Source organism: Cajanus cajan, chromosome 7 (genome assembly GCF_000230855.2).
Source record: "Cajanus cajan strain Asha chromosome 7, NIPB_CcT2T_4, whole genome shotgun sequence".
NCBI lineage: Eukaryota > Viridiplantae > Streptophyta > Magnoliopsida > Fabales > Fabaceae > Cajanus > Cajanus cajan.
The window spans coordinates 8,232,164-8,294,262 of NC_138523.1; the positions used below are offsets into that span (position 1 = coordinate 8,232,164).

The window sequence follows — 62,099 nt, forward strand, 5'->3', positions numbered from 1 at the left end:
ATTTTAAAAAAATTTCAATGTTATCTCTAATTTAATTTTATTAATGTTATTAATATCAATTTAGATAAATAATAATAATAATAATATAAAACATTTTAAAAATAAATAAAGAACTAAATTAAATTATTAAAAAATAATAAAACCAAATTAAATCTTTACAATACAAAATTTGAGAACTCCTGAGGTATCAAAAAGAATTACTGTAATGGATTTGATATATTTTTTAATTTTTATTTTTTTGTAATTTGTCAAAATTGCATCCCGCTTTGTTAAAGAAAGCTGTCAAAATAGATAAACCTGTTTATTCTAGCATGACAATTTTTTTTCTTCCAGTTCCTTTTATTTTAATCGTGTCACATTCACATTAAATATAAACGGCTATTTTATGTGAATATTTTTTAGGTTTATGAAAATCATTTTTTAACTCCTTATCAACTTTATTTTCATTTATCATAATTATTTATAAATTAAATTTTAATATTTTTAAATATAAATTATTAAAAAAAATAAAAAGTAATCTTATACTACATTAATACAAATTATTTATTATAAGTTTAAAATATAATTTATACATTTAAATATAATATAATATTCTAATATTTTAATCCTATGCAAATATTATATTTAAATACATAAATTATATTTAAAATTTAAATAAATAAATATTTTAAATATATATAATTATATTTTAAATTTATAATAAATATTTTATATTATATTATAATATTATTTTAATTTATTAATAGTTCACTTCAAAAATATTATAATTTAATTCATACATAATTTTGATAAATAAAAATTAAAATATATATGAAGTTGAAAGATATCAAATAATTCTCGCATTAAAAAAAATTCTAAAAATACTTTCATATAAGACAGTCATTCATGTTTTACATATATTAATATTTTAAAATTTGTAATATACAAATATATTTATTATATATAATTAAAATTTATAAAAAATTAATATATAAATAAATAATATATTTATATAATTATATTTAAAATTAGTATAAATAGATATTTTAAATATATAAATTATATTTTAAATTTATGATAAATATATTGATGTTAAAAAAATTTATTAATAATTTATTTTAAAATATTAATATTTAATTTATAAATGAGTATGATAAAAAATGAATTAGATAAAATATTAAAAAGATTTTTACAAACCTCTAATTAAAAAAAATCATTAAAAATCTCATATAAAATAAAAATTTATTTTTAATATTTAAAAAAATAAAAAAATATATATATATATATATATAATTTATTTTAAATTTTAATTACATATAATAAATAAGTATCTATGTAAAGGATGCCAAATTACTAGTAAAAGATACCGTGGAGGATTTGCTCTCGTATGTGCTCGATGAAATAAAAAAGGAAAAAAATTAAATACACGGCACGTGAGTACGTGACTACATCAAAGATTAAAATCAAATTAATCTTTTGTCAAAAGAATATGTGGCATATGTTACTCCACACACGTGCGAAGAGTGGAAGATACAATAAGATATTAGAGTATTTATAGTGGGAGTTATTTATAAACAACTTTTAATTAATTTAAATGGGTTACATTATGACACATCACTCATAAGCAATTCATATTATATTTTTACAATTTTTGTTTCAATTGAAATTACTTATAAGTACTCCTACTTTCTTACAACTTATACTATATTTTTTGACAACTCACACTATATTTATGATAGTTTTTAAAAAATTAATTATTATGGATAATATATAAATATGAATAAAAATAAAAATAAAATATAATAAAAAAATTACAATAATAAAAAGAAATTAGATAATAAAAAGAATTACAAAAAATTACAATAAAATTAAATATAAAAATTAAATACGCACTAATTTATATGTTTTCTTAGAGATATATATGTTTTCTAAAATTTGAAGATCAAATTCATCAATACGAAAATAGACACTTTGATCATATTTAACAAAATGTAAAATTTAAAAATATTTTTTTTTCAAATTTTCTTATCCACCAACATCTTCTTCTTTTTTTTTTTCCAGATGTTTCTTTTGTCCATGCTCTCAACGTCTCTATCTTTCTCAACGTCTCTCACTTTCTCAACATCTCTCACTTTCTCTTCTCTCTCAACATCCCTCACCCTCACCCTTCACCGCCGTCCTCACCATGAACGACCTCTTGGAGGAGTGCGCGATTGACGAGATCCGACCAGCCAAGAGGTGCGCGCGCGGTTGACGAGAATAGCCTGGCCTAAAGGTGCGCACGCGGCTGAGGAGATCGGCCTGGCCTGGACGTGCACGTGCGCAGTGATGAGATCGGCTGCTTGGGACGTGCACACGCGCGATGAGGAGATCGGCTCGGCCCCGTCGTTCACACGCCGCTAACGAGAATGGTTCGACCTGCAGGTGCACGCACGTGGTGAGGAGATCGGCCCCCCTGGACATGAATAATCTAACGAATTGACGTATCTTAGGAGAGGAGTGTACTATAAGACTCAAAATTACCAATGCAGTGGACATTTTCTCTCTAAGGATAGAGTTTTGCGTGCTTCAACTCAGACTACTTTAATCTTGTTATTTATTATTTTAATTTACTCATTGTGTTTAAATGGTTATTACTGATTGCTTTGTTTTTAATTTACTCATTGGCTTTCCTGATGAATTTAAGTATTTATTTTTATGTGCTCAATTAAATTTTAATTCCAACAATCCTAGAGAGAAAACTTCTTTTCTTATTCAATGAACATGTCTACAACGAATATTTTGAAGTCTTTGAGCAATAAGTCAAAAAAATTTAATGGTGAAAATTTGTTATGCTGGCAATAATAGATGATATTTTGGCTGACAAAGTGAGATTTATTTTTTGTTATTTTAAATGACAAATCTGAAAAAAGTTTTGATGGTGCTTTGGTTAAAGTTAGCTCTTTTGATGATATTTTTAGTGATAAAGATATTTTGTGGCATGGTCATATTTAGAGTGCTTTATCTGATAGTATTTATAAAATATTTTATCATACAAAAAATGCTTTGGAGTTATGAAATGCTCTTGAACTAAAATATGGTTTTGCTAAAAATGGTTTAAGAAGATACTTTAATGAAAGAATGATTTATTTTCAAATGGAAGATGAAAACCCTTCTTTTTGACCATGTTCATGAATTTGAAAATATTATTTATGATATGAAGATGAAAGAAATTAATTTGTCTAACATAATGCTTGTTAGTTTTTAAATTTCTAAATTTTTTCCTTCTTGGTCTGAATTTGCAAGAAGCCTTAATCATAAACATGATCATTTCACTTTGTCTTACTTATTGATTTCTTTACAAATTGAAGATAAACATCCTATTTCACAAAAGGATTCTCATAAACCTCCTTTTCAAGTTGAGGCTCATTTAATGGAAAATTCTAATAAGCATAAACATAAGTTTTTCAAAAATATGGTTTTCTAATAATAAATTTGATCAAAGCTCTTATTTCTCTAAAAAAAAATAAAAAAAACAAGGTTGTTAATAACAACTACAAATCAAATAGTAAAATTCAAGAAAATAAGTCATTTTGCTTTGTTTGTGGGAGAAACAATCATTTTGTAAAGGATTGTTTTCATCGTCGTTGTCAACCAAAAGACACTACATTTGATACCAAATCATCTTCGTAACCTAGGGCTAATGTTATTACTATTAATGCTAGCTCATATTCCCCATCTAACAAGTATCATGTCACTAACCTAGAGTTAAATTTTATTTATAACTCAAATGATTGGTGGATTGACTTTGGAGCTAATGTTCATGTGTGTACTGATAAAAAATTATTCTCTTCATATTAGGAATATGAAACATACTATGATGATGGAAGTAGATGAAAACATGGTTGATGTTCTTCTTCACACTCCACCTTCACGGTCCTCTTCTTCTCTTGAGGTCACAAACATGTCAAGGTTGAAGGAAGAACAAGCTTCAAAAGCTTGTAGAGGCAAATTGATGCATTCGATAACTTCTCCAAGAAGCTAGAAGAAAAATGGAACCAAGGCACAAAGAAAGAACTCCTTTGTGAAGGTCTTAGGGAGAAGAAGTTTCTCCACAGATTCTAAGGCTTTGGGAAGAGAGAATTTTGAGAGGAAATTCTTATTTCATTCATCCAAAGTGTGTACAAATGAAAGTTTTAGAAATATATAGAAGTAGGTAGCTTGTGGAGCAAACTAAGCTTAACCATGGTTCAAGTGAACCATGGTTGGCTTAACTTGATTGTCCACTCTAGTTTAGGAGGCTTTTGGAGCAAGCTTCTATCTTAGCTTGCTTGGGAAGCAAGCTAAGTTAGAAGCTTGTAGCACAAGCTTCCTAAGGCTCCAAAATAAAGAGAAGCAATTCGGCCAAACAAGGAGCTACGCGGCCTTGGCTAGTTTTGCTCACTTAAACCATTTCAATGATTTTGGATTTGGTTTAGTTAGGTTCACCCCAATGATGGTGAGACCTATCTAAATCAACTCCTTGAAAAATATGGAGCAAAACAAGTCCAATATGTAAATTTTGCTTAGGCCTAATTCTGGCTCAATTACTAATCATACCCTCAAGCCTTGCTATTTGTCACCCCACTTCTACTACTGAAAAAGTAAAAATGAATGACCTTTAATACAAGGTCAAATGGAGTAAAAGTCTCCAAAGAACCTACTCTAAATTCATTATACAATAATGTGACACCCTTTACCCCACATTCATAATTACACAATAAATAGGAATAATTAAAATCTTTCATAAATAAAACCAAATTCTCAAATATCTTACGTAGAGGATTCACATTCATAAACTCATAAACAATATCTCCAATGCGGAAATTACAAAGGAAAGAAATTGAGGTTTTCAAAATAGTTCAATGGAAAAAGCATCCTAAACTAGTCCTAATTACGCCCCGATATCACATATCCTATTAGAGCATGCCCAACTGAAGCCTAAGCCTCATCACCAACATTCTCATGCTGATGATCACCTGCAACACAATTTAAACACATACAAAGAACAATAAGGGAGTGAGAAACATCTCACTCTAGCTCACGGTGTAGGAATGCACACCAGATAGCCAAACATAAACAAGACATGTATATATGTACATAACATAGATAGATTAAACAATATCACATCTCATTCACCAAAGACATAAAAATATCAAGTTAACATATAACCTTAAAAATGAATATGTAATGGACACGGACTACATATTATCATGCATGTGGCGCCAGTAACACATCTCATGGTGTATTACCGCTAGCAACACACGAGAGTAGTCTAGGAGTACATGCCGAGTCACACCCTCTACACACTCTCACTAGAAGGACATACTACCAGGGTCTGGTCGGGATAGCTAAGCCGCACAAGATACATCCCATGCACACAATGGGCGAGACTAGGACTTACAAACTGAGTTATCCCCAATGACTAATCCCCAAGCTTTTACACAAGGGGCCTTCCCTGGTGGTGTATTCTATATTTTACCCTTAAAAACATTTATGCAAATGATGAGTGTAAATCAAGACTCTATGCATTCTCATATCACATTATCATGTCTTATTATCATATAACATTATCACATATCCTCATATCTCACGTCTCATATTCACTTTTTACATTATCTCATCATATTCACATAGTCTCCACAGAGCACTTTAATTTATATCAAAAATTGTTTATTTGCAAAATTAAACACATCTTCGTACATCTCATCCAACAAGAAACACAACTGAACTATCAGAAAACAAAACAAAAAACATTTATATTTTGTCTGTTTCTCGTAGGGTTCTCTTAGGAACCCATAGAGCATTCTAATTAATACAATAAGCATCTAAAACAATACAATTTACTCATATAATTACCTATTCAAACAATCTCCTCTTACAATTACCAATGCATTCCCTTAGGGTTTCCCATAGGAACCCATAGACATCTCAAATCATACAATTATTTACATATAAAAAGAGCAATAGATCAAACATATATAATTGGGAAAAACCACTCATACATGAGTATATAATAAACATAGGATTGGGGGCCAATCCCACTACCCAACATACATTCCCACACCTAGAGCAAGGTTTCTCACTCCCATCTTACCTAGATAAGCAAAAGATGAAGCTAGAGCAAAATCTGGTTGATCTCCTTCTCTTGGTTCTCCTTGGTCTTCAGAGAGTGTATCCAGGAGTAGTGCTAGAGTTTGCTATTTATAGATGTTAGAAGTGGCCAGAACAGCCCATTTTGGATCCGGAACTGTCCATTCTAGATCCTTTCATCATGTGTTAAATTCGCATCTGGAACGGCCCATTCTGGAGTTGAGTTTAACTCATAACAACCATGTTTGAAACGACTTGTTCTTAAAGTGGAATGGCCCATTCTGGGTTTGAATTTTACTCATAACAGTCTGTGTTGGAACGACCTGTTCCAATCTAGGGTTTACAGGTCTTTTTAGTAGTTTGGAACGACCCCTTCCAGTTTGGGAACGACCCGTTCTGGGCTACTAAATCACCCTTATTGGGCTTTAAGTCTTCATATAATTTGTGAAAATCGGGGTGTTACAAATGATCTATAAAAAGGAAACAATGTGCCTCACAAATACAAAGGCAAAAAGTGATTTATACAATGAAAACTATATACAAGCTATGTACAAAAGAACTATGTCTTCTCTTCAAGATAGGGTGGTCCATATGAAGAGTACCTTGGGCTTAGAAAGCCCATTAGTCTTCAAGCTGTCCAATCCCTCTTGTATGCTCCTAGCCATAACTCTAGTAATTGGGCCCTTGACCCATGGTCCATCATATGAGCATGGAGAATGAGAGCCTAGCTCACATTATTGGTCTAGGTTGAGTAGAATTAGAATTATCTTCTGAAATTGTCTTGTCTTAGATGAAGTCTTTCATGTTTCCAAAATTAGAAAAAATTTGATGAGTGTTGCTTTGTTAGTTCAACAAGGTTTTAAAGTTGTTTTTGAATCCCATAGAGTTTTAATTTCTTAACATGATTCTTTTGTTGGGAAAGGGTATATTTGTGATGATTTGTTTAAACTTAATCTCATGTCGTCTTTTATTAATAAACATTCTACCATTTCTTCATCATTTATTTCAAATGTTGAATGTTGTGACACTCAACATGGTAGACTTGGACATGTTAACTTGGATTCTATTAAAAGAATGATGACTCTTGATCTTATTCCTAAATTTTTTAATGATATGAAATAAAAATGTGAAGTTTGTGTTCAAGCTCAACAACCTAGAAAATCTTTTCAAAAAAAATTTCAAAAGAAAACTTGCTTGCTTGAACTCATTCATAGTGATATATATGATAACAATGGTATTATTACTCGTCGTGAAAATAAACACTTTATTACCTTCATTGATGACTTCTAAAAAATTTTCTATGTATACTTGATAATTCATAAAAGTGAGTTATTTGATAAATTCAAAGTTTATAAAAGTAGAAGTTGAAAACTAATTAGAAAGGAAAATTAAAATTCTTCATTATGATAAAAGAGTAGAATATCCTTCTCATGAAATGGGTGGATTTTTTGAATTACATGGTATATTATTCATGAAGTCACTCCACCCTATGCTCTCCAATCTAATGGAATTACTGAAAGAAAAAAAAAACATACTCTCTTAGACATGATAAATGTTATGCTATAATAACTTTTGGTTCGTCTGATAATTTGTGGGGGAAGCGTTATTTACTGCATATCACATTTTAAATAGAATTCCTTATAAAAATTCAGATAAAATTCCTTATGAACTTTGTAAAAATAGAAAACCAAATTTGAAATATCTTAGAGAGTGGGGGTGTCTTGCAATGGTGAATATTCCTACTAATAAGAAAAGAAAAATTGGTCCCAAGATTGTTGATTGTGTTTTTTTTTTGGATATTTTTTACATAATAGTACCTATAGATTTTTAGTTATTAATTCGAAAGTTGCTGAAATTTCTAATAATATAATTATAGAATCTAGAGATGTTGTTTGCTTTGCAAATATATTTTCTTTGAAGAATAAATTGTCTAAACTTGTTTATGATACTTCTAGCTCTGTTTTACTGTCTAATAATGTTAATAAGGATATTAAACCTATAATAAATAAAAGAATTAGAAAAATTAAAGATTTTAGTCCTAAATTTTATTTTTTCTTACTTGAAAATGATCTTAAAACATATAGTGAAGTCATGAGATCTGTTGATGCATTTTTTTTTATAAAGAAATTAATAATGATGAAATAGATTCTCTTAAAGTCAATAAAACTTGGTTTTTGACTAACCTTCTTCCTAGCCACAAAAGTATACGTTGTAAATGGATTTTTCGAAAAAAAATTAATAATGAATGGTTCTATAGAAAAGTTTAAGACAAAACTTGTTATTGGTTACAAACAAGTAGAATGTGCAGATTTCTCTGATACATATTCTCTTATTTCTAAAGTTACTACTATTAGAGTCTTAATTGCTCTTGCTTGTGTTTTTAATTTGGAAATTCATCAAATAGATGTAAAAATTGCCTTCTTAAATGGTGACTTGGAAGAAGAAATTTTAATGAATTGACCCAAAGGTTTTATAGACGTTGGTGACTTGGTGTAACGCCCAATTTGTATAATATTAAGCATAATATTAAATATATATTTCTTATACAGTATTGTCGTAACCGGGATCACGACGGGATGACGCTAACATTTATTTTCAATGGAGCCGCCACCAATATTTTATTTTAAGGGAAAAACATTGGAAAACCCTTTAAAAGATAATCTTTAAAATTAAAGTTGGGTTCAGGAGTCGATTACGTATAAGGAAGGTATTAGCACCCTACAACGCCTGTAAAAACAGTACCTTTAATTAATTGCGCAAAATTATATAAATTTATAAATATTTAATTTACTCCTCAGAAAACCTTTTTTTGTATTTTTATTAGAAAATTATAGGGATTTGGGTTAGTAAATGGTTAATCAATAAACCCTTCCAATAACATGAAAGATAGAATTGTTATTCAATCAATGTTATTGATTTTTATTTGTTGATACTAAATTATGCTTAAAGCTTAGGACAATGAATAATTATTCTATTAACTTTTATGATTTACATGATATTAAAAGGTAGAAGTGCTACTCAATTAATATCATTAACCATAAAAATAAGTGTACATAAGGAAAATTATGTTTATATTTTTATCTAAGAAAATAGATTTTGCATAAGGATCCAAGTTAGCAAATGGCTAATCAATAAATCCCTCCAATAACATTAAAAATAGAAATGCTATTTAATTAACGTTATTGGTTGCAACATCTTTATTTTTTTAAAAAAAGAATTTTTGTACAGGAGAGTTTAAGCTAGCAAATGACTAGTCATTAAACCCCTAAGACCTAATAATGTTAAATATAAAAATGTTATTCAATTAACATTATTATTGGTCGTATATTAAATATTTTTATAAATAATAATCTTAAAGGCAATAATTCATATTCATTATGTATAAACAATAAACAAAAATAAATAAATAAATAAACAAAAAAAATAACAAAAAATAAATAAATAAAATTAAGAAAAGAAACGATACCAAATGAGTTGAATCTTCGAATATGATGATCAAGAAGGTGTTTTTTGGCTACCTTTCGCACTATAGAGGTGTCTCACAGATCTCAAGAAATACAGAGGAGAGAGGGAAGAGAGAGAAAAAAATTCGAGCTCTGAAGAGTACTGGATCAAATTTTTCGGTCCTAAAAATTGTGCCACAAATGTCTATTTATAGACGACAAACCTAACCAGAACTGCCCGTTCCAAAATCGGAACGGCCCGTTCTGAAAATGGACGTTATGTGTTAAATGTGAACCTGGAACGACCCGTTCTAAATTTAAAACGGCCCATTCTAAAAGCGCAACGGCCCGTTCTGAAATTCGGAACAGCCCGTTCTAGATAAGGAAATTTAGGTCTTTTAACTAAATTGGAACGGCCCGTTCTCATTTTGGAACGGCCCGTTCTCAATTAGGGTTGTTGTGCTTTTTTTGTAACTAGGAACGGCCCGTTCCGAATTTGGAACGGCCCGTTCTGGGCTACTTAACACTTTTTTTTTTGCTTCAAACTTCCTTGTTGTCACCTCCATACTTTGAGAGCTCCTCCTCTTCATAGTAGATGTCCATTTTATTAATTTTGTGAGTCCGGATAAAATTGATTATTCACAAGTATTAACACAACTATATTGTTAATAATATTTTACATAAAAACAAAGAAGATTTTGTGAACTTATGTAAATATAGTTAGTTTATATTTATATCACGTACTATTTTAAAATATTTACAATAATGTACAAAAGTATAAACTACTTATTTCTCACACTTCTATTACAATATTTACATATTAGGTTGATACAGATTTACTATGGGGTTAACGTGATTAGTTGGGGTAATATAGAAAATGACTATTATTTCACCATCTATAATAATAGGATTTTGTTGGGTTGGTGAAAATACAAAAGTCCAAACTCCTATGCCTTGAAATGTAACGGTATTTGTAGTTGTGTTCATGCCCCAACTGGTACCTGAAAAAATAGTAGTGATAACGAAAGTGAAAGGGCCTGATACGGTTGGTAAATTCATCTATTTTCCATTATAATTAAATATTTTAAACAATAAAAATAAGGAGTGAGAACAATTACCCAATAAATATCAATAACTAAATAATATGCATAAAAATATTTTTAACCAATATTAAATGAATATATTAATTCTTGTTGATATAATAAAAATTTGAATTATGCTTGTAGTGACTAGTCAAGATAAATGTGCTTATAATAACAAATAACTAAATGTTATTTCACCTTAAGTTTTTACTCATTTAAATCCCCAAGGTAAACCTCCAACTACAAATTAATTCAAACTTTCATTCTTATGGCCAAAGAATAATATTTATCTTTATAAATGCATGCAGAAATAACAACAAGATGAGTTTAAGATATTTTAAGAAACTATATTATAATTAATATTAATAATTAAACTAAATAAGTTTGAGTATTTTTAATTATTTAAAATTTAATATAATATAATTTACGTAAATGGAATGTATTAAAGAATATTAATCAAGTAAATGACAGTGATAAACATCATAAAATAATTAAACAATATAGACTAGGAACACCTTATTAATTATTAAGGGTAAAAAATATCTTAGATAAAACAAGTAAATAAGATTAGGGACACCTCACTAAGTAAATACACATAGATATAACATAAAATAAACACATAATAGTATATAAAATTTTAAAAGATAAAGGTCTCCTGCCCCTTACCTTTGTGTGAAAAAAACCAAGTAATTTGTTTTTTGTTCACTTCTTCCTTTCTCTCACAATTTTGTCATTCCTAACTCTATTTATTAGAGTTGTACTTCTAGATAAGTAGATAAAAACCATTCAATGCTATTTATTATTTATCGTAACTCTATTTATTAGAGTTGTACTTGTAGATAAGTAGATAAAAACCATTATAATTTTTATCTACTAGGATTGGTTCAGATTCAGATAAAGTTTTAGATAAAAGCTATTTAATTATTAGTTATATAAAAATAACTAGTCATGACATGAACTTGTGACTTAAAACTTATGGTTCTTATGCACAACTAAACAAGCCATTGAACAATTCCATATTATATGTATATGTTATTATATAAATTATAATATATCTAATTTGTTTCACATGTAATTATAAGAATTAAGTTATTATTAAAAAATATTATAAATATTTATAATATAATTGAGTATTATACATTTTTTTAGTCTACTGAAAATATAAAATTTTATAAGGTATCAAAAATAAAACATCAGTATTTATCTATTTATTTTAAATATGGTAACTAAAATTTTTAAAAATATTATTTTAATAATAAGATAATGATAAGGAAATTTATAATAATGTATCAAAAGTTTCAGAATATTACAATTATACCCTACTTACAGAAATTTCGTTCTCGAAATTTTTATTGCTCGAAATAAATAAGGATAATTTCCCCTAATTTTCTCTTTCAATTCCCACGTATCGTTTCCAATGTCTTTATTCCATATGACCTTTACTAACGAAATTTGTTTGCCCCCCAACTGGTTGTTTTTTTGATCTGTGAACTGTACAAGCATTGTTTCATATGTAAGGTTATCCTTTAATTGTACTGTATTAGACATTATTACATATGAAGGATCATAAATATATTTTCTTAATTGAGACACATGAAAGACATTGTGAAGATTAGAAAGAAAAGGAGGTAGAGAAATTTGGTAAGCAACAAGACCTATTTTTTTGAGAATTTGGTAAAGATCAATAAATCGAGGTGTGAGTTTCTTTGATTTCATTACCCTACCAATACTAGTTGTTGGTGTAACTTTCAAAAATACATGATCACCTTCCTAAAATTCAAGAGGTCATTTTCTCTTATCAGCATAACTTTTCTATCTACTTTAAGCTATTCTCAATTTTTCCTGAATCATTTTGATTTTCTTCGTGGTTTATTGCACCATTCAGGACCCAAGATTAAATTTTCTCCAATTTCAAACCAACACAAAGGAGTTTTGCACTTTCTACCATATAGAGCTTCGTAGGGTGTCATATCTATGCTAGAATGGAAACTATTGTTATAAGTGAATTTAATCAGAGGTAAATATTGATCCTAACTACCATAATCCTCTAGCACGCAAGCTCTCAATAAGTCTCCTAAGGATTGTATGGTATTTTCTGATTGTCCACCTGTTTGAGGATGATATGCAGAGCTAAGGTGAAGCTTAGTTCCTAATGCTTGATGTAAACTTCCCCAAAAACTAGAAGTAAACATAGGATCTCTATCAGATATTATGCTAGATGGTACACCATGCAATCGTACAATCTCCCCTATATATAATTCTGTCAATTTTTCTAGTGAATACCTAATGTTGATGGGTAAGAAATGAGCATATTTTGTTAGTTTATCCACGATAACCCATATGAAATCAAACTTATGTGTTGTTCATGGTAAACCAACTACAAAATCCATTGCTATATTGTCTCATTTCCATTCAGGTACATCTAAGGATTGTAGCATTACTATTGGCATTTGATGTTCTATCTTGGCCTTTTGACAAATCAAACATGTGGCTACATATTGTGCTACCTCTTTTTTCATTTTAGGCCACCAAAACATTCTCTTGAGATCCTGATACATTTTTTTTGCACTAGGTTGTATGCTTAACTTGCTCTTATGTGCCTCACGTAAAATTATTTTCTTAATTTCTAAATCATTAAGCACACATATCCTATTAAATCTTAAAAATACCTTTTGATCTATATTAAACTTTTCACCACCCTTTTGTCCCAACAATCTCTTTTTCTTCTGAATGAATTCATCAACTACTTGAGCCTCACAGATTTGTCCATGTAAGTCACTAGTAATCTGAACTGCATGTAATTATATTATATCCTGACTTACTACAGTTGACAAATTCATATCTCTAAATTTTTCTATCAAATTCATTTCATGAATCATTAATGAAGAGATATGTAAAGATTTTCTACTTAGCGCATCAACCACAACATTGACTTTTCTTGGATGATAATGTAATTCAAAGTCATAATCTTTCAAAAATTTCATCCACCTTCTTTGTCTCATATTCAGTTCCCTTTGATCAAACAAATATTTTAAACCCTTATGATCATTAAAAACATCAAACTTACCACCATACACATAATGTCTCCATATCTTGAGTGCAAAAACAATGACGGCTAGTTCTAGGTCATGGGTTGGGTAATTCTTTTCATGAGCTTTCAATTGCCTAGAATCATATGTTACTACCATTCTATCTTGCATAAGAACACACCCTAATCCCATTTTTGAGGCATCATAAAATATGACAAATTGTTCATTACGATTGGGTAAGGCTATGATTGGTGCAATGGTTAATCTTTTCTTAAGTTCTTGAAAATTATTCTCATATTTTTCTGTCCACTCAAAAGGTTGTCATTTCTTAGTGAGTTGAGTTAAAGGCATGGTTATTTTAGAAAATCCTTCGATGAGTCTTCTATAATATCTTCCCAAACCCAAAAAACTATGGATTTCTGCTACCGTCTTTGGAGGTTCCAATAACATAACTACTTCTACTTTGGACGAATCCATAGATACTCCATCTTTGGAAATCACATGTCCTAAAAACTTAACCTCCTCTAACTAAATTCAAACTTAGAAATTTTGGCATACAATTGTTTGTCTTTTAGGATTTGAAGAATATTTCAAAGATGTTCTTCATGCTCCTTATGAGTTTGAGAATATATGAGGATATCGTCTATAAAGACTACCACAAAATGGTCTAAAAGTGGACAAAAAGTCTTTTTCATATAATTCATGAACACTGCAAGAGCATTGGTCACACCAAAAGGCATCACTTGATATTCATAATGATCATACCTTGTTCTAAATGCAATTTTTTGTTTGTCTTCTGCTTTCACTTTGATTTGATGATATCTTAATCTTAAATCTATCCTAGAAAACACAATTGCTCCTTTCAATTGATCCATCAAATCATCTATCCTAAGAAGAGAGTATTTATTCTTTATTGTAAACTTATTTAATTGATGATAATCTACACATAACCTAAAAATTTCATCTTTCTTTTTAACTAATAAGACAGGAGCCCCCAAGGTGATACACTAGGGCATATAAATTATTTTTAAGCAACTCTTCTAATTGTTTCTTTAACTCAGCTAATTCAGAAGGTGACATTCTATAAAGTGTCATTGAAATTGGTCCAATTCCAGGCATTAAATCAATTGAAAATTCAATCTCTCTATTAGGTGGCAAACCAGGAATATCATTGGGAAATACTTTAGGAAAAATTTGAACAATAGTTATATTTTTCAAATCAACTTCTTCTTTGGCTTCTAAAGAAGATAATATTAAATATCCTTGAACCTTACTCCATGAAAACTTGTTTATTGGATTGGATAATGAAATCAATAGGTCCATAAAATCAAAAAATATTACAAACTTTTCTGCATAGTTAAAAAGGACATGATTGGAAGATAACAAGTCCATAACTTAAATCACATATAATGGTGATAAAGGTAGGCAGATCAAATTTACAAGAAATTTTCTATCATCAATGAAAACAGGATAGTCTAAACAAACTTTATTGGCAATTACAAATTTGTTTGTAAGGGTTGAAATAATTAGATTAGTCTTTAAAGAAGAAACTGACAATTGAAGGTGTTGAACGCAATCATCAGAGATAAAAGAATGAGTTGCGCCGGAATCATACAGTACATTCAAAGTTTTACCTTTTAATGAAACATGTACTTTGTATTAGATCATTGTTTTGAGCATCTTTAGTTCCAGTCATGGTATAAACTCTCCCAGGTGTAGTAGGCCTTGGTTTGGGTCCATAAGTATTTGCGTGTCTTTGGTTGTCCACATGCAGGAAACACATCACCAGGCTTTCCACACTTGAAATAGATAGGTCTTTTAAGATGACAGTCCTTAGCATAATTTCCCTGACCACACTTAAGACACTTAATCTGATTATTCATAGGTTTACTAGAATTTCCTACAAATTAAGAAGATTGTGGTTTCCATTGAGGTTGATCATAAGGTTTTCTTTCATTATTCCTTTTTTTTGTTAAACTGAGGACCAAAAGATTTTGATATGTTATCCTTATTATGATCAAAACCTTCTAGAAAGTGACACTTGTGTATTAATGTAGGAAAATCAGAAATTTCTAATATTCCTACTGCCTTTCTTAATTCAGGTCTAAGTCCATCCTCAAATTTTATACACTTCATTCTTTCATCAGGGTGATAAAAGAAAGAAAAATATTTTCCCAATTCTTCAAACTTAGAAGCATATTCTTCTACTGTCATGTTCCCTTGTTTTAATTGCATAAATTATATTTCTTTAGCACTTTTAACATCCATAGGAAAATATTTTTCAAAAAATTTAGCTCTAAATGCTTCCCATGTATCTCCCCCTTCTAATAACCTTCTAGTACTATCCCACCAATATTTTGTTTCTCTTACTAACATAAACACTGCATAGTTCAGTTTTTGGTTATCAGGACAATTCATGGCTCGAAATATCTTTTCTATTTCCTTAATCCATGATTCAACTTTTTAAGGATTATATCCTCTGTCAAAATGGTAAGGCTTATTTCTCCTAAACTCAACCAATTCTTGTGATTCACCTAGTCCTTTTGGCCTTTGATTTCTTAAGGTTACAACCATGTCTTTAATAGCTTGCACAGTCCTTGTAAGTTTTGTATTTCTTCTTCCTACCATATAAAACTATTATAGGATAGTTTATCATACTAGAAACATGGTTAGCACATTTCTCCAAGTTGCACATGGAACGTTGCTCTGATACCATTAAAATGTAATGCCCAATTTGTATAATATTAAGCATAATATTAAATATATATTTCTTATACATTATTAACACAACTATATTATTAATAATATTTTACATAAAAACAAAGAAGATTTTATGAACTTATGTACATATAGTTAGCTTATATTTACATCACGTACTATTCTAAAATATTTATAATATCGTACGTAAGTATAAACTACTTATTTCTCACACTTCTATTACAATATTTACATATTAGGTTGATACAGATTTACTATGTGGTTAACGTGATTAGTTGGGAGAAGATAAAAAGTGACTACTATTTGACCATCTATAATAATAGGATTTTGTTGGGTTGATGAAAATACAAAAGTCGATACTCCTATGCCCTAAAATGTAACAGCATTTGCAGTTGCGTCCATGCTTCAATTGGTTCTCGAAAAAATGGCAATGATAACAGAAGTGAAAGGATCTAGTACGGTTGGTAAATCCATCTATTTTTCATTATAATTAAATATTGTAAACAAGAAAAATAAGGAGTGAGAACAATTATCCAATAAATATCAATAACTAAACAATATGCATAAAAATATTGTTAACCAATACTAAATGAATATATTAATTCTTCTTTATATAATAAAAATTTGAATTATACTTGTAGTGACTAGTCAAGATAAATGAGCATTATAATAACAAATAACTAAAGGTTATTTCACCTTAAGTTTTTTACTCATTTAAATCCCCAAGGTAAATCTCCAAGTATAAATTAATTCAAATTTTCATTCTTGTGGCCATAAAATAATATTTATCTTTATAAATGCATGAAGAAATAACAACAAGATGAGTTTAAGATATTTTAACAAACTATATTATAATTAATATTAATAATTAAACTAAATAAGTTTGAGTATTTTAATTATTTAAAATTTAATATAATATAATTTACTTAAATGAAATATATTAAAGAATATTAATCAAGTAAATGACAGTGATAAACATCAAAAAATAATTAAACAAAATAGACTAGGAACACCTTATTAATTATTAAGAGTAAAAAATATCTTAGATAAAACAAATAAATAAGGTTAGGGACACTTCACTAAGTAAATACACATAGATATAACATAAAATAAACAAACATAAAGGTTTCTTCCCCCTTACCTTAGTGTAAAAAAAAACAAGTAATTTGTTTTTTGTTCACTCCTTCCTTTCTCTCACAATTTTATCGTTCATGTTCAATGCTATTGCACATTCCGTGATTCTCCAATTTTCCTGTTCCCGTTCAATGCTATTTATCCTAACTCTACTTATTAGAGTTATACTTGTAGATAAGTAGATAAAAACCATTCAATGCTATTTATTATTTATCCTGACTCTATTTATTAGAGTTGTACTTGTAGATAAATAATTAAAAACCATTATAATTTTTATCTACTAGGATTTGTCCAGATTCAAATAAAGTTTTAGATAAAAGTTATTTAATTACTATTAGTTATATAAAAATATATATAGTGATGGCATGACTTGAACTTGTGACCTAAAACTTATGGTTCTTATGCACAATTAAATAAGTCATTGAACCATTCCATATTATATGTGTATGTTATTACATAAATTATAATATATCTAATTTGTTTCACATGTAATTATAATAATTAGGTTATTATTAAAAAATATTATAAATATTATAATATAATTAAACATTATACATTTTTTTAGTCTACTGAAAATATAAAATTTTATAAGGTATCAAAAATAAAACATCAGTATTTATCTATTTATTTTAAATATGGTAACTAAAAATTTAAAAAATATTATTTTAAGAATAAGATAATGATAAGGAAATTTATAATATTGTATCAAAAGTTTCAGAATATTACAGCTGGAATGGAAAATAAAGTTTGCAAGCTTGTTAAATCTTTGTATGCTTTAAAACAGGCACATTAACAAGGGCATGATAAATTTGATCAAGTTGTTTCATTATATGGGTTTCAATTTAATAATAGTGATAAATGTGTTTATGTGAAACAATTTGATGATAATTCATGTGTTATTTTATGTCACTATGTGGATGATATGTTAATCTTTGGTAGTAATCTACATGTTATAAATGATGTCAAGTCTTTCTTATCTATTAAATTTGAAATGAAGGATCTTGGCCTTGTTGATGTTATTTTGGGCATTAAGTTAATTAATAATCATGATGGTATTATTTTGACATAATCACATTATATTGAAAAATTGTTAAAAAGGTTTAATTATTTTGATGTAAAACCTGTTTCTATCCCGTTTGATTATAATATCAAATTGAAGAAAAATACTAGTGAAAATGTCTCTCCTCTTAAATACATTCAAATTATTAGTTACTTGTTGCATTTGTATAATTACTTTAGACTGGACGTTGCATATGTTGTTGGTAGGTAAGGAAGATATACTCATAATCTCGATCATTCACATTGTGTTGGAGAAAAGATAAATACTAGAAGATAGGTTGAATATTGTATATAAAAAATTCTCGCACTCTTGAAAATAATGAAGTAGTAAAAGTTTAGCAGACAAAGTGCTGAAATGCAATAGAAGAAAGGGCACAAGTTTTTTATACTAGTTCATCTCAAACATAGAGACTACATCCAGTTCTCAACTCAATCAGATTGAGTTCCACTATCTTTCACAAGATACAAGTATTCTTTCAACAAGCCACTTACTTCTAACTCAACACCAAGTAGTCTTTTAACAAACAAGCTTTTTTAGACATAATAACCAAGTATTCTTTTAAACAAACAAGCCTATCTAGGCTTAATAACCAAGTATTCTTTTAACTACAAGCCTCTTCAGGCTTAATAACCAAGTATTCTTTTAACTATAAGCCTCTTCAGGCTCAATCCTTTACAAATAGGAATTTGAAAAGACTTACAAGGATAATTTCGTCTTTCCTAGACATGATGCTATGAAAATTAAGTACAAACAAATTGTACAAGACAAAATTTATCTACAAGGTATACACTTGGAAAATTTTCACAATGACTTTGTTTCTTGTCTCACTTCTATTTCTCTCTTGATTGACAATCCCTTATATACTAACTTGGGAGAAGATGACCGTTGAACAATCTTTTCAGAATGTTTTGTTTGTCTTCTCTTCGAGACCAAAGAGGTAATTTAGTCGTTACAACAAGCATTTAATGCATTGCATGAAAATTTTCATCTCTTATATGATCTTAGCAGCTAGTTATCATCATCTCTTTAGGTAGAGTGAAAAGTAGTGGTTAAATCAGAGCAGTAAATCCGTTACGGATTTACTGTGACCAAGTCTCTATCTTTTCAATAAATTAATATTGACCAAGTCCACATTGTACTCTCTTTCATCCGTTAGCTTTTGGTTGTTATTGGAAAATGAGTAAAACTTGATGCACGTTTACTTTATCTTGCATAAAAGTTTCTAATATTGTATCTCTATATATACATTGGTACATGGAAAAAAAATATACGGATACACAACCGTTTACTTATCTCTTTTCCTTAATATTATTTATACTCTTAAAATATATTTTTTAGAGCAATATTCTTTAATTCAAAAATCTTTTATTTATTCGAATAGTCTAATAGATTGACATATTTTAAAAGAAAAGGACACTATAAAACTCAAAATTATAAAGGTGGATATTAATCTAGACTATTTTAATCTTGTTATTTGTTACTTTAATTTATTTTTTGTACTTAATTAATTATTACTGATTACTCTATTTTAACTTTGAAGTATTTATTACATTGTTGATATCCACTGTTTTGATAAATTAAAGTATTTATTTTTATATGCTCTATTAAATTTTAATTCCAACATTTTATTAGTCTAAAAATATGTGCACTGATGTGTTAAAAGATAAAATTGCTTTGACATGTTGTTTGGACAATATTAACCTTGAGCAAATGTGGTGGATACAAATAAGCACTTATATTATTTAAATAAAATAAAAATAAAAAATTATAATATATATATATATATATATATATATATATATATATATATATTGTTGGAGATATGTTTTTTTTAATGATGACTTAAAGTAAAAATATGAAAATATAAATTTAAAGTTGTACCCTCTAGATTTCTAATTTGTTGAGTTGATTGATCAATGGCTCTACGCGTCGCTAACGCTCGAGTCAAGAGGGCTGTGTACCCTCTGGGTCTCTAGTTGGTTGAGCAGGCTGAACAACATATACCTTCCTGGTCCCCATCCAACTGAGCAACCTAAACTTTAGGCTAGCTGTCGGTATATTGACGAGCGAGTTCTGGTAAAACTAATCAAGGTTATGATTCTTGTGATTCTTGCATAGGTTTGATTACGATTATAAATGCGGTTCATATGCTCGTTACAGAGAGGGATCTGCGCGCATTTAAGGGGATGAGAATCAAAGATTCGTATCACATATATGGAACCCATATAAATAAGGAGAAATGATATTGGTGAAAGTAGGGTCTTTCTCATTCTTGAATGTTCTAAGTCAAGATGGCGGTTAGGTTCTCTTAGGGTTCACATCACTAAGGGTTCTTCGGCTGCCATCCCATGGAACAAAAGCCAACAATATCTTATTGTTATGAAAATATGTGTAAATAATCCTTAAAAATAATGTTATAAAGCATGAGAGAGTGGAGACTAAGTAGCATAGCGAAAAGCAAATAACGAGAAAGAGAGAGAGATATTTAAGATCGGTTATAAATAAATTGATTTTGTATATTATATACAAAATTATATGATTGATCTTAAAAATAGGAACATGACATACTTTTTTAAATTGGGTATTTAAGAACTAATTTTGTATATTATATATAAAATTGGTTCTAAAATAACCAATTTTAAAAGTAATAACGAAGGAACCTTTTAAAATCAGTTAAATTTTAACCATTTTAAAAATGGTGATTTTAATTACAAAAATGTCACCGCCTCACTTTTAAAATTGATTCCCTCTTAACTATGACACCATCTACCCCACATTCATAATTATACAATAAATAGAAATAATTAAAATCTTTCATAAATAAAATCAGAATCTCAAATATCTTACGTAGAGGATTCACATTCACAAACTCATAAACAATATCTCTAATACGGGAAATTATAAAAGAGAAATTGAGATTTTCAAAACAGTTCAATGAAAATAAGTATTAAGTTTATAATATAATTTTAGAGAAGATGGATATAGTATTAATATGTATTACAATTTTTAATTTTAAAATAGTTTATTCAAGTATTAAGGAAAATTTCTATTAAATGCAGTTTTTATTTTTTTTTAATACATCAAACCTGAGAGCAGATGTAATGTTAATTAGTTTAGATTTTGTTAGTTATTTTATTTTATTTTTGTGAGAGAGATATATATTTATATATATATATATATATATATATATATATATATATATATATATATATATAAAGAAGATGATTATATCTTTATTATTTTTACCAAAAGATTTCATATACAATTTCACATTGATAAAATATTATTCGTTTTGAGGACTTTCACAATTTTATTTTTGGTCATATCTCCCAAAGGTATCTTAACCAATAAAATATGCATATACTTTATAAACTCTTAATTCTCTTTCTGTTCTAACCATGTGAGACTTGATTTGTATTCCAATAATTATTCCCTCAAACAAAAGATCCAACCTCCCATTCAGTAGAGGCTAACCTTCTATTTTGTAGAATTTGTCTTTACATTGCATTTTTGTTGTTGTATGTATGTTTATGATTATGGATTATTAGTTGTCACCGAATCCAACCAGTGACTCTAATACCATTGTTAGGGTTTTTTTTTATTTGTCTTAAAGGAATATATTTATTTAAAGAGAAGGGTTATATTTTTGTTATTTTTACTAGAAATATCATACACAATCTATAATCTATTGTTCTAATGAATGTAACATGTTTTATACCTTAACAAATTTTTTTATTTGAAAATGATTTTTTAAATACTTTTCAATGTCATTGTTTAATTTGAAACCAAATGAAATTTATTTTTCATAAATAAAAGAATAAATAAAATTGAATGAATGTTAAAGCTCAAACATAGAATCATATTTTTAAAATGTTTAAAAAAGATAAATAAATTAAGAATATTAACTTATAAATACTCATCAATGTCTCACATTCTTCTCATCTCACTTTCTTCTCCTGAGACTCTCATAACCCATCTCTTTTTTTTTTCTTTCTTCTAAATACTAAACCATTATAAATCACTCACCTTTACCTTTAATCATTAAACAACTTTTTTTCATCTTCCTTTTTCAACACCATACTATTATTGCCCTTGAATGCTAACAACACAGACTAATCTAAATTTTTGAGGCATGCAATGCATTGTCCTAGGAGATTTATCCACAAACTCATACATAAATTCCTAAGATACAAGATTATTATTAGACTAAGAATATAGAATTGACAAGTTTTTCGCCAAGAGAAGAAAAAACATAGAAAAAAGTGGATACTATCTGTTATGTTTATAATTAATCACAAAAATTTAAAATAATTAATTAAAAAATATTTGATAATTTAAATCAAAATAATTAGATTATTATATTATTAAAATCGATATTAATTAGACTTTCAAATCTATAATTAATAAAATAATAACTTTGATTTTAAAATTTATATTATCTTTTTAATGAACTTTAAATAATAAAATTATTTTATATTATCTTTCTAATTAAATATATTGTATAAATAATTTTTATAATAAACAATTTAAAAGGTAGAAGAATATTATAATTAACACAAGAGTCACGAATATTCATATCTCAAACAAACTGAATTCCTTTTAACACAACCAATAATTTTACATAAAAAAATTATGACAAAATTACATAATAATAGATTAGATATGTATGTAAAATAGAGTTTAATATTAACACACGAACAATATAAGTTTTGTACTATCATGTAATTACAATCCACTATGAATAATAAATACATTAATTTTTACACTGACTACTTTAAAATTACACAAACTTAACTCTAAATATTTGGAGACTTCACCATTAAACCCTATAGAATATGGTAGAATATAGTATAGATAGAGAAAGATAGGCTATGAAATTTATTTTTTAATAATTAACCAAAGAGAGAAAAAATGGGTTAATTGACGAAATAGAGTCAAGCAACGCTCGTTCGTTTTAGCGTGATTCTCTGTTCTCTCTCGCACGATCCTCGTTCTTGCAGTGGTGACCCCTCTGTTCAGACCTCAGGTACGTGATTCTTCTCTTCTAGATTTAGGGTTCCTTTGGTTTCTTATTCAAATTTGTAACATTTTATGAAATGCCTTTGTTGACTTTGAAGGATTTGAATATAAATAAAATTCGATGGACTCATATAATAATTTTCCATAGCCTATTCATCCTAAGCGAAATTTATTCAATTATGTATTTCTCTTGTATATAGTGTTACTCAAGCTTCCCTAGACCATAGACTGCAGAAACCCCAATAAAATACAAGCCCAAAAGATATATAAAATTCGATGATACAATGAAATTGAATGTTTGTCTGCATGCTATTTGATGTTTTATGAAAAATTGTGGCATTTTATTTGGATAGTTGTCTTTTCCAGCACGGGTTCTCCTCTATTTAGTAGATTGTAGTTGTACAATAAATCATTGTAAGGTCACATGGTGAAGGGTATTCCTCTATTGTGGTGTCGTTTTGGGTTAGTTACCTTTTAGAATATGATACTCATAATTTGAAATTAAATGATCCGATTAATAGAGACATTTTCCATACCCTCTGCCTAGTTGTTTCATGGTTGTGGAATACACCGTTAGTTTATGCATCTAAATATCTTTGTCACTGCAACTGGACTAGGAAGAATTCCCACTAAAACAATTGCTTGTTTAGAATTGTTTTTTTTACTTTTTAAAAGTTCTAAGACTTTTTCTAATAAGTGAAATTACGTGCACTTTAACTTTTGTTTGTTTTAGATTTCAGTGGAATTGATTTTGAATTGTTCATCGTGACTGAACTTTGTATTTAAATAAAACTCATTTACAAATATTAATTGAGACATGGGTCATGGTGTGTGAAATTGATTTTGCCTTCTAACCAAATAAGCATTAAAATGTTCGCAAGCCTGTGATATCGATTTTGGTAACTTCGATGAAATGAAAAACACAGAATCTGCATGGAGCTTTTGTGAATATTTAGTGCCTTAAACCTTATAAAACTGACATAAGGATATGACTTAACAAAATAATTAAGCTCTGTACTTGCCTGTTATTAAGCTCTTATGTGCTCTAATAATTCCCGGCTTTCACCAGCAAACAGGGCTATTTTGCTATCTGGTCCAGCAGGTATGCTATGCAAGAATTTCACCTTGTCATGCAGAAACCTTTTTTAATGAGATAAGTCTAGACCTGTAAGTATCTGCAAGTTTCTTCTTCCTTCTTGAAAACAACACTGCTGTTGAGAGCCAAAATCCAAACCCCACGATGGCGAGTGAAAAGTCGGTGCTAGCATTGATCAGGGCTGCGAGGCCAACCTTCCGCAACCAAAACGACAAAATTGCCTTTGCCATCCACTCTTCCTTCCTCATCTATGGCTATGTCCTCACTGCCACAGGTCCCCAGGCCCTCTCTGATAATGCGCTTTCTGACCCCTCCAATGGTAATTAAGAAAATAAGAATAACCCTTTCCCCTTTTTCATCTTTTTTTTTTTTTCTTTCAAGTTTTTATTGCTGAAAGTTCCGTTTGTTTGTTTATGTGCTGCGTTTTGTGTGTAGATGAGGTACCTGTTGATCGTTGGAACGAGCTAAACGATGAGTACGCGTTTGTTTATGCGAACCCAGAAAAGAGCTCAGAGAAAGTGCTTGTCAAGTGCCTCCCGATGAACGACAAATTGCTCGTTCATGCTTTGTCTCAGGGGTCTTCTGAGCCTTTAAGCCTTGAGATTGAGTAATTGATTCTTTTCTCTGTTTCTCTATTTTGAAACTTTATTTGTTATTATTTTCTGATTGAGAAGTTTAGGGTTTAGGGTTTAGGGTTTTTGAATGGGTTTTATTTGTTGTGTTTAGGGTTTAGGGTTTAGGGTTTGAATGGGTTTTATTTGTTGTGCTTGAGTTGTGATCATTTGGACATTGGGAGTGCCGAGTTTAGTTGTTTTAAATTTTTACAACTGGTTTTCTTTGTTCGGTTGAGTTTTGCTGCTTTGGAAAAAACAGGGCTATTGTCACAATAGCCCTATTATCTGAGGAGTGTTTGGACCATTTTGTACATGCCTGAGTTCATGTAAAGGGTTTCATTTTTATTTATGTATTTATATTTAATTATTTATTTATTTGTTTGTTTGGGTGGTAGGGGGGAGGGGTTGGAATTTGTTTTAGTATGTGTACAGAAAAGTTTAGAGTTTTGCAACTTGTTTTTTCTTGTGTTGCATTGCGTTCTCACTTTGAAATGGGGTTTGGGTGTGATTTTTTATATGCAGAGTCGGGGACTATGCTGGAGAGGATGGGGGCAGCAATTATTCTCAGCACTTCAAGAATTTGGATAAGCTTGTGAAGAAAATAGATGGGGATATCTTGTCTAAATTAGATGGTTCTGCCAAAACCAGCTCATCAAGTAGAAGGTGAATTTGGATTTTGTGAACCGTGTCTATCCTTTTATAATGTTATATGGGAATGTAAATTTTATATAACTCTAACAACAAATATTAAAGTTTTTTTTTTTTAATTGAACCATCATTATATATTTATAAGAGTTTAAGACTTTTACTCTTGATAGTTGATAGTGAATGAGAATTATCTGTTTAAAGCTTTTGACACTATTGCTCTATTATATCAATATTCATGATTAATGGTAGTGTATAACTCATAGCGGATGAAAGTTCAATCTCACATGATTTTTGTAGACAAGTAGTTCTAACTTCTAAGAGCATTTTTTTAATAACCATGATATTGGTATGGAATATGAACTAGTTTTATTGTGATTAAAGATTTTGAAGGATCTGTGTGTAACTTCCTGGTTTTCATATTATAAGAATGCCATGTGAGAAAATCTGGCCCTTAAATTTATTTTAATTTTGGGTTGTTATATTGGACAACTGTGGCATTGCCCTTATATGAAGGTTTTATGCTGTAATGTTTTATGAACTGGGATCTTCTTTGAAAAATTGTCTCATTGTTTTTTATATAGCTTAGAAACAAGTGACAAAGCTAGACAAGAGATACCTGAGCCTGTTTCTGGATTTGGTGAACATGTTGGTCCAAGGTAACAGTTTCATATTACTGTGTTTCTTACACTATTTCAGTGATTTTTGACACTGTTCCGCGGATTGATTATCAATTTTGTGGTTTTACACACTTATTGTTGGTTATCTTGAGCATTAAGGTTCCCTAATCTAAATATCAAGGTGTCAAGTATTTGATGATCCATGCTTGAAAATTACAAAAGCAGTCTGTACTGTTATTTATGTGCTTATTGATGGGTTGTAGGAGGGTTGGTGGATAGGACAGTTTATGTGTGTGACTTCAATTATGATGTTCTATACATGATGACCGTTTCCTCTGATCCTATAAAGTCAAATGATGGCCTGATATGTTCTTGATAGGCTTTTTGATTTGTCTATGACTTTGAACTTGTCTGGATACAAGTTTTTGAAAGCCTATCTTTTGGAAAGAAAAAAAAAAAACTTTATTTTCAATAGAGAAGTTCTTAAAAGCTATTTTAAGTTTGGATCCAAATAGGCTCTAAGAAAAAGGAGATCGTATTACAAAACAAAATTAGATCAATAGACAAATGAAGTATCAATGTTCCCACCCAAAGAATTCCCTTTAACTCCAACATAAGCTGAAATAGAAAATACACATGATCCCCCATTGTTGCCACAGCCCCCAAGAAAGCAACACCCGAGGATGTTTGAACTCTATTTTGACAAATTCATCCAAGCTATTTCTTTTTCTCATGTCTAATTAACATCCCTCCTAATTCCTCATACAAGCCATTCCCTGCTGTTCCCTCTCAAGTCATTAAAGGCCTACCTGAATAAACTTGTAAGGGGAGAGCGGGGTTCATTTGAGTCTAGCTTTAGTGGCAGCTAGCTTTGTTGAATCCATTCCAAGTTCCTATCAATATCAACATACTAAGAAGTTGCCTCTTCCTTGAGGCAGAAAATCAAGAAATTGACTCCAAATACTGCTGTCCTCTTCCTAGATTGCCTTCCTCTGGGGTTTTGGACTTCCATAGAGCCAACCATTCCATTACAAGATTCCTCTAATTGTGTGCCTCCCTGTGTGTGACCACTGTTGAGAGTAATGGTAAATGGAGAGAACATATTCCTTGTGTATTGCAAAGCAAAAGATGTGTTTATATACAAAGTAGTGGGCCTAGGCCCATAAGCTAAAACTATATCTAACACTCCCCCTCAAGCTGGTGTATATAGATCATATGCACCAAGCTTGTTACAAATATAATCAATCCTAGGACCCCGTAATGATTTGGTGAAGACATTTGTCAACTGATTAGTAGAGTTAACAAACTGAGTAGTAATGTCCCCAGATAAAATCTTCTCACGAATGAAGTGACAATCTATTTCAATGTGTTTGGTCCTCTCATGAAATACTGGATTTGAGGCAATATGAAGGGCAACTTGGTTATCACATGAGAGTCATCTGTGTAACTTCGCCAAATCTTAGTTCTTTAAGCAACTGTTTGAGCCAAATAAGCTCACACGTAGTAGAGGCCATAGCACGATATTCTGTTTCTGCACTAGATCTTGCCACTACATTCTGTTTCTTACTTTTCTAGGAAATCAAGTTATCATCGATAAAGACACAATAACCTGAGGTGGATCTCCTGTCAGAGGGAGAGCCTACCCAATCTGCATCTGAATACCTCACAACTTGGGTATGATTGTTGTAGCCATATAATAAACCTTTTCCTGGAGCACCTTTGATATACTTCAGAATGCGGATGATTGCATTCCAATGTCCTGCATTTGGAGAATTGAGAAATTGACTCACCACACTAACTGCAAAAGAGATGTCAGGATGAGTTACCTTGTGATAATTCAATTTTCCAACCAATCTTCTGTACTGAGAAAGGCTCCCCCTGACTTGGTAGAAGTTTAGCATTGGGATCCATAGGTGTATCAACGGGCTTGGAACTCATTAGCCCAGTTTCCTCTAAAATATCCGATGCATACTTTCTTTGAGATATTACAATTTCATTTGTAGATTGTGCTACCTCAATCCCCAAGAAATATCTAAGTTTACCAAGGTTTTTTGTCTGAAAGTGATGGCAAAGATGTTTTATCTGAGAAATGCCATGATGATCACTACCAGTAAGAACAATATCATTAACATACACTATTAAGTAGATGCACCCAGCAGTGGAATGTCGATAAAGACCGAATGATCAGCTTCGCTTCGAGTCATACCAAACTGTTGGACTACGGTACTAAATCTACCAAACCATGCCCTTGGAGACTGCTTAAGACCATAAAGTGATTTGTGGAGACGACATACCAAACCGGAAGACTCCCCCTGAGCAACAAACCCAGGAGGTTGCTCCATATAAATTTCCTCAAGCAAATCCCCATGAAGAAAGGCATTTTTAACATCCAGTTGATAGAGAGGCCAACGGCGAAGAGCAGCCATGGCTAAGAATAATCTGACAGAGGTCATCTTGGCAACGGGGAGAAAGTGTCGCAATAGTCTAATCCAAAAATTTGAGTATAACCTTTGGCGACCAAACGAGCTTTGAGTCGATCAATGGTGCCATCAAGACCAACCTTGACTGTAAAGATCCATCAACATCCAACCACAGACTTCTCAAGAGGCAAAGAAACAAGATCCCAAGTACCATTGTTCTGAAGAGCACACAGTTCATCAATCATGGCTTGTCTCCAACCAGGGTGGGCCAAGGCATCTCCTACATTTTTTAGGAATAGACACAAAGGAAAGAGAAGAGAGACAAGTATATTGGGATGGGGATAACTGGTGATAACTCAGAATAATATAATGAGGGGAAGGATTACGAGTAGAACGATTACCTTTCCGGAGGGCAATAGGGAGGTCAGACTAAAGTGGTTGGGCCGGAGGGGACTTAGGTGGTGGCACCGAAGTAGAGTCGGGTGGGGGTCCAATGGGAAGGTGGAGCGTTGCTGACGATGATAAACTTGAAGTGGAGGCGGAAGTAGTGGATCGGGTGACACAGCAAACACAAGAGGAGTATCAAAGACAAGAGGGATGGTTGAAGGGGCAAGGATAGGTGTAGGAGAAGAGGAAGTAGATGGAAAGTAAAGAGAAGACTCAAGAAAGGTGACATCAGCTGAAATCAAGTAGCGATGAAGGGAGGGTGAGAAACATTTATACCCTTTTTAAGACCTATGATACCCTAAAAAGACACATTTGTGAGACCGTGCGGAGAGTTTGTCAAGACCAGGACTGTGATTATGGACAAAACATGTAAATCCAAAGACGCGAGGAGGTAGAGGGTGGAGAGGTTGAGTGGGAAAATAAATAGGGTGAGGTATTTGATTGTTGAGGACAGAAGATGGCATTCAATTGATGAGATAGCATGTGGTGAGAACAACATCACCCCAAAAAGGTTGAGGAACGTGACCATGAAGTAAGAGGGTGCGAGTGGTCTCAATTAGATGTCTATTTTTGCGCTCAGCCACCCCATTTTGTTGAGGGGTATATGCACAAAAAGTCTGATGAAGAATTCCATGAGAAGCCATGAAGGCTTTAAAGGAGTGAGAGAGGTATTCATGAGCATTATCACTACGAAAAATATGAATAGAAACACCAAATTGAGTCTGAATTTCATTATAAAAAGATTGAAACATGGAAAATAATTTGGAACGAGATTTCATTAAAAATAGCCAAGTACATCGAGAGTAATCATCAATAAAAGTTACAAACTACTGAAATCCTAAAGTGGACTTAACCCGACTCGGCCCCCAAATATCAGATTGAACTAAAGTAAAAGGAGACAACGCTTGGTTGGGGACACTCGGATTAAAGGAACTACGACTATGTTTGCCTAACTGACACGACTCACACGACAAATGAGACAACTTAGACAGACGTGTTACAAGGTGTTGAAGCTTGGCAAGGCTAGGATGACCTAAATGAGCATGGATGAGGGAAGGGGAATCCGCCACCAAATCAATAGGAGCAGTGGTGCGTAGGTGATAAAGGCCATGAGACTCACATTCGGTGCCAATCATCCGTCCCGAACTTCGGTCTTGTAAGAAAACAGAATCTTTAGTAAAAGAGATAAGACAATCAAGAGATCGAGTAAGATGACTAAGGGATAATAAATTAAAGGGAGACTCTGGGACATAAAGAACATTGTCAATGGAGAGAGAAGGAGAAACATGGACAGTATCAACACCATGAGATGTGGCACGAGAGCCATTAGCCATAGTGATAGAGGGTAAATAAGCAGAAATATGATTGGTAGCACCAGAATCTAGGACCCAAGGGCCAAGAGAGGTGGAGTGAGTGAGACCAACAAACGAAGGGTTTGTGTGCGCAACAGGAGCAGTGGAATTGGAAGCTTGACGTTCCTCATACCATTTAAGGAAGTCATTGAAGAGAGCTGGAGGTCCACCGATGAACAGTGGGTCCACCGGAAAGTCAAGGATAGGCTCTAGATACCTGGAGAGAACCTATTCCTTGCAAAGCAAAAGATGTGTTTATATACAAAGTAGTGGGCCTAGACCCATAAGATAAAACTATATCTAACAACCACAACCAAAATAACCTCTACTGGAATGTAGTGATCTGCTTCAATACCTAGAGGAAGGATAGCGTCTACTGGATGTTTTTATGGCCAAATGGGTATTCTTTAGTTGGGATCAAAGTTGCCCGAGTTATGCAAACTCGTGGAGAGTCCACAGACTTGCAAACTTGTGAGAGTTTACCTAATATTTAAAATTAAAGAAAATCTAATGAGTCCAAACAAAATTTAATACTATATTTTTTTTGTAAATTTGACAAACAAAATTGGAAAAATGTGAACATTGCCCAAATTCAGACAAAAAAAGGCAGTCATAGCTCCTTGTTCATGTAGAGTTCAGACCCCTCCTCCTCACCCCTATCACTAAAAAGACAATAACAGTGGTACCATGTACATATTCATGCAGAGCTCAGACTGCTAAAGGGTACCTTGTTCACGCAGAAAAGCAACGAAGCAAATCACTGGGGTTGCCACTTGTATTTGTGGTCAAAAGTCATAGCTTGCACAAGTTCAGATCTAGTTGGAACTTGGAATTCACAGCTCACAGGTGAAGGAGGTAGATTTGCAAGTCAGAGTTTGTAATAGAGGCTGGTTGGGAGTTGGTTGAGAATTGAGATGCTGGGCTGGTCGGAGGAAAGTTTGAAGCAAACACAGAAAAGGAGCAGTGGAAAGGAGAAATGACATGAAAGAGAGAGGCAAGAGTAGAAGAACGACAAAAATAGGTCAAATGGCACGTCTCTTTTGGCCTTTTTAGTGCTTATTTCTACAGCTTGACTAAACAAGATGACTTGTGCTTGAAACCTCAAGTTTATGGGATTTTGTCGAGCCTGGCCAAGTTCACCCAAGTCTAATCTGGAGATTCTAGGCTGAGATTGGAAATGGATCATAATGGTCAGAGATCTTGGGATTGACCCATCTGGGCATATAACAACAACCATACTAGCATCTATGGTGTCTAATTGCAGAGATGTCATGGTAGTTTGCATAAACTGAACAATGTCCCCAAAACATTCCATGAACATACCAATTTATTGAACACAAGAACAGAACAGAAAAAATAGGTCAAATGGCATCATTTTTGGCCTTTTTAGTGCTTATTTCTGCACCTTGACTAAACTAGTTGACTTTTGCATGAAATCACAAGTTTATGGGATTTTGTTGAGCCTAGCCGAGTTCACTGAAGTCTAGTCTGGAGTGAATTAGTGTTTTGGAGACCTGAACTCAAACTCACAATTTTGAGTTATTTCACGGGTGTGATAAGTGATAAAGTGATAGCCATTGCTGGGGAACATGGAAGATTAGGTGCATGCAAGCAGGGGGTGGCAGCTGTAGTTTGTATACCCACTGCTCAAGGGCAGATTTGAAGTTGAACATAATAATAATGGTCACCGAGCTTGGATTGATCCATCTTGATTTGTGAGAACATATTCAACAGCAATCATACTAGCATTTATGGTGTCTAATTGTTGAGATGTCATGGTAGTTTGCATATACTGTGAGCAATGCCCCCAAAATATTCCATGAATCCACCAATTTATTAGGATTCTAGTAATGTTCTTAGGCCTGTTAAAGAAGGCTATGACCCAAAATAGGAAAATACATGACCACCCTCCCATATGTGATTGAGTTTCTATATTTAGACAGATTCATCAGATCTATTTTCTCTCTAAATAAATTTCTCCCCTAATTCTTTATACAAGTCATTCCCTCTTGTTCTCTCCTAAGTCATGTACTTTTTACATTTTTAGGCCTCCAACAATTCTTGTAGGGGCTTCTTAGGCCCAGCTTTAGTGGTAGCTGGGACTGTTGAGTCACCGTTCCTATCAGCACTACATGCCTAGATGCTTAATGAGCTAAATATTTTTTAAAAAACTTATTAACTATAACATCATACTTCATCTTCATGATCAATGATGAATTTCTTCATTGTGAATTAAGTAAGCTTTTTGTGGCTAATGTATTTTGTCTTTGGAAAATGGTGAATTCTGCTATTTCTTCCCACCTCATAGAAAGGAACAATTTACTGTTTCTTATTCTCTGAGCATACATTTGTGCTGATTTTCCTTTTGACTGCCATACGCATTAGCTTAAATGGAACCATCAGTTGCCTATATGCCATACTGTCTTTATGATCATTCTTTTTAGTTATCGCAGCTACTTGCTTTTGTACTAATTAATTGAGTTTAATATTTTGTTTTGCTTTGTACAGAATTATTTTTCCTTCAGTGCCCTTGGGTTCTGGTAGTGATCTTGTTCCTGGGCCTCCAGCTGGAGTGCTTCCTTCAAGGTATTCTTACCTGCATTACTTTTTCAATATTTTAAGACAATTGCTATTTCCCTATTTTTTCCTTTCCAATTGTTGTATCCTTTTGAACTTCCCTCATGATTTCAGGAGTGGTCATGGTATCGGTGGGAGCATGCTTGTTGGTAACTTTAACATATTCCAATTCAGTTATATGAAATCTTGTATAATATTTTAGCATAACCATAATTGTCGATGCTGAGTTCAACACTTGTACAGGGCCAAATGATCCTCGCTGGTTTGGTGGTATTGGTGGAGATCCTGCTTTTCCTGGTGGATTGCAGTAAGTTGTTTACATCTCTTTCTTTTTATTATTTCTGAGTGATCAGTCTAGTTAAAGGCAGTGCAACCTACAAGGAACACCCTTGGTGCTAGGTGAGGTGAGGGAAGGTTCCAAATTATTGTCTTTTGTGTTGCGCTACATTCCTCGCACCATGACATTTTGTTTTCTGTGAGAGCCTCGTTGATGTAATGGGCTTGACAGACCCCAACTCATGAAAAGCATCAACTTTTATGCATAAAACAACTATGAAGTTGCACAATAAATGTGAGAAACGTCACCCACTGCCTAGCCAAAATCAATCATCATCAAAGCTAACAGTTACCACTCTTTTCATTCAACAGTTAATTCTACTCTACACATGATTCTTCTGTTTCTATGATCATTTTAACTTCTATTTGTTGATTTTGTATAGTGTATTTTCACGTGCAAAATTCTGCTGTTAGTTTTTCCTCTAGCATGGGTTAGAAGATTTTTGTTTTGTTTCATTATTGGAGTATCTTCTGTGTGGTTTGGTGCCTCTCCCCTCAGGGTTAAATGCGCCTAGCGCCTCAAGGGTGCCATTTTCGTTTGAGTACGATGTATCTTATGCCTGTGGCTGTGGCTAATTTTAAGCTCATATGTAAATAGGGGTGTTCCTCCGGGTGCGCGATTTGATCCATATGGACCTCCTGGTGTTCCTGGTTTTGAAGCCCACAGATTTGCAAGGTATGGTGAACCACATCTTGTATTCCATACATAGTATTGATTCTAAACTTCGTAGTAAGTAAATATATGAAAATAAAATAAGATAACATGAATTGAATTTCTTTTGTAAATTAAAATTAATTTATGTAGGCTAAATTATACTTTTAGTTTTTAATCTTTTAAAATATTTATTTTGGTCATTTTTTTCCCTAAATTTAGATCAATTTTGTCTTTTTGAATCTTTTTTAACTAATTCAAGACTTGAAACTCTTCTCATCAAATTCACTTATATAAAAATTATTGAATGTAATTAAAGTTCAAACCAAAAGGATTATTTACAAGGAAAAAATTGAAATTTTCAAAAAATAGTTTTATACTATTTTCTAGTTATTTATGAGATATATTTTTCACACAATTTTCACTATATTTATAACTTTAAAACTCAAACATCAATTGCATTTCATGATATCATATGAGTAAATCTAATATTACAAGTTTCACATTTTGAATCAGTCAAAAATTAATTCAAAATTGTCTGCAAAATAAAAAATGACCATTATTTTAAAAGAATCAAATTAATCCAAATATAAAAGATAAAAGACTAAAAGAAATTTAAAAAATAAGATTAAAAAATAAAAAATATAATTTAGTCATTTATGTTTAAGTTAACTTTTAGAACTTCTCATTCAATTTCTCTGAAAGCTGATTTTAAATTATGTATATACTAATTTTAATTTCCGAAAGAAACTTGTTTAAACTGCAAGGTGGAGGAGTTATTATGTATTTAACTTGAAATATACATTGTTTCTAACTCTTGTCTTGCAGGAATCCTAGGAGGCCAGGATACGACGCTCATCCAGATTTGCAACATTTCCGGAGAGATGCTGATTCTGACTTCATATAGACATAGTATAGTATAGTAGTTGTGTACCACCGTCCTTTATTTATTTCTTTTGTCAATATTCCTTTTCTCTGGGAAAAATATAAGTCACCGAGTCAGCTCTCCTCATTCATACCGTTTTCCGTGTAATGCTTCACAATCTGCATTCTATATAACTGGCTTTGGATTATTTGACTATTCTATATAAGTTATTTTAGTTTTATTTGAGGACCGCTAAGTATGTTGATTCGATGATTTTAAAGTTGTGAAAATTAACGATCTAATTTTAAATTTATAGATTAAATAAAATTTCTGGCCTTATAAAGTATTTATCCATGAAGATTTTGATATAGGAGTTTTGATCCTTTTAGGAAGTGATTAACTTTTAAATATTAAGTAATAAGAACTATTGATAATAACTGTTAGTTATATTGAGTGTGTTTCAACTTCCATATCATCTACCTGAAAGTTATATTGTAAATATAGTTATTAATTTCAGATGAGCGGCCAACTCAAAGTGGGATAGTTGGATTTCGGATATCGGAATGTTATATATATATATATATATATATATATATATATATACAGAAAATAATTTATAATACATATAATTAATATAATTAATAATATACATATAAAATTAGAAATATAACCTAACTTATACATTAAATATCTTTAATATTAAAAATTTATAGTAGTTAAACAAAATAGAAAATTAAGAAAACAAAATGTTTAAGGTCTTATATCAAATTTTTTATTACTTAAAATATTATCTGAATTATAATAAATAATAATAATAATAATAATAATAATAATAATAAGGAGAAGTTATTGTCTAAAAAAAAATAGAGAAGTAAAATTTTACCTAGGTCCATTAACCAAACCGAAAAAGAAAGTAAAATTTGGGTCCATTTGGTCCAACTTTTCCAATCCTTTTTGTTTTTTTACTACAATCCTTTAACCTTAAGACTTATCAATTGTGGCCTACATTTCCTCTTAGAAGAAGACAAATATGTAGATGGTCCATCGAAGAAGATAGAGTCGCTGCCATCGGAGAAGACGAATATAGTGCCATAAAAAAAGGATAGAATTGTGGAAATCTATCGAAGAAAAAAAATAGATCTATGAAGATATGTCAAAGAAGAAGATAGATTTGTGGAGATCCCTTAGAGAAGAAGACAAACCTATTGGAAGAAGAAGAGAAAATTCGCAACCCATTCGTGATTGCACCACCACGCTTCACCACTTTCACAACTACTTTGGTTGCTCCTTTAAAGTGCTCCACAACAAGTTTTTGTAGTGGCACAAAGTCACTCCACTTTGGTGTGTTGCAATAACGACCTCTATTGACTACTATGATTGTAAACACTTTCATATAACCTTGTAAGATTGAATAGGTTGGTAAAGAATACTATAAATAAGAAACTTGCATTTGTATGTTAGAAGTAGTAGTGAAAGAATATTTATAATAAGTTTTGTTTTAAAGTTAATGGAACCCTTTGAGTATGAAGGTAATTGGACGTAGTTTAGGTTTACTAAACAATATAAAAACATAGTGTTTTTTTCTTGTTTTTCAACTTGGTGTACTTGCTTTCTGGTTCGATTGTGAGAACATAACTATATGTGATGATCTTCTAGAGGTGATTTTGGGTGGGCTTAATGAACATTTGCATTATGTTCTTCTAATATGGATAATTTTCTCTATTAAAAGTGAGAGACCTTGTAAAAGAAGTTATTTTGGACAAGTATTGTCCTTTAATGCTTCTTATCTTAGAAATTTTTCCTTTTATATGATTAGATGCTCAACTCTATCAAACTAAACTTAGATGTCAAACTATTAAGAAAAGAAAGATACTAGAATAGGAGTTGAATAATGTCAATTAAAAATTCAATACTTCTTCGAAATAGTGAAGTAATAATGAAAGCTTTAAGGAGTGCAGACGAAGCAAAAAACAAAGAAGACAAAATGTTTTTATATTTATCCATCTCAACCACTAAGACTATATTCAGTTTTTTATCAACTAGATCAATTTTCACTATCATTTATAAAGATACAAATATTATTTCACAAACTACTTCTCACTCAATCTAAGTATTCTTTGATTTGTTTCTTTAAGCAAACTACCCAAGTGCTTTTTAAATAACAAAGTCTCTTCAGACTTCAAAACCAAGTATACTTTTCAACAACAAAGTTTCTCCACATGTTAACACAAGTATTCTTTTCAACAAACAAAGTTTCTCCAGTTTTCAAGTTAAACAACACAATTAAAGCTAGATAAATTTAACAATTGATTTGTCTTACTAATAAGACATAATACAACTTTCAAGTACAATAATTTATACCTAAAGAAATAATGAATAATAGTTGAAGTTGTTTTCTCTTCTTTCTAAGCCTTTTTTTATATAGGTATTTGATGATGATGATTATTGCAAATTATTGATTCACTCATCGACTTGCTTCGTCTTTTTTCTTGTAGAGTAAGATGTCCATTAGTGCATTAAATGATTTTCACTAAATGGTCACTTATTATTTGATTGAGGAAGTTACTTATCACCTTTTTTGATACAAAAAGGGAGGAATTATTGTGTCAATCGGAAATGACTTTTTATGTGACTTTGCACACTTCGAGATATCTAATTTTTTTTTGACAAAAAAAAAATCTTCATTTCTTTATGAAATTCAAGTACTGAAAAAGCTTTTATTTCTTCAATTTTCTAAAAAATATCATAGAAATAAATGATATGGTAATCAAACACAATTAATGTAATACTTGATGCATTCATTTGAGACAGACAAAGTGTTCTATCTGAAAGGCTTATTAAAAGACATATCATCTTAAAGAACCGTCTTATGCCATCATTTTAATTATGTGATTTGAAAAATAGTTCTTTATAAAAAATATTTGAATTTTTTTATCATTAAAACATTTTTTTTATTTATTCTCTTTAAGATTTTTCAAACACTTATGTAATGGATCATAAATCTTTTATAGTCAGTTACATGATCACATATCCTTTACTAAAAGTTTACTTCTTATTAAAAATGACTTTATTCATTTTAATATTCAAAATATTATTTCTTCTTCTCTTAGTTCTAAGAGGGCCTTAGTTTTGGGTGCTTGAGGGTTAGTTTCAATTTCTTCTCCCTAGAATTAAGAAACTGTGGGTTGGTGTTGAGCTTGGGAGGTTCGAAGCTTAGACATTATTCCTCCCCTTTTTTTCCTCTTCTTCAATTTCAGTTGCTCGGAATTGAGGTAAGAGGAGTTAGGACTTGATCTTTATGGATAATTGTGTGGATTTTCATGTCACATGTGTGGTATGAATGTTCATTGATGCATAATTATTTGAATGTTAAATTGATTTGCAATGAGACTCGATGTTCTTAGTTTCTTGGAGATTTTATGATATTTGGGGTTTTTTTTGGAAGGGGAACTTTGATTTTGTACCCAAATTCTTGTTATGAGTTATTTTGTTGTTGGAAATTGATGTATTATGGTTGTTTAGATGATTTTTTATGATCTAGACTTGAGTTTGGAGCTTGTAGGAAACTTGGGATGGAATGGAGAGGCTCGTAAACCCTAAAATCACGAGAGAAAAAAACAAAGATAGTCTCTGTCATTAAATGGCTATGCCGTTTTGAAATGACTGAGCATAATTGGAAATAAGAAATATGGGTGTCTTTGGAAGGAAATGATTGAGCAAAATTGGATATCAGAATCACGGGTGTCTTTGAAAGGAATCTGCTTAGCGGTTTTGAAATAATTGAGTAGTTTGGTTCTTTTCGAATTAGACTTTTTTACCTTCATAAAAGTTGTAGCCTTAGATGTTAGCTTTCCAATGACTTTGGAATCACCTAAAAAAGATGTCTAAAATTTCAGTTATAACCATTTTAGTGAGAAAATGTCAAGCTATCAATATTTAGCCAAATTGTTGCGGTTTTTGTGATTTTCACTATAGTAGATGATGGATTTAGAACTTGTGGTCTTCATAAAAGTTGTAGGTAATCTTCTTACCTTTCATATGAGATAAAGATGAGTTTGATTGGATTTGTGGAACTCTAATTGTGTTGATTTATGTGAAGCTTGTCTTTGTACTATAATTGATTTTGGTAAGTTGTATATTGATACATGTTGTATGATGTATGATGGTGATGACAAGCATTGATATGCTATTAAGATTAATTTTTCTAGCATTTATGTGCTATGTATGATTAATATGCTATAAATTTAATGGGTGGAATGTTGAATAAGCATTTATATGTTATTATTGGTTAATGTGTTAAGCATTGATATGTTATATATGATTGGTATGATTTGATCTATATATGCATTAACCTGGAGTAATGTATACAGAAGATGTATGTTGATGTTTTGATGTTAAGAATGTTGTGATCATTAAACCATGTTGATTGAATTAGGACTAAAGGAAAATATTTTGTTTAGAAAGTGAAGATCGCATATAAGGAATCTTGTTTTGGTGCTCTAGGAGACCAATTGTTGAAAACCCTCCTAAAGTAGATGTGAAACTCTTGGAGTGGATTTTGATGAGTCTCCTCAAGGTCTTTAGTCAATGTGGAGTAAAATATGAAGTCGAGTGCTACAATCCTTAACTGATTATTAGAAAGGTTGTGTGGTTCCTAGTAGATAGTTAGTGGGCTAACTCCACATATGACTTGGTAATGTATGCCAAGATTGTGGAATACTTATACCTAGCTATACTATTCCTAATGGTGGAACCATACTTTCTTAGTGTAAGTGATGACATTCGAGAAATAGGAAGTTAGGGATTCATATCCTATTTTAGTTGTGATCAAGAAGGTGCATTTTGGCATGAAAGCGACTAGGTTGGTTTGGTAGGGTCAAGCAACTTAATCTACTATGGTGTGTTGGGAGATCTCTATAGATGAATGTGTGATGACGCATAAGTTAAGGTGTATACACATGATGTGTTGTTGATTGGCATGTCTATATGCATTGGATGAGTATCGTATTGTTTGATATGCCTTGGTGTGTAGCTTTCAAACATATTGGTTTTGTGTTGTTTGGTGAATTTTGTAAACCATGAGGTGTTTTGGTTGGTTTATGTGTTGGTGAGTAGTATAAATGTTTATTTTCCTATACTAGTATGTTTTTAAAATCTGTCTTACCCTTGCGTGTTTTTCATGTGATTTGAATTACGTTGATCGTGATTTTTCATGGGAGTAGGGCAAGGTTAGCCAGAGTGGGCTTCATGGAGATGCTGTAGGGTCATTTTGGCGGTGCAATCTTATCTTGGACTGTTTTTGATGATTTGTATAGTAATGCTTGATCAACTCTTAGGATTCTATATTTCTTTATACTAGATTGTAGAGAAAAGACACACACTAGAAGTGGGGTTGAATAGTGTGTACCAAAAACTCGCACTTTTGAGCAGTGAAGAAAATAATAATCTTAATAGACGAAGCACTAAAGAAGAGTCATATGAAGCACAAGAGGTTTTTATACTGGTTCGTCTCAACCACCGAGACTACATCCAGTTCTTAATCCAACTAGATTGAGTTCTACTAACTTTCACAAAGTTACAAGTATTCTTTTACCAAGTCACTTCTAGCTCAATCCTAAATAGTCTTTGACTTGCCTCTTTAAGAAACTATACAAGTATTCTTTGGACAACAAGTCTCTCTAGGCTCAACACCAAGTATTCTTTCAACAAGTCTCTTTAGGTTCAACACCAAGTATTTTTTACACAAGCCTCTCTAGGCTCAACACTAAGTATTCTTTTACACAAGTTTCTCCAGACTCAACCCTTACAATAAAGGTAGTGAATGATTACAAAATTGTTTCGTCTTTTCTAGATGTGATGTAATCAACAATAAAAACACAAGTAATCTATAAATTTCTTTGTAGTGTTTTTGCTTTGTATGTTTCAATATGCTTCTCTTTACAAAGTTCTCAATGCGTATCACTTTTGTTCTATATATGTTACTCTACCTTTGTTTTTTTTAAGGCTTGATCCTTTTATAGTAATTTTAGAGAAGATAACCGTTACGATAACTTTGAGTTGAACTTTTAATTTGCTTAATGAGTTACTTTGTCTGTCTTCTTTGCTAATCATAGAGATTATCTTTGAAGCATTTAATGTGAGCATTAAATGCCTTTCAACAAAGCGTGTATCTCTTATCTGATCTAATAGACTACTTATCATCATTTCCTTCTAAATTGAGCATGATAAAAGTAATGTCAACGTAGAACAATCTTTTGCAAAGCCTTTTCCATGATATCCGAGATTTTGCTTTTTACTTCTAACAAATATTTTATCTTTTTCTTCTTTAACAAATTTTGATAGTTTCGAGATATCTTTCTTGTTTGACCTGTTAAGAAATAACACATTAAATAAAATTTAATGTAAAAGAAGTGGGGGGAAATGAGAAATCGATTCTTCCCAACTGATTTCTTACTTAGACTGAAAAATGAGTCATTTACGTAAATAAAAAGGGAATTAAGTTATTCAAATAAAAAAATATTTAAAAAAAGTCGGCTATTTGGCCCCCACCAAGACTTTTGTTTTTTCAAAGTCGGCCTCCATTGTGAAACAGACTTCCACATAAATAAAAAACAGTGAACTTTACTTTTTAATTTTTTTTCTTTCTATTTACATAATAAAAAATGGTATTCCTGTAGGAGCTAAGCAATATTGAGGTGAGTCCCACTTTGTGGTGAACCAATCTTTCCGTTTATAAAAGTTGCCTTTCCATTGCCCTGTGGCTCCACTCAGCAACGGGTATGGTGAGAGAGTAAGCTTGGTCACATTATAAATATAAAAATATCCCAATCCCATATTGCCCCATTACTACTTAAAGCGCTGCTGGTTGGTTTCGTCACCAATAAATGCAGTGACCTATTCCGAGCACAGCCATGGAGAATCTTCTCAAGGATTTCGAATTGAGTCCCAAGGATCGCTCCATCGAGACTCTCGCCAAATGGAGATCCGCAGTCTCCTTGGTCAAGAACCCTCGCAGACGCTTCCGCTGGGTCGCAGATCTCGCCAAGCGCAAAAACGCCCAAGAAAAATGCCGCAAATTGCAGGTTCTCTCTTTCCCTCTCTTCTCAACGTCTTTGTAACGGAAACGAGATAGGTAAGGTACTAATAAAAAATAATATAAAAAAATTTGTTCGTTATTCGTAACGCGTCGTAGTGGATGCTGGAATAGAAGCTTCGTCCACTTCGTTGAAAACGAATCGGATCCATCCAACGCTGCTGAACCGTAGTTGAATTGAAAGTCGCAGGCGAGGCGAATCTCTCGCGTTTGCTAGAACTTGCGGTGAAAATGAAACCAGCGTTGCTTCCGTGTAATAATTTGATAACGTCCTTGACTGTCATTTCGGTCGCGATACGGTTTTTGAAGTGGACACGACGCTAACATTTATTTGCAACTTTGAATAATTGACCATCAAGGATTGCTATATCCTCTCAAAAAAAAAAAAAAAAAAAAAGCTTTAAAATGCTTACACCTTTTAATAATTTTATTATAACATAATTATTTAATTAATATTTTTTATTTTAAATTAATTTTTCATGATTTGGAATGATTTTCGAAACGTTATTTTGAAGGATGTATCATTTTTCTTTAATATTAATGTACTGCATATTACTTCTTCTTTTTTTAACGGTACAATTTTTTATGTGTTGTGGGGTAGGTAGAGATCAAGTTTTATTTAGATGCTATGTATATTAATGAGATGACATTAAATAAGTTTTATTGAGTCCTGTTTAATACTTACCTAAAAATATTGGAAATTTTGTTATAAGACTTTTAATTTTTTTTTTCTTTTTCAAATAAATTCTTCAGCAATAATAGAATATAAAGTATATTATAATAGGATCAAATAAATTTTTCACAAAAACTATTTATGTAATTGTATTATTTTAAAAACTATTTAAGAGAGAATGAAAGAACATGGTTAAAACAAGAGATTTACTAAAAATAATCGACTAAATTTTTCAACAAGAATAATCATCGATGTATTCTATATCAATAATATAATTATATTTTTTTTAATAAATTATCCTTCTTGCAATATTCAGAATAAAGAATTTGGAATCGCCGGTTCAATTTAAAACTTTGATCTGATTTAAATTTATATATTTTAAGTTGTAAACGCTGTGGTTGCGTAGGGATTTTTGATATAGTAGAAAATTAAGCGGCAATTGTGGCTACAATTACAATGTGGTTGCGAAATTTTGACATCTTTGACGTTGGGCGATAAATTTTTAAAATCTTAATTTTACCCGAGAATAAACGGCTTTATTATATGCATTGCATTCATTTTGTAGGAAAAAAACAAGAATGGATAATGAATCTATTCTGATCGGTTTCTTATTCTTATGATGTTATCCTGTTTTGATTTACTTTTTGAATATAGTTTGTCAGATTCGATGTAAATTCATTTGGATTGAGTTGACTCTTTTTATAATTGTTTTTTAAAGTATAATTTCGTTAAAATATAATACTTTAATTTTACGTTTTTGAATACAATTGTGAGCTTTAATACATAAAAACTCAAAATCTAAAGTTTAAATATATAAATCTACATTCAAATGGAGAAAATAAATTATGATTAGGTCAAAGTATCATAAAATGGTTTTAAAGTGTATTACTTTTAATTTTTCAATAAAAAAAAAAGTTAATGAAATTTAGTTATTTTTATTTTTAATCTTTAATTTTTTTAATGTTAATTGCAATATAGAGAATGTTTTTAATGCACACTTGCAACTTGCAACTTGCAACTTGCAAGTTGAGTTCTATCTCACATCAATAAATGGGTTATGTTTGTGTGGTCAATTTCCGCTAGTGACTCATCCTTATCTTTATTGCGGATATACAGAATCATTGATAGCCATTTTCTCTGAAAAATACACCTGGGGTTAGGGTTCATTTTGTATTCCGGTCACACCAGAGAAACAAGTAGAAATTAAAAAAAAAAAAAATGGAATGCATTTAGTATGGTGAATTTTTTTTTTCAAAAGAAAATTACTACCATTTACCTAGTCAAAGAGAAAAGTCTCGAGCTTCTATGTGACGTTTCTTTTATTTAGATAAATTGCCAAAGTAGAGTCACAAAATTTAATAATACTAAGCATCACCGAGTTGAGTAAATTACCCATATACTAACCGACCGGTGTCACGTACTTTGCTATATTTAGCAACTCAAAATTAGTGTCTATGCATCAAACAACAGTATATGCTATGTTGAAGAATGCGCATTATCAGATTTCAATGGAATATTTTACGATATCATTAGATTGGCTTAAAGTAACCTGCATTCTTTATTTTTAATTTTTTGGCTGATTAAAAAAATAGTGTAGAAAAAGTCTATCCTTAGTGAAAAATTGAATATAATTGTTTCTAAGTATGCGAGAATCTTTGTATAATTGTATCATTGACTGGTTCATTGCACAGTACCTAACGTGTCGGCTATCACGTTCGATGCCGTTGTATTCTCCGAAAAAGAAATGTTTGATTTTAGTATTTTATGTTGGAGTCAGTGGATGGACGGCAACTAACGTGTTTTCAGAGGTTGAGGCGCATTAGACTGATGTTTTTCTTGTCGTGTTTATTGCGTGGCATCGATAACTGAACGCAATATAAAATTAACTTCTTTTTTTCTCTTTTCATTCAACTTGGTGATGACTTCAAGCAACGAAGCTTCCTAGAAATTTCCCTGACCAATTTAAAAACAAAGCAATTACGATATTCTCTGCGGTTATGAATTACACTGCACGAATCACATCCTTCAGTTTTTTTCTTTTTCTCTTTACATAATAAATTAAAAATTAAAATCAAGTTTATCATATTTAACGGCGGGTTCCAACACTGCACCGTGTGCAGATTCTTTTGAAGCTGTAGGTGATCCGGATCAAGTTGCTGCAACTGACTTTTTAGGTTTAGGTTTAGTTTTTGTTTTTTTACCTATACTTCTTTATTGGTTACAACGTGGATCCGTTCTAACATGAAGCAGTTCAACCAATGTCTCATTTATGAGGCAGTAAAATGACTTGCAATAACAGGTTTTCCAATTTGTTTAAAATTGTAAAATAGTCCTTATATTATATGCGGTGGCACCGTGGAGGCGCGGTTGCGGTGGAGGTACGGTGGTAGCGGAGGTGTCGTCTCCTTCCACGGTGGTGGCAACAAAGGCGTGACTTCATTCTCACGGTGGCAGTAGAGGTGTGGCCTCCTACGTGCGGTGGTAGTGCGGAGGCGCGGGCTCCTCCGCGTAATGGCAGCAGAGGAGCGGGCTCCTTCGCTCGGTAGCAGGCTAGCAGCACGGAGGCTAGCAGCACGGAGGCGCAGGCTTCTTCGCGCGGTGGCAACGGAAGCGCGACTTTGTTCGCACGGTGGCAGTGGAGGTGCGGGCTCCTTCGCGCGGTGGCAGCGCGAGGCGCGAGCTCTTTTGCTCGGTGACAGCGAGAACGCGACTTCGTTCGTGCGGTGGCACGGGCTCCTTTGCAGGGTGGCAGTGGAGGTGCGACCTCCTTCTTCGTCATCCGCGGCGTTCAACTCTCTCAGGGCCTCTCCTAAACCTTAAACCTTGCCACCTCCAAATCCGGCCCTCCCTGCCCTTAGCTCTCCCTCGACGGCCTTGCCGTTGCACTCGCTGTCGTGGTCTTCCTCGTCCTCACCACCTGCCGACGATCAAAATAGTAACCCTAAAAAGGGACTAATCTGCAAAATACAAAAATTTCCATAAATAAGTTACAGGTAACAAATTTGAACCGTTGATTATTTTATTATTAAATCTAACTGTTAAAAATGGTGCTTCATTGATGTACCACTTTTCATACTGCTTCATGTTAGAATTTTGTCACGTGAGTATTTTTTTTCTTATTCATTAAAATTACTAACATAGTTCAAATCTTTTATCTTTATCTTTGCATCTCTTTAAGTTTAGTTAGGAAAGAGTATTAATTACTTTTTGAAAATAATTATTTGGTCTAATTAAAATATATTGAATAGTTAAATGAAAAGTAATTAAATTTCAAAACTGTTTATTTACCTATACCTATATATAAAATAAATTTTTTTATATTTTTATGTACATAATTTTTACACTATTTTATTCTTAAATTTTAAAATAAAAAAAAAATATTAAAAGTTAACATTTCAACCTTAAAATTTACACTTGAGGACTAGATACAACATTGATTGATTCAATGAATATTGATAATTCTTAAATATCTTTAAGTAAATATAAAAACATGTACTGTCTTAACTTTATTAATTTTAATAATATATTTAAAGATTTATTTTTAAATCTACCTTGAATTTATTAGAAAATATATTATTGTTTATTGTTCTCACTTGGAATCGGTCTAGGGGCGACCACTCCGATGAGATTGGTGAGACTCTCTTACTGGGTATGTCGGTCATGCCGAGATGGGGTGGTACCTCTAAAAGAGACTCTGATGCTAAAGTTAATCTTTGTAAATGTGTGAGTCTCTTATATAATACATGTACCTTGGTGTGAATTAGAATTTTCTCCCTAGACGAGAATAGAGTTGATCTGGACCTATGATTGGTTGTGGCCCAATGGACTGTTGCGTGTTAGCCGATGTCATGTAGTGATTGGATATCGAACTCGGTCTCCGTGTCCCAGGTAGATAGTACATTTATGTATTTTCTTTGTACCTTTTTCTTTGGTTATTTCCAAACATAGACGATGGCATTGAGTGCTTCAATTGGTTTATCAAGCGATGAGTGTGCCAAGATGCTGATGGTCCCAACTCTGGTTGGTGCACGCGAACTTAATTTTCTATTTAAAGTCTTTAATGTGATTTTGTGGACAATACCGACCAAACATGAGAGGTACGAATAGGGATACAAAAAAATTCATACCGCCCGTGTTAGCGACAGATTAAAAAAATGAATATTATAAGCGTATATTTACGAATAATGATATATATATTTTTTTCTACTTGTATATTAAGGGAATGTATAAGTATCTTAGTATCTATATTTATAGAATATCCATATTCGTTAATATTTAATTTATTTAAATCTGTATGAATTTGATTTTATTTCAATTTTTTTTTACTTATAATAATTAAAAATTATACTTTATTGTCTTATATTTTAACTTATATATAATCAAAATATTTTATTTTAAGGATTATTGTTTAAACTTTAACCTTATATGATTGAATATTTAATATTCAGTTTTTAAATTCATTAGTATAATTGTGAAAAATATTTGAATTTTGATTTTATAATCTTTAAACTTTTTTAATGCAGATTTTATTTAAATTTTAGTCATAATCTTCAAAAAAAAAATTATGTAGATTTTTATAACTTTTAAAAGAAAAGAATTGTTATAAATAACTAAAATGTATAATTAAAATATTTTGTTGAATATTTTTGAGATATTTTTTTAGTAAATATTTGTGGGTACCCGTGAATTGAAAAATATGCGGGTACCCACCCAACAGATACCCGTATAGATATAGAGATTGATACCAGATGGATATTTATATGATGGGGAGTATAATGGAAAACTACTACCCATACCCGCCCAGTCCTATTGACATCCCTAGGAACAAAGTATGTGCTTTGAGTTCTGATTTTAAAAAAATTATATTTATATTTATATAATTCTTTTAAAGCCAATAATTTAACAATTAACTTTGGTATTCTTAAAAACTTATTCTAAAAGGTTTATTTATAAAAAATATACGAAGGTAATTATTTTTTCAAAATTTATCTTTAAAATATTTTTATTTTTTTATTTAAAGACATTATTATTAATTTAGAAAAGTCTTAATTTTTTTTTACTTTAGACTAGATAATGTGTTGAACCGACCCTGTTTGTGGACTAGGGCTTATCTACCTTAACTTGGACTAGCTTAGAGAAGTCAAATGTCTCAAATCTGTTGTAATTAAATGGCGGACGCAAGCTGAATGAACCTGAAACACTGAACAAACACGTTAGTAGAGTTCCCCTGAGGCGTGTGATGGCACTGACCTTAAGAACTTATTCGCGGTACACGCGCAAGCCCCCCAGGATACAACAGGGTCGTCTCAGTAATGAGTAGCAGAACTGGCAGTCGAGGTTTTGAGAACTCAGAAAAAGAGGTAGAGAAAAGCATTCGGGTTAGGTTAATTAAAATGCCGTGTCCTGTATGTATAGAGTCTCTGAAACCCTAATAGGATCTGACCGTTTAAGGAAATTAACCCGAATTAATTAAAATAATAAATCTGTATAATTAAAGAAACTGATCCGAATTTTTAGTGATAAGATTTGATCGGTTTTTCAAAACAGAATGAAGTTTGCATTTTGAAATGGAAAAACGGTCATATTCGGATAAGGTTTCTTTAATTGATTTTAAGAAAAATTAATGTAATCAAAAATAAAAATATTTTCGGATTTGATTATCGCACGCGCAGGGGGGGCAAATCGACAGATTTGAACTACAATGGGCTCACAAGGCCCATTCTCATGCGCGCGAGCCCACTACCCATTGCTTGCCTCTTTGGAAGCTTGAGGAGCACTTTAATATATAAAGGCTCTACATTTAGGTGGACCAAGCAATGTGAGACTATTTCCTTTTGAAATATCACATATATGTGCAACAATCCCCCACATATTTCGAAAGGAAATACTTTAAATTTAATTACATTAAAAGAGAGATAGAAAAATAAACTGAGTTCTCATATTGGTTGTAATACATTGGACCTGGTGTAGCAAGCTATATGAACCAGTCCTAGATTGATAATACTTAACATACAGTGAGATTGGTGTAGCAAGCTATATGAACCAATGCACTTGATGTATATTAGTGGTTTTATCAATCATATTACACCCCCACAATTCACTGCCGTTATCGCTGTTTTGCGCTACTAGGCCATGCGCGTGCCCGGTATTCATGAGTGCTCTAGAGATCTTGCCAAGATCTCATGCAAGCGGCCCCACTTGACACTCATATAGGTGATTTCATCAAGTGCATGTTGCAACTCATACACCACCCATAAGGGATATGAAAATCATTAAAAGTTTTATAATGTGTCAAGCTTTCTCATCATAAAGTTTGACAATAAAACTTACCCTCTCAGTAATGCAGCTCTAGCACTTTCTCATATTTAAGGAAGGGACAAAATTGTAATTTTAGTGCTAGCAGAACTAACAAGTAACTTGTTCTTACCCATATGAACCCTATTCATGGGATCTCCAATCACAAAGGTTGGGTTACCATCACTTGTTTGTTTTCAATTGGCTTTAGTCCCATTCCTCTCGATGTTTCATAAATCATTTTTCTCACTAGGGGTTTTGTCGGAGGATCTGCCAAGTTTCCTTCTGACTTCACATAATTGATGGAAATTGTTCCATCCTTCAGCAGCTGCTTTACTATATTATGTCTCAATTGTATATGTCTATTCTTCCCATTGTACGATTTATTCTTAGCTATGGCTATTGCTGACTGGTTGTCACAATGTATTGACACTGATGGGGTTGGTTTCATTCCTAGAGGAATGTTTGCCAAGAAGTTTCTTAACTACTCAACCTCAGTACTAGTCATTTCAAGAGCTACAAACTCTGACTCCATAGTTGATCTAGCAATAATAGATTGCCTGACTGATCTCCGAGCAATCGCACCACCACCAAGTGTAAACACATAGCCACTAGTGTATTTTGTCTCATCTGAATCAGAGATCCAATTTGCATCACTGTACCCTTCAAGTACAGCGGGAAATCCACTATACTCAATACCATAATCCATGGTACCTCTCAAGTATCTCATGAGTCTCGCAAGTGCTTCCCAATGATCTTGATTGGGACAATGGGTATATCTACTCAGTCTACTTACTGCATATGCAATGTCAGGTCTTGAAAAGTTCATCAAATGCAGTAAGCTCCCTGTAATTTGGGCATACTGAGGTTGAGCAAGAGAATCTCCTTTATTTTGTTTTAGTTGAGAGTTAACGTCGTAAGGGGTAGTCACAGACTTACAGTCATAATAATCAAACTAACTTCTTAAGAAGTCTCTCAACATAATGTCCTTGGGATAGTAAAATACTATCACCCTTCCTTACAACTTTAACTCCCAAGATTACACTTGCCTCACCCATGTCTTTCATATCAAAATTAGATGCAAGAAAAGATTTAGTTTTAAACACTATATCATCACAAGTACCAAAAATGAGCATGTCATCCACATATAAGCATATGATAACACAATCATCATCCATACATTTGGTGTACACACATCTATCAGCACTACTAGAACTAAACCCATCATTAAGTAACACCTGATCAAATTTTTCATGCCATTGTTTTGGTGCTTGTTTTAAACCATATAAGGATTTTAAGAGTCTACACACTTTATTCTCTTGACCAGGGACCTCACACCCTTCAGGTTGAGTCATATAAATTTCCTCTTCTAGTTCACCATTCAAGAAAGCAGTTTTTACATCCATTTGATGTATCACAAGCCTATGGATTGATGCTAAAGCTATTAACACTCGAATAGAGGAAATCCTGGCAACAGGAGCAAAGGTATCAAAGAAATCTATATCCTGTTTTTGAGTAAATCCCTTAGCTACTAATCTAGCTTTATATTTTTCTATAGATCCATCAGGGTTGTACTTTCTTTTAAAGATCCACTTACAACCTATTGGTTTTGCTCCTTTAGGTAAGTCTACTAAAGTCCACGTATTGTTTTCTTTAATGGAATCAATTTCAATCCTAATAGCTTCTTTCCAAAATATTGCATCTGAAGAACTAATAGCTTCTAAGAAACTTATAGGATCATTCTCAACTAGGTAGGTATAAAAATCACTCCCAAAGGATGTTTCTTTCCTTTGTCTTTTACTTCTCCTCAAGTCCTCAAACATATGTTCACTAGAGGTCTCTAAAGGTGAAGGTTGAGTAGAACTAGTGTTGATACTAGACTTCAAAGGAAAGATGTTCTCAAAAAATTCAGCATTCTTAGTTTCTACTATCGTATTACAATCAATCACACTACTTTTAAGGACAAGAAACCTATAGGCAGCACTACGTTCAGCATAACCAATAAACATGCAATCAGAAGTTTTAGGCCCTATTTTCCTTTTCTTAGGATCAGGTAACAAAACTTTAGCTAGGCACCCCCACACCCTCAAATACTTAAGGTTAGGGACATATCCTTTCCATAACTCATAGGGTGTTTTACCGGTTCTTCTATGAGGTATCCTATTTTGTAGAAAACATGCAGTTAATAAGGCTTCTCCCCAAAGATTATCAGGAGCAGAGGAACTATTTAATAAAGCATTCATCATTTCTTTAAGGGTTCTATTTTTCCTTTCAGCCACTCCATTGGATTCAGGTGAATAAGGTGGGGTTACCTCATGAATTATACCTTCCTTTTCACAATAGTCATCAAATAACATGTATTCACCACCCCTATCAGATCTAATCCTTTTAATCCTTTTATTCAATTGATTTTCAACTTCCGCTTTATAGGATAAAAACATGTCAAATGCCTCATCTTTATGTTTAATCAAGTAAACTTTTGTATATCTAGAAAAATCATCGATAAAAGTCACAAAATAGTTTTTACCACCTCTAGACATAGTTTGTTTTAAATCAGCAAGATCAAAATGAATTAAACTAAGTGGTTCAGATTCACGAAACACAGAATGACATGTTTTCTTAATAAGCTTTGATTCAACACATATTTCACATTTACCAATTTGTTCATCATGCATGTTAATCATACCTAGTCGTTTCAATTTTAAAACATACGCGGAATTTACATGTCCTAATCTAGCATGCCACATACCATAAGAATCAATCATATAAGCAGAAGAAGATGCAGATTCACTTGTTATTTCAGAAACATTAAGTACAAAAAGACCTTGGTCACAGTAACCCTTTCCCACAAAAACATTATTCTTGGTCATAACAATTTTATCAGATTCAAATGATACTTTAACCCCCACTTTGCCTAACAGCACATCGTTTAAAGCCAGCGTTTTACCAGATGTAAGCTTTATAAGAACTTTGCTTTTTCCTAGAACCGGAGTGGTCCTAGAATCACCAAGGTAGACTTGCTCTTCTGCATCCTCCACAGCAGTGTAAGATGAAAAGGCATTTCTATTTGCACATATGTGGCGAGTAGCCCCAGAGTCTACCACCCATTTGCTTACATTGGTCACAATATTTACCTGAGAAACGACCGCAGCAATAATATCATCCCCTTCAGCTAGGTTAACCTTAGCCTTAGGAGGGTTGTCGTTTCTCGTTGCTCGAAAACGGCACTGAGGTGCATGGTGACCTGGCTTTCCACAGACAAAGCAATTGCCGTTTTTCTTAAAGACAGGGTTAGTAGCACGAGGGAAAGAGTTCTTAGAATTGTACTTATTTTTCTTTTGACCATACCTCCTTTTGTTGGGTTGTTCTTGCACTTGTACCACGTTTGCTTTTGCTGCCAACGATTTTTCCTTTGCTGCAGCACACTCCTTACGGTTTGCATCCTCAATTATGATGTGGGTGATAAGATCTGAGAGCGACATTTGTTTGTGCCTATGCTTTAGGTGTTGCTTGTAATCAGTCCAACTTTCTGGCAATTTTTCAATGAGCAGCTCGGAAACGAATTCATCAGGTAGAGAAAGATTTTCTGATTTGAGGTCCTCCAATAATTTATGATATTCATTTATTTGTACTTTAATGTCTTTTTCTTCGGTCATCTCCCAACGATAATAGTTACCTATGATGAAGCGTTGTCTAATAGAGTCCTCGGCAGTGTACTTCATTATCATTGAGTCCCATATATCTTTGGCTTCCTTATATGAGCAGTACACATCAAAGAGATCGTTAGAGAAAGCACTAAGAATAGTATGACGGCAAACCTTGTTGGCATGAGACCAATCATCTGATTTGGATGCGGATGCCGAAGTGGAGGAATCTGGGTTGGGAACAGTAAGCGCGTAAGCAACACCGTGCATATCAAGTATGGAGTGGATGCGTTCTTGCCATCGGCGGAAATTTTGTCCAGCAAAGACTTCAATTTTGGAGACATCAGGCAAGGTCTTTGCATACGTGGTGGTTGTCGCGGGTGGGGGAGTGACAACAGTGACAGCGGAAGCATTGTTTGATGCGTCAGCCATATTAAGTCCTTAAGATTGTTGTAATTAAATGGCGGACGCAAGCTGAATGAACCTGAAACACTGAACAAACACGTTAGTAGAGTTCCCCTGAGGCGTGTGATGGCACTGACCTTAAGGACTTATTCGCGGTACACGCGCAAGGCCCCCAGGATACAACAGGGTCATCTCAGTAATGAGGAGCAGAACTGGCAGTCGAGGTTTTGAGAACTCAGAAAAAGAGGTAGAGAAAAGCATTCGGGTTAGGTTAATTAAAATGCCGTGTCCTGTATGTATAGAGTCTCTGAAACCCTAATAGGATCTGACCGTTTAAGGAAATTAACCCGAATTAATTAAAATAATAAATCTGTATAATTAAAGAAACTGATCCGAATTTTTAGTGATAAGATTTGATCGGTTTTTCAAAACAGAATGAAGTTTGAATTTTGAAATGGAAAAACGGTCATATTCGGATAAGGTTTCTTTAATTGATTTTAAGAAAATATCGCACGCGCAGGGGTGGGGCAAATCGACAGATTTGAACTACAATGGGCTCACAAGGCCCATTCTCATGCGCGCGAGCCCACTACCCATTGCTTGCCTCTTTGGAAGCTTGAGGAGCACTTTAATATATAAAGGCTCTACATTTAGGTGGACCAAGCAATGTGGGACTATTTCCTTTTGAAATATCACATATATGTGCAACAAAATCTTGGAGTTCATAGCTATATATGAATTTGAAAACCATAGAGTCGGGAGAAGTAAATATTCTCATTTTAGGAACTGTGACCACTGAAATTTAGGGTTTAATTTTGATATTTATCAATATCCGTCACATTGTTCTAGAGTAATGTAGGAGAAATGGGATGAATAAGGAGATGAGGGCAGGTATTCTGATTAACAAAATTTTTATGTTTTTTGCTACATGAAATTTAGGAGAAGGTATCTCAATTCAAGGCATGAAAAGCTTCTGGGTTAAAAGAGCTCTTACAAAGTAACCTATATTTATCTCACTCCAAAGAGAGAGTGAGAACTTGAACGTGCAAGGTCTTGTTCTATTCGACCAACTCTCTGGAGTTGACTTGCAAGAAATCTTCACAGAACCCCTTATGCAAGGGAGATATTCTAATTCTAATTCTAATTTGAAATAAATCCTTGGTCCTAGAATAAATTTTAAGTATCCAATGTAATTTATTTGAGCCTAAAATTCAAACCATTTTGCTAGAAAGAAAATTCACATAAATGTTCACAAAGTTCAATTTTAGCAAGGATTTTTTTGGAATACCCTTAGATGAGATATTATACAGTATAATGTACTTTAGTTTATAGTAAGGACATGGCATTCTACGTGCTAAATACTTGGCCATGACTGACCTCCTACCTGATGTAATGAGCTTTATTCCCCTATGTATTCCTGTTTTTATTTTATTTTATTTACATTGTTAATTTGTTATCTTGTTTGACAATATTATGTTTATCTACTCCATCAGGGAAAGATTCGGGCCATTATCTATGCTGAAAAGGCAGCACTGCAATTTATGGAAGGTAAGATGATCCATTTTTCATAACTAAAATTCATATGATTGGTTTAGAAATTGCTTTTTCTTAAATGTGTGTTCTTTTTCTTAGTTCATCTGGTTTTCTTATGCAGCTATTGCTCCAGCTGAATATAAGGTGTCAGAAAAAACGAGAAAAGCTGGTTTTGGTTTTGAACCAGATGATATTGCATCATTTGTTCGAAGCCATGACTACAAGAACTATAAAAAAATTGGTGAAGTTGAAGGAATCATAGAGAAACTCAGTGTCTCAGTGGATGACGGTGTTAGTCAAGATAGTGTAGATACCAGGCAAGAGATTTATGGAGTCAACCGTTATACTGAGAAACCTTCTAAAAGCTTCCTGATGTTTGTGTGGGAAGCACTGCATGACTTAACTCTAATCATTCTCATGGTTTGTGCTTTAGTTTCTATATGTATAGGGCTTCCCACTGAAGGGTGGCCAAAAGGTTTATATGATGGTCTGGGAATCATACTCAGTATATTCTTGGTAGTTATTGTTACTGCTGTCAGTGACTACCAGCAATCCCTGCAGTTCAGGGATTTGGACAAAGAAAAGAAAAAGATCTTTGTTCAGGTCACAAGGGACAGTAAAAGACAGAAGGTCTCAATTTATGATTTGGTAGTGGGAGATATAGTTCATTTGTCAACTGGTGATCAAGTTCCAGCTGATGGAATTTATATATCAGGATACTCTTTGGTAATTGATGAGTCTAGTTTGACAGGTGAGAGCGATCCGGTAAATATAGATGAAAAGAGACCCTTTCTTCTTTCGGGTACCAAAGTGCAAGATGGTCAGGGGAAGATGATAGTTACAACTGTTGGCATGAGGACTGAATGGGGAAAGCTGATGGAGACTCTGAGTGAGGGAGGAGAGGATGAGACTCCACTGCAAGTGAAATTGAATGGAGTTGCTACAGTTATTGGTAAAATTGGTTTGACTTTTTCTGTGCTGACATTTGTGGTGCTGACAATAAGGTTTGTTGTTGAAAAAGCAATTCGTGGTGAGCTTGCTATTTGGTCTTCAAATGATGCATTGAAGCTGCTGGACTACTTTGCTATTGCGGTGACCATAATAGTCGTTGCGATTCCTGAAGGATTGCCATTAGCTGTGACACTCAGTCTTGCTTTTGCAATGAAAAAGTTAATGAATGATAAGGCACTTGTGAGACATCTTTCTGCCTGTGAGACAATGGGTTCCGCGACTTGCATCTGCACAGATAAAACTGGAACATTGACCACTAACCATATGGTGGTCAACAAAATTTGGATATGTGGAAAGAGCTTGGAGATCAAAGGTAACGAGAGTGTTGACAAACTGAAGACACAGATATCTGAAGAAGTTTTAAGCATCCTTTTGCGGGCTATATTTCAAAATACTTCTTCCGAGGTAGTGAAGGACAAAGATGGAAAGATGTCAATATTGGGTACACCAACAGAATCAGCATTGTTGGAATTTGGCATGCTTTCAGGTGGTGATTTTGATGCGCAGCGTAGCGTATATAAGATACTTAAGGTTGAGCCTTTCAATTCAGTCCGAAAGAAGATGTCTGTGCTAGTAGGTCTTCCTGATGGAGGCGTCCAAGCTTTTTGCAAAGGTGCATCAGAAATAGTATTAAAATTGTGTAACAAAGTTATTGATCCTAATGGAACAGTTGTTGATCTTTCTGATGAGCAGGCAAGGAATGTCTCTGACATTATAAATGGCTTTGCTTCTGAAGCTTTGAGAACTCTTTGTTTAGCTGTCAAAGATGTAAATGAAACCCAAGGGGAAGCCAGCATCCCTGAAGATGGCTATACCCTGGTAGCCATTGTGGGAATCAAGGATCCTGTACGGCCTGGGGTTAAGGAAGCAGTTCAAAGTTGTTTAGCTGCTGGAATAAGTGTCCGCATGGTAACCGGTGATAACATTAATACAGCTAAGGCTATAGCTAAAGAATGTGGCATACTTACAGAGGGTGGTATAGCCATAGAAGGACCCCAATTTCGTGACTTGTCTCCAGAGCAAATGAAGAGTATTATACCAAGAATTCAGGTTCTGATCTTATTGTAACTTCTGTGATTTTCAATTCCCATTTGAAATGCCTGTCTTTCTTATGTGCTTAACATGGTTTCAGGTTATGGCACGATCCTTACCTCTTGACAAGCATACCTTAGTAACCCGTTTGAGGAATATGTTTGGTGAGGTTGTAGCTGTTACTGGTGATGGAACCAATGATGCTCCTGCACTGCATGAGTCAGACATTGGGCTTGCCATGGGCATAGCTGGAACTGAGGTTTGTGTCCATGATTAGTTTATTATGGTGAATCTGATGGTTTTAAGTGTATCAGACCATTGTACGATTTCTGTATAGTTGCTTGCCATCTTGTTTATGACAAATTATTATCTTCTGTTCTAGTTACATTATATTTTTCTTAATTTAAGTTATACATTTTTCGTCTCTCTCTTGCCCCTTCTTCACTCTTCTGTTTAGACAGGTAGGGTTTAGTGTGAGATTCGCTGTTAAACATGTCTGTTATTATCTATATTGAGGAAGCTGTATAGAAAAATAAAACTGCAGTTTTACGAAATCCTTGCCATATTTTTTCTTCAATTCAGAAACATTATGCCTTGCAAGGACATAATCTCGTATTTTACGTGTTGTACCATTTTATTTTTGTAATCTGTGTCCTATTTGTTTTGACGTCTATTTTATATTATTGTTTGGTTGATGATATCAAATTTTAATACTTTTTTTTTGTCTCTTTGAAATTATATCTTTTTCAGGTTGCCAAAGAAAATGCTGATGTCATTATAATGGATGATAACTTCACAACTATTGTCAATGTGGCCAGATGGGGACGGGCCATATACATAAACATTCAAAAATTTGTGCAGTTTCAGTTAACTGTCAATATTGTTGCGCTGATTATTAACTTTGTTTCTGCATGCATTACAGGTTTGTTGATTTATAGAATTTTGTTTCCTTGAAATGTTGTTGAATCTGTTTCAATGAACAGCCAATTAAGTTTTCTTCTTTATTTTCAGGATCTGCGCCCCTCACAGCTGTTCAGTTACTTTGGGTCAACTTGATTATGGACACTCTGGGTGCATTGGCTTTGGCCACTGAACCTCCCAATGATGGACTCATGCAAAGACCCCCAGTTGGAAGGACAACAAGTTTTATCACCAAACCCATGTGGAGGAATATTTTTGGTCAAAGTTTATATCAACTAATTGTCCTTGCGGTTCTCACTTTTGACGGGAAGAGGCTACTCAGAATTAATGGTTCAGATGCAACTATGGTGGTCAACACTTTGATATTTAACTCCTTTGTATTTTGCCAGGTAAAACATCGCATGCACCCTCACAAACACCAGCTACGATTGATTGTGATGGTTAAACTTTCTAAAGAAACCACGTGATGTTTGAAAATGTTTACCTAATTCATTATTATTTTCAAAAGTATTTTTCTTCTTAAAAGTACTTTTGAAAAAGTTTACCTAATTCATTGCATTGTGTTTATTTTGTTAGCTGATTATTTCTCTGCCACTCAATTTGGTAGGTTTTCAATGAGATAAACAGCCGAGAAATTGAAAAGATAAACATATTCAGAGGCATGTTTGAGAGCTGGATATTTTTTTCGGTGATTTTGTCCACAGTGGTATTTCAAGTAGTGATAGTTGAGTTCCTTGGAACATTTGCCAGCACAGTGCCTCTAAGCTGGCAATTCTGGGTACTAAGCGTGGTAATTGGAGCAATTAGCATGCCTATAGCTGCAATACTCAAGTGCATCCCAGTTGAAAGAAGAGACACTGCAACGCCCCATGATGGTTATGAGGCACTGCCTTCTGGTCCCGAGTTGGCATAAATTACGGGAATATGACTTTGCTATTCTATGCGTGCAAACGTGGCTGAAATTTTGGCCTTTGGTCCTCGCATACGTGTACCTTATATTTTAGTTTCTAGTTTTCATGAGATTTTCTAGCAAACAGCCACGCACCTGATCAAACTATTTTCGGGAAAGGGAAAAAGTTTTCACTTGTACAATAATACTTCGTTTGATGGTGCAAATGTGCCACATCTTTTGCAAATACTAAAATTGTTGTCATCTTTCTCTCGTGTCATCTATGGATGTGTTTGGTATATTTAACTTATAAATTGGCTAAAAACTTATTTAAGAGGTGAAAAGTTATATATTTAAAAGTTAACTGATTGAATTAAAAGTGTTTAGTAATATTAGTTGATAATAAATTAATTGATTAATATAAAGTGACATTTATTTGGTTATTTGGTAATGAGAGTGAAGCAATAAGATGTTTGCAAATGGTTTTTAAGTTAATAAATGTGAAAAATAATTTCAAGTAAATTAATGAGAATAAAATAAAATAAAAATTAATAGTTAATAAATTATAAGATGCTTCAATTAACTTATGAAAATAAATTATAAACTCTTAAAATAAATTTTATTATTAAATAAGTATATTTTATTCAAACTAGTTTATAACCTACTTAAAAGAAGTTTTTTATAAGTCCATAAAATGTATGTTAAACACACTCCACGTCACAAGCATATCATTAATAATCTCCGGAGATCAACAAATTTCTTTTGGAAGACAAAGATAAATAAATTTTGAAACACGTGTTACTATTATATTAATAAATTACAAGACCGTACTCTTGTTTTAATAAAAAAAAAATACAATTTATAGATATAACTTTAAAAAATGAGGACCTTCCCTCCATTCCACTCATTAACAAATAACTTTGTCTAGTAGAAATTAGGTATTTCGTGAATTCTTGAGAACAAAACATTTTGATTCATAATAGACAAGGTGGTTCACATTTAAACTTGACTTTAAGATCTTGTTTCTGTTATGAGATACGAGTAATTTATAGGTGATGTCTACACTATGCTAGTGAGGGTGGAGTTAAGCATGGCGACATACATTTATTTGCGCGTGTTTGATTTGGGTGTTAGGCCAACGAAACACTTATCTACCATCATCCACTATGTTCTCTGGCATGGCCTTGACTTGCATTTTACAATTACTTCTTCTTTAGTGTCATTTAAACCATGATGACCTCATTCATGAGCTTTCTATGAATTTGATCAATGTGTTGCGCGTGTGTGCTTCTAATTATGAGTGTTTGTTTGAATCTTTTATTTAATTTTATAAGGATAATTTTGTAAATTGAAATTAGGAGGATGTGATCAAGTTTGAAACATTATTTTAACACTGTGGGAATCAATTTTGTAAGTATTAGGTTGATCCTATATTTTAAGATAAGTCTAACAACCACTGAAGTAAGAAACTTGATTAAAGTTTGAAAGAGTTTATGCAATTATTCATGAGTATTAGGCATTTGTCATGCCTAGGTGTAAATTTCATTATTGTCGTTATAAAATAAAAGTATAGAATTAGTAGCAACACTATTTATATGACTTGTATAATTGTTTTATTAAGGTTTTATTTGTTATGTGTGATGGTTGTCAATTAGCAAAAGCGTGCATAATTAGGATTCGTAATTCAAAGTGAACAATTTAGAAATTAGAGGAAATCTACATTTATTGTTTTTAGACAGGAAATGTTACCATATATAATGGAGAGAAAAATAAAAGATAATAAAGTAATATTCTAAAAATTGGACTGATTATCAAATTGGTCAGGTATTGAATCGTTGAGTTAAAGGTCGAATTAGTGAATTACTAATTGAATCGCATGATTTTTTTAATTAATTTTTAAAAAAAATTATTCAGGTCATATATATTTTATGCTTATAAATTTCAATAAAATTCATATCATGTCTTAAAGAAGCTTCCAAGAAAATTATAGATAATATAATACTATTAGATCAACCAAATTATACATTGGTTGAATAACATAAATTAATATATAATTAAATTTATGATTTTAAATTAAAAATATACTATATAAATTATTTAATTCAATTGTATATATAATAATAAAACATGTTAATATAGTAATTACTAAGGTGTTTAACACTCTCATTCATTTGAGTTTAAGTCTCATTTTGTTTAAAATTATCTTTATTAATTTTTATTTTGTATGACAAAATACATGGCAAAGCAATCTCATCAATTAATATAAAACAAAATCAGGAGGAGTTCATTTATTTCAAGAGTAAGTTAGATAGATTTTACTTATAATTCATATTTTACATCAAATTTCAATGATCCAATCGTTAAATAAAAAGTTCTTAATGTATAGATCAAGTTTATAAAATTTTAAAAAATTTAAAAATATATGAGACTTCATTATATAGATTCAAATTAACATATAATAAGTTTTATGATAATCTTGTCAATTTGAATTAATGAAATTAAATATTAAATAATTTTTAATTTTTTAAAATTTTGTAAACTTAATTTATACATTAAAAACTTTTAATTTAACAGTTGAATCATTAAAATTTGATCTAGAATATAGTAAATAAATCCATGATCAAATAAAATATATTTTTTATATAGTATAAATATTATATTGGTCAAATATAAGAACTTAGACTCACATGGTGTACTGGTTAAATATATATATTTTCTAACTTACAATTGGTCCTACTTCACATACATGCATTGATGGTGCATCAAAAGACCACCAGTGCATGTACGTATAGTAGAGCAGCATGTGCGTCAGTGGACATGAATGCAGCAGGCAACACGCTCCATAAAAGCTTAAAGAGGCAAAGTCCAAATCCGGGAAAAATAGGTCTGCCAGAATGAACACCAACTCTCCAACTTTATCGAGTTTAAGCCCTATTTTACCCATTTCATTATGTAACTCTATAACCCATCCAATTACTGCTTACATGATATGATTGGGTCTCAGTTAGATCGGTTAAACCAACCAATCCCAACTGAGTTTTAAAACTATGTAACAAAGTATTCACTATTTGACATGGTATCAAATCTGACAGCTTCAATATGTTGTTCCTTTTATAGTATGTTTTTATTTGAAAAATAGAAATAGATGATGAATTTTAATGGAGGAAAGTGATAAATGATCCCCTTATTTGATTTGATTCAAGCAAAATAGGAGTGTAAATGAGTTAAATTATTTATGAACTATTCGAATTCGACTCATCAATTAATCATTTAAGTTTGTTCCCTTAATTATATCAATAAATTTAAACTTGAAGTTAGACTTGATTATTTAAATGAGTTCAGGAGACTCAACATATAGGGCTAATAAATCCTTATACACATATATATTGAAAAAAGTATATGTGA

At 32.1% G+C, this 62,099-nt stretch overlaps 2 protein-coding genes across 4 annotated transcripts; both read left to right on the plus strand.

The window, feature by feature from the left end:
• Positions 1–23,415: 23,415 nt before the first annotated feature.
• On the plus strand, positions 23,416–35,440 carry LOC109806623 (putative proteasome inhibitor). Of its 2 annotated transcripts, none has more exons than XM_020369085.3 (10): positions 23,416–23,582; positions 24,645–24,990; positions 25,107–25,278; positions 25,808–25,948; positions 26,515–26,589; positions 33,278–33,355; positions 33,461–33,495; positions 33,590–33,653; positions 34,281–34,358; positions 35,163–35,440. In XM_020369085.3, the coding sequence occupies exons 2-10, from the start codon at positions 24,816–24,818 to the stop codon at positions 35,239–35,241; spliced, it is 897 nt and encodes a 298-aa protein (XP_020224674.1). In that variant the 5' UTR covers positions 23,416–23,582; positions 24,645–24,815; the 3' UTR covers positions 35,242–35,440. The 2 variants fall into 2 exon arrangements, with proteins under 2 accessions (XP_020224674.1, XP_020224675.1); XM_020369086.3 differs by having other exon boundaries at positions 24,678–24,990.
• A 6,433-nt stretch (positions 35,441–41,873) lies between these two features.
• On the plus strand, positions 41,874–58,960 carry LOC109805938 (calcium-transporting ATPase 4, plasma membrane-type). Of its 2 annotated transcripts, none has more exons than XM_020368237.3 (7): positions 41,874–42,281; positions 54,802–54,856; positions 54,963–56,902; positions 56,985–57,143; positions 57,635–57,806; positions 57,896–58,194; positions 58,413–58,960. In XM_020368237.3, exons 1-7 carry the CDS (start codon positions 42,111–42,113, stop codon positions 58,716–58,718), a joined length of 3,102 nt encoding a protein of 1,033 aa, XP_020223826.1. In that variant the 5' UTR covers positions 41,874–42,110; the 3' UTR covers positions 58,719–58,960. The 2 variants fall into 2 exon arrangements, with proteins under 2 accessions (XP_020223826.1, XP_082916681.1); XM_083060555.1 differs by lacking the exon at positions 41,874–42,281 and adding an exon at positions 52,691–52,830.
• The last annotated feature ends 3,139 nt before the right edge of the window (positions 58,961–62,099 follow it).

What these genes read in the sequence shown, in the direction of transcription:
- LOC109805938 (XM_020368237.3), top strand. Translation starts at nt 42,111, where the DNA reads ATGGAGAATCTTCTCAAGGATTTCGAATTGAGTCCCAAGGATCGCTCC. An exon ending in AAAAATGCCGCAAATTGCAG is followed by an intron (nt 42,282 to 54,801) that starts GTTCTCTCTTTC and finishes CTACTCCATCAG; the next exon opens with GGAAAGATTCGGGCCATTAT. An exon ending in TGTTTCTGCATGCATTACAG is followed by an intron (nt 57,807 to 57,895) that starts GTTTGTTGATTT and finishes CTTTATTTTCAG; the next exon opens with GATCTGCGCCCCTCACAGCT.
- LOC109806623 (XM_020369085.3), top strand. Translation starts at nt 24,816, where the DNA reads ATGGCGAGTGAAAAGTCGGTGCTAGCATTGATCAGGGCTGCGAGGCCA. An exon ending in GGTGAACATGTTGGTCCAAG is followed by an intron (nt 26,590 to 33,277) that starts GTAACAGTTTCA and finishes TGCTTTGTACAG; the next exon opens with AATTATTTTTCCTTCAGTGC. An exon ending in GAAGCCCACAGATTTGCAAG is followed by an intron (nt 34,359 to 35,162) that starts GTATGGTGAACC and finishes CTTGTCTTGCAG; the next exon opens with GAATCCTAGGAGGCCAGGAT.